This window comes from Panthera onca, chromosome E3 (assembly GCF_046562875.1).
Source record: "Panthera onca isolate mPanOnc1 chromosome E3, mPanOnc1 haplotype 2, whole genome shotgun sequence".
NCBI classification, from domain to species: domain Eukaryota; kingdom Metazoa; phylum Chordata; class Mammalia; order Carnivora; family Felidae; genus Panthera; species Panthera onca.
Window position 1 is genome coordinate 28,813,535 of NC_138354.1, and position 60,948 is coordinate 28,874,482.

General features: G+C 48.1%; 1 protein-coding gene across 2 annotated transcripts; it reads right to left on the bottom strand.

The window, feature by feature from the left end:
- Positions 1 to 4,375: 4,375 nt before the first annotated feature.
- LOC132689747 (BOS complex subunit NOMO1) lies at positions 4,376 to 59,938 on the bottom strand. Of its 2 annotated transcripts, XM_078439963.2 has the most exons (31): positions 59,670 to 59,937; positions 57,539 to 57,628; positions 55,468 to 55,513; positions 52,591 to 52,691; positions 51,517 to 51,623; positions 49,629 to 49,701; positions 47,053 to 47,205; positions 46,358 to 46,495; positions 45,933 to 46,022; positions 43,253 to 43,358; positions 42,913 to 43,063; positions 38,147 to 38,321; positions 36,388 to 36,529; positions 35,035 to 35,166; positions 33,858 to 33,994; positions 32,052 to 32,139; positions 30,052 to 30,115; positions 29,366 to 29,461; positions 26,720 to 26,938; positions 26,547 to 26,629; positions 25,275 to 25,434; positions 25,035 to 25,161; positions 23,239 to 23,352; positions 22,233 to 22,360; positions 21,134 to 21,275; positions 17,172 to 17,255; positions 15,915 to 16,025; positions 14,159 to 14,260; positions 12,343 to 12,462; positions 7,965 to 8,057; positions 4,376 to 5,013 (listed from the first exon to the last, which is right to left on the bottom strand). In XM_078439963.2, the coding sequence occupies exons 1-31, from the start codon at positions 59,832 to 59,834 to the stop codon at positions 4,882 to 4,884; spliced, it is 3,669 nt and encodes a 1,222-aa protein (XP_078296089.1). In that variant the 5' UTR covers positions 59,835 to 59,937; the 3' UTR covers positions 4,376 to 4,881. The 2 variants fall into 2 exon arrangements, with proteins under 2 accessions (XP_078296089.1, XP_078296090.1); XM_078439964.2 differs by lacking the exons at positions 14,159 to 14,260; positions 15,915 to 16,025; positions 17,172 to 17,255 and having other exon boundaries at positions 59,670 to 59,938.
- Between the last annotated feature and the right edge of the window lie 1,010 nt (positions 59,939 to 60,948).

The following is a 60,948-nucleotide window of genomic DNA, read 5'->3' on the forward strand; positions in this document are numbered from 1 at the left end:
AAAGGCGACTCCTGGCCCCAGCAAATAGTAGGCTCACAGACAGATTAGTTTCTTCCTTCTCTAGACACGTCATAAGGTCCATAAGGTCTTGGTCACATTGCTAATGAAAAGATAAAGCCCAAAATGGCAGGTGACTTCAACCAGGCCTTGTCATCAAGTTTTAAAGAAAGTGGAACTGACAGCTCACCACCACCTGCTTCTTTAGGAAATGGAGAATCCCTCATCATGGCAGCTACCAATGGCGTGATGTAGGTGTGGCTCGGGTCTGGTGGGGCCCCAGCCATTCTGCACTTTGCCCCTTTCCCAGGACTGACACGCGTTGCCTCAAGATGAAGTTCTCTTTCCGTCAGGCCTACAAATCGGGATGTTAAGGCCTAACACTGCCAGGTGACTGTCTTCCATAGGAGCACAACAGACTGACAGAAGTCAAAGACTGGTTTCCCACACTCCACTCCGGGAGAGCAGTGACTGAGCAAGCACACCTGGGCCTGCTTTAAACGTCTGTTGGTTTGTATAAAGTGGTCTCTCAGAGCCAATCATGGAGAGCTGCCCATAGCGCCTTGGTGGAGGAAACAACAAGGTCAACACGTAACAGGAAGCAGAGTCAGGAGACTAAGACAGACCCTGGATCCAGCTGTACATAAAGCCTGGCTCTCTAAATTACATGATGAGTGAAATGGACCATTTTGCTTAAGCTAGTTGGAGCTGGGTTTCTATTACGTGACACCAAAAAAGCGTGGACCAGTACACACGCACTGCACAACACATTACCCCAAAACTTAGAGGCCAAATACATGATTATGTATGGTCTTCACAGACTCTGTGGGGCAGGATTTGGGAAGAGCTCGGCTGGGCAGTATTCAATCTGGGGCCTCTGAAGGGGCAGCAGTCAGATGTCGGCTGGGGCTGCATCATCCAAAGGCTTGTCTAGGGCTGGAGGGTCACGTCCAAGGTGCCTCACGCACGTGACTGTGAGACTGGATGGGCTACTGGCCACAAAGCTCAGCTCCTCGCCACAGGGCTGTGGGAGCACCCTCAAGCAGGGCAGGCAAGCTAGCTGCACCCTGAGCCAAAGAAGGAGGCACAATACCTTTCCTGGCCTAGCCTGAGAAGTCACACATCACCCCTCACTCCTCCCCTACTCCATTGGCCACGCCACGCCAGCCCCAATTCAGGGTGACGGGACCACATAGGACAAAGTGGATCACTAGGGCCCCTCTTGAGGCTGGTACCTATCCCAAGCGCCAACCACAGGCCAGAGGCTGGAAATGCAGGTGATTAAGATGTTCTTAACTCCTAATGAACACTCAGGCTGAAAAGAATGTAACCACTTTGTCCCCCCTAATCCTGACCAACTCTCCCCTTCAGGATGTTCCAAATTTTAAGGAAAAGGAAATCCTGCCTATTAAGGAATTGGGAGTTGGGTGCCTGGGTAGTTCAGTTGGTTAAGCATCTAACTCTTGATTTCAGCTCAGGTCACGATCTCAGTTTGTGAGTTCAAGCCCCGCATTGGGCTGTTCATGGACAGCGTGGAGCCTGCTTGGGACCCTCTCTCTCCCTCTCTCTCTCTGCTTCCCCTCCGTTCATTCTCTCTCCTTCTCTCAAAATAAACATTTAAAAAGTTTGTTTAATTAAAAAAAAAAGGAATTGGATTTAAGTGTCTAGGCACAGAGTTCTCTGGTCCCAGAAACAACACTCAGGAAACAATGAAAATGTTCTCTGTCCTCCACGTCCCTTCATGACCCAACCCTCCATTGCACAGTATTGCATGTGGCTGGACCTTTACTAACTTTATCACAGCTACATCTGCATGTCCTGCCCGCAGCATTCATTCTCTAATCCCCTGAACTAGCCCCCTGGTCAACCTGGCGTATAACTGCACGGTCTCCTTTTGTGTAGCGGGGGCAAGAACTCTTGGACTTGGGTTCAAATCCCAGCTCTGCCTGTTAGCAGCTGTGAGATCCTTAAGTCTCGGTGTCATCCTCTGTCAAATGGGACTGAAACGTGTGTTTCACGAGGCCATACGGATCCAGGGCATCGTGAACGCAAGGGCACAGCACAGTGCCTGGCACACGGTGACCACCAAAGGAGGGCTGGTCTTTCCTGATGGTGCTCTCACTGCAGGACGGCAATCATTCTCCTCCGGGGAGACCGTGACGAGTTAAGCTCCGGGCTGTCTCTTCCCTCTGCCCTTCTCTTGTGGCCACCAGTCCCTCCTTCTCTGGGTGCACCTGCAGCCCTTCCCATCCCCCCTCGTCCACCAATCCTTGCTGGTCGGTTGATAAAATTCAAAACAAGACAAGCCAGAAGACTCAAGTGAAAAGTGAAGCCAGTACCTTAGAATCACAGGTCTTTGGGGTATCCTCAGTGAAAATTTCATGGCCACTTAAATAAGCAAAAATGTGCAAACAATGGAGGTAAGAGCCCACTATTTTAGACATTTAAAATTTTTCTCAGCATTAAGGAAAAAAAAAAAAAGAAAACTTCTCATGTAACTTTGGCCCCATTCAAAATCCTCAAACATCATTAACCCGTCCACCTCCCAGGGGGAATCAGAGGCATTCTGTCCTGAGATTGCCAGAAAATGAGAAAATTAGAGACAACGGAATAAGCCCAACTTTCAAATGGACTGAGAAATGCACGCGCTTCTCCCCCCCCCCCCGCCTCGCCCCCCCACCGGCCCACAGGGGCAGAGCCCTTCAGAAGTGCCCTGGGCACCCCAGGTGACCCGTGGCCAGAGGCAGGGGAAGACTGCCACTTAATGGCAGCGGCTAGAACTGGAAGGAATGTATTGACATCTAGGAGGATCTTTCACAAGCTCTTAACCTTTACACCATGTCAATAAAAAGCCCCATTAACATTTAAAAGGGATGTTTCTGGGTGTCCACTTGGAATAAGAGTTAGCATACACTCCAAGAGTTGGGTTATGTATCTCATCTGTCCCAGATCTCCAAGAGTTTACTTCCTTTCATGGTTTTAAAAAAAAAAAAAAAAAAAAAAAAAAGCCAGCCCATGAAACGGCAAACAGCGAAGAGCCGCCTGCTAGCAACACAGCGACTCTTGGGGGGGCCACGAGGACCAGGGGGGGACCCTCGGGCTGACCTCGAAGAGCCGCCTGCTAGCAACACAGCGACTCTTGGGGGGGCCACCAGGACCAGGGGGGGACCCTCGGGCTGACCTCCTGCATCGGCAAATCACACCCAACAAGACCTTCTGCCCTCTTTCTCCTCTCTCCATTCTAGATCTTCAAGCACACTTATCACCTCCGGGAAGCCCCCCTCAAACCTTCAGGGGGGGGATCTGTGCCCCCACGGCCACTTGCGCTTCCTAAACCGGGAGGCCCTGGGCTTGCCACACTGCCCTTGACCACTCACCGGCTGGTCTTGCACTCAGCGACAGGAGCATTCCGTGAAGGCAGGCACCGGGCACTCACCTATCCACGCGTGCGCACGCGCACTGGCTCACTCCTCACAGAATACTCGCAACATGGCAGGCACTGGGGATGCGAGGAACGAAGCAGATGTGGCCCGTCCTCAGTGTTGCCCCCCACCGCCCATCTTCATGTCCCCAGTGCCTGTCAAGTGCGGTTCTCAGTAAATGCTGGCCGGATGGATGTGTCCCTCCCTCAGTGGAACTTCATCACATCGACCACTTCCGAGAAGAATTGGACGAATGCTGTAAAATGCTGGGGATTGCTGCAGACCCCGGACGCAAATGAGCAGCTTCAAGCCTCACCCATCCCACATAGGCATTCTGATTGGTTGGTGTGGCTTCTTTATTTTCTTTAAACACTAATTTTTTTTTTTAAGTTTTATTTATTTGAGAGCGAGCCAGCGCCTGCATGAGCAAGGGCAGGGCAGAGACAGAGACAGAGACAGAGACAGAGACAGAGACAGAGACAGAGAGAGGGAATCCCAAGCAGGCTCCACGCTGTCAGCGCAGAGCCCGACTTGGGGCTCAATCCGAGAACCATGAGATCGTGACCTGAGCAGAAACTAACAGTGGGACCCTCGACCGACTGAGCCGCCCAGGCGCCCCCGTGTGGTTTCTTAATAAATGGGATCTGTCACTCACTTTTAAAACTTCGGTTTCACCCGTAACTTGTCCATCTGGCTTCTCTACATCCATGAAGGTGCACTCCTGCAGAGCACAGGAGAACAGGAGCCGAGAAACTCTGGCTCCTTCAGAGGGGGTGGGCACTCTTGATCTTGCCGCCCCTCCTCCGTCCCCTGTTGTCCTAGCGCTGAGGCCAAACCTCACCCTGGCTGAGGACTCTCTTGCCCCGGCTCCTCACTCAGGGCCAACGTGCCCCTCGAGGCATCTCGGTTTATGACCCCAGCTTTATGCCCAAGTCACCGAAGAGACACATCTGAGATGAGCTACAACACGAACGAATGGGCAATTTTATTGATCTTTACCTCCTACCCAACCTCCTAGTAGTAGATACAGGCTGTGCGGTTTCCAGCAGGGATCTCAGGTGCAGGGGAAGTCAAGGGACAAGGTGAATTCTGGCAGGTTCCTCGCTGGCGGACCAAAAACCCACGTTTACTGCAATTCTCACAAACGAGCGCTGAAGATGAAGAATCACATTCTCACACCACCAGCACAGCTTAAATACTTCTTCGATAAAAACACTAATAATAAATTATCTTCAACTCAGAAAATAAAGTGTGCTCAGCAGAGTGACAGGAGGGTCCATTCATTGCATTGCACCAAGGGCTGGGCGAGGGAGGGCAGGCCTGGGCAGCTGTACCGGCGGGAGCATGGGGCCGACAGCACGTGCTGAACTTGGTCAAATGCATGCTTGATGCCAACGGCGGGTGGTGGCAGCCCCTAGGCCGCGGCCTGTCCCGCGTGGGATTCACCTGCCCCTCCTCCTCCTCACGTCCGCCTTGTCTTCTGTTTCTTGGCTTGTCTCTTTGCATCTTCTGGGCCGCTATTGTCAGAGGCTGTCTGGCCAAGAGCTCGCACACCCTGTAGTCGACTTGTCAACTGCAACAGCAAGGGAATGAGCTAGAACGAGAGAGAGAGAGAGTGAGAGAGAGGGATGCCAGGAGAATACTCTTGCCCAGAGGGACAAGGGAGCCTCACGTGTCAACACACCTCCTTCTTCGGGCAGCTCACCACCCACTGTGGGCTAACAGGTGACTCTTGGTTCAAGACGAGGTAGAGAGAGGCTTTGGCACTGGAGAGGGTTGGCAGACACACGGGGACAAAGGATTAGGGGAGATGTTACAAGAGGTTTATGGCCTTCAAAGGGGGCCTGAGATTTGACAAAGTACAGTATCTATTCTTGATAAAAGCCCTCAACAAAGTAGGAACACAGGGAACATACCCCTATATCATCAAGGCCAGATATGAACGACCCACAACTAATATCCTCTTCAATGGGGAAAACCTGAGAGCTTTTCCCTCAAGGCCAGAAACACGACAGCGATGTTCGCTCTCACCATTGCTATTTCACACAGTACTGGAAGTCCTAGCTTCAGCCATCAGACAAAAAAAGAAATAAAAGGCATCCAAATCGGCAAGAAGTCAAACTTTCACTATTTGCAGACTACACAATCCTTTACGTGGAAAGCCCAAAAGATGCCACCAAAAAACTGCTAGCACTGATAACACGAATTCAGCAAAGTCGCAGGACACAAAATCAACATAGAGAAATCTGTCACGTCTCTCTACACCAATAATGAAGTGGCAGAAAGAGAAATCAAGGAATTGATCCCATTTGAAATTGCACCCAAAACCGTAAGATACCTAGGAATAAACCTAATCAAAGAGGTAAAAGATCTGTACGCTGAACACTATAGAAAGCTTATGAAAGAAATTGAAGAAGACACAAAGAAATGGGAAAACACTCCATGCTCCTGGACTGGAAGAACAAACATTGTTAAAATGTCCATACTACCCAAAGCAATCTACACATTTAATGCAATCCTTATCAAAATACCACCAGGATTTTTCACAGAGCTAGAAGAAACAATCCTAAAATTTGTATGGGACCACAAGAGACCCTGATTAGCCAAAGCAATCTTGAAAAAGAAAAGCAAAGCTGGAGGCATCACAATCCCAGACTTCAAGTTATTATTATAAAGCTGTAGTGATCATGACAGTATGGCACTGGCACAAACACAGCCACAGAGATCGATGGAATAGAATAGAAAACCCAGACACGGACCTACAACCGTGTGGCCAACTAATCTCCGACGAAGCAGGAAAGAATATCCAATGGGAAAAAGACAGTCTCTTCAGCAAGTGGTATTGGGAAAACTGGACAGCAACAGGCAAAAGAATGAAACTGGACCATTTTCTAAAGTGTTTTTTTTAATGTTTGTTTATTTTTGAGAGAGAGAGTGAGACAGAGTGCAAGTACGGAGAGGCAGAGAGAGGGAGACACAGAATCTGAAGCAGGCTCCAGGCTCTGAGCTGTCAGCACAGACTTGAATGCAAGGCCTGAACTCACGAACTGTGAGATCGTGACCTGAGCCGAAGCCAGATGCTCAACCGACTGAGCCGCCCAGGCACCTGAACCTGGACCACTTTCTTACACCATATACAAAAATAAGTTCAAAATGGATGAAAGATGTAAATATGAGACAGGAAATCATCAAAATCCTAGAGATGAACACAGAAGTAACCTCTTTGACATCAGCTGTACGAACTAGACCTGTCTCCTGAGTCAAGGGAAACAAAAAGCAAAAAAGAACTACTAGGGTTTCATCAAGATAAAAATCTTCTGAACAGTAAAGGAAACAATAACACTAAAGAGCAACCTTTGGAATGGAAAATATATTTGCAAATGACATTATCTGATAAACGGTTAATGTCCAAAATCTAGAAAGAACTTATCAAACTCAATACCCAAAAAATAAATGATCCAGTTAAGAAATGGACAGAAGACACGAATAGACATTTTTTCACAAGGAAGACATCCAGATGGCTACAGACACACGAAAAGATGCTCAACATCCCTCATCATCAGGAAAATACAAATCAAAACCATGTTGAGATACCACCTCACACCTGTCAGAATGGCTAACATTAACAACTGAGGAAACAATAGATGTTGGCAAGGATGCGGAGAAAGAGGAATCCTTTTGCATTGTTGGTGGGAACACAAGCGGGTGCAGCCACTCTGGAAAACAGTATGGAAGTTCCTCAAAACATTAAAAATAGAACTACTGTACGACCCAGCAACGGCACTACTAGGTATTTATCCAAAGGACACAAAAATATTGATTCAATACTGATTCAAACATGTACCCCAATATTTATAGCAGCACTATCAACAATAGCCAAATTATGGAAAGAGCCCAAATGTCCATCAACTGATGCATGGATAAAGGAAATGTGCTACACACACACACACACACACACACACACTGTGGAGTATTACCTGGCCATCACGAAGAATGTGATCTTGTCATTTGCAACAACATGGATGGAACTAGAGTATATTGTGCTAAGCGATAGAAGTCAGTCAGACAAAGACAAGTATCGTATGATTTCACACATATGTGGAACTTAAGAAACAAAACATATGAACATATGGGAAAGAAAAAAGGGAGAGAGGGAGGAAAAACCATAAGAGACTGTTAGAGGTGATGGGGTAATGGGTTAAATGGATGACGGGAATTAAGGAGGGCACTTGTGATGAGCACTGGGTGTTGTATGTAAGTGATGAATCGTTAAATTCCACACCTGAAACTAATATTACACTACATGTAAACTAACTAGAGTTTAAGTAAAAACATAAACATTAAAAAATAATAATAAATTAAAAAGTTAAAAAAAAAAGCAAAGGAAAGAAAAGAGGACTGGGGACTGGATTTGAGGCCTTCGCACTCGCTTCCAACCCTGCAGTGTCGTATCTTCTGGAACACTGGACACCCCGCCGTGTGCGGGAAGATGTGTAACACTGGATGGAACCCTGCACTTTCTCGCAGGGCCTCTGCATTTCCTACCTTATCGTGGTTGTAGCCGGCCAACAGGACAAGCAGGGTCAGAGGCAGAGCGATGTAGGACCCCTGTGCGATGTCTTGCTCAGGCAGTTTCCTCTGTGGACACCAAGACCACCATTACTGCTTTACAGGCTCTCCGCTTCCCGGCCGCCCACCATCCCACAGCCTTGGCCTGCCCAGCCGGGACCCCGGGCATCCACGTGACCCAACTCTTGCTCTCCACGGCCAGGAAGTGCAGCGACTTGGGTATACTTTCAGGTGAATCCCCTGCTCCCCAAACTCCCCTGCTTGCTCTTTGACACTCTGGGCCAGACAGACGCCAATCACAAGGTAGGTCTCACCCTCTGAGCCTCCAAGAGACTGAGGAAACCGAGCTGTGGGGAGCAGGCCATCCCCGTGGCTGAGAAGTAAAGGGCCCCCTTGGCACTGAGTCCCGGCTACACACAGGGGCTCTTCCCTACAAGGGGGTACGGAGAACCCGCCGTGCTAGGCTCAGGCGCACAGTGACAGATGCACTGGTCGCAGAGAGTATCTCTAGTGATGGGAGGAGGCAGGCTGCCACTTGTCTCCTAGCGGCCATTTGCCCTTTCTTCCAACTTTCATCCGGGCCGATCAGAGTATACACACTTCCCGGCCTCCCCTGCAGCTAAGATAGCCATGGAATTAAATTCTGGCCAAGACCACATGGATAGAAGTGTTTGGTAACACATCCAGGCTGTTCGCTAAAAAAGCGGTGCTGTGCCCTCCCCTCCTGCCGGCCAGGAGTGCCATCCGTCAAAAAGGTGATGTGCTAGGGGACGGCAGAGCCCCAAGAGAGGGGAGGCTGGGCCCCCGATACCTTGGGGCTGCCGTACCATTCCTGTACTGCTCCATCCTGGATGCTGACATAAGACCGAAACTTCCATCTGACTAAAAGCCCCTGAAATTTTGGGTCTCTATACTAGCCAACGAACCTGTACCTTAGCTCACTCTATCCATGCAAAAGAAACAAATAATGGAAACTTTCAGATAATGACAGAACAAGTTAAGGAGCCAGAGCACTGTTTCTCAAAGTAATGTCTAGGGAACTTCCTTTCAGATTTCCAAGGTCAAAACTATTTTCATAACAACACTAAGATATTATATGCCTTTTTTGCCTTCATTCTTTCACAAGTGAACAGTGGACTGTTCTGGAAGTTACATGTGATGATGTCATCACTCTGAGAGATAACAGAATATGATAAATAAAAATACATTACACCCATGTAAACTAAGTCTCTTTTGGATTCTCAACAACTTTTAACAGGGTAATAGGGTCCTGAGACCGAAACATCTGAGGAGCATCCAGGCTGGAGAACGACTGTGGGGTCATTTTGCCCCAAGATGGTTGAGGCAGAATGGGACGGTCATTCAAAAATGAAAGAATCATTGGGATGAGCACTGGGTGTTCTATGGAAACCAACTTGACAATAAATTTCATATAAAAAAAAAAAATGAAAGAATCAGGGCAGGAACACATTTCTACCTCCAACGGCCCACTCCTGGATTATCCGATATGTCTTAGACCCCAATTTGCTCTCCGTGGAAGTAAATATTTAATGGCGAAACTGCAGAGTGATGAAGGCAATGAGCTTTGAGCTCAAGGCTCAGGTCTGGCCACATGACCTTGGGCAATCACGTGAAGCCTCGGGCCATTCGCTATTAGGTGGCGCTGATACCAAAAGCACCTGCTGCAGGGGAATGTGAAATTCAGCAAAATCAGCTACCTCAAGTGCCAGCAGTGCACGAAACACTGAGTAAAAAAATCAATGATGTGGCTCTCGGTTTGCATGTTGAACAAAAGAATGGAGTGGAGCACATACCAAGGCCCTCGCGAATGTGCAACATTGAGCCGCCCGTCCAGAAGGCTGTAATGCACTAGAAGCCATGTGATGTGAGACCCGCCACCTCCTCTGAGTCCCGGCTCTGCTGATCAACTGCAGGTAAGTTACTTACTCTCTCTGAGCGTCTGTAAAATGCAAGGGATGGCACCTTCCCAGAAAGGTGTGATGTGAGGACTAGCAGTGAGTACCCTTCAGGAGCAGGCACTCCCTTCCCTGGTCACTGGGGCCCTGGTCTCCCAGGTAACCTCTGGCAGGGGTGTGTTCTCAGAAGTGACAGGCACATTCTTGGCCAAAGCCGTGAGGCGTGGTGGCTGCCCGGCTGCCACCCAGCATCATGTTCCTGCCACCAGCTGCCAAAGCGTCTCCCTGGATCCAGATGAGTCTCTGGGGCGGGGGGGGATGCCCCAGACGGCTGCCATCAGTACCCTTCACAGAGGCCCTCTGCCTCTCACTGGGGTGGCAACGTGCCTCTACAGAGACAGAAGGTTCCCTACGTGCTCATGTCAGTGGCCCTTCCAATTGGTCCCAAACGTGGGGAATGAGGTAAGTGCTTCCTCCTGGAGTCATCAGAAAAACTCTCCACTTCACATAAAATTTTTATTTGCCAAGTCACTGAGCACGAGCCCCTCATCAGAGATGCTCAGAAACCAGCAGAAGAGCTGTGTTCAAGTGCCACGTCTGCTGCGCACAAGCTGGGGACTCAGACCACTCAGAATCCTCTTGGGTCTCATCTCTAGATGACGGAAAAGAATCCCTACCTACCTCGCCTCTAGGATGCTGTTTGAAAAGCACAAAATGGTCACTTGCTTGCATGTAGGAAAGATAAATGTGGAACTATTCTTTCTATCCTACACCAGGAAAAACCCTAAATGGCTAGAGATGGCAATGTATAAAATGTAACCATACAGGTACTGAAGGAAAAATAAATTCCTTTAAAACTGGGAGTGGGGGAGCTTTTCCAGACTAGGACTCAAATTCAGAAGCAAGGAGAAAAAGAATGGAACATTTAACATATAAAATAAATGTTTGCATAATCAAAATGAAAAAAGAGATGATAAATTAGGAAAAAATATGGACAACGTATATTACGAAGGTTTAACATCCCTCTTACACAAAGGGCTTCTGAAACATAAAAAACACCAACAATCCAGACAGATAGGTCCAGAAGTCAACAGTTCCCAGAAAGGGACATACCTGGGTTCTAAACCACGTGGAAGGATGAGAAATGCAGAGGACAGAGACATGGAGATACCACTTCTCATCCATTATACTGCAAAAAATCTTTAATTTGACAACATACTCTGCGGGGGAACAGGGGTGCTCGCATACGTAGCTGGTGGGAATGCAAATAGTACAGCCCTACGTACAGGAAGTGGCACCATCCAGCAAAATTCCAGGAGCATCGACCCTGTGATCCAGCAACTCTCCTTCTTGAAGTCTATTTCAAAGACAGACTGACAAACATCCAAAAACATGCACGCACAAGGCCAATCACTAAAGGGTCATTTGTAATGGCAGAAAACTAGGAATAACTCAAACATTCATCAAGCAGGGGCTAACAACACACCACAGTAGAGCCACACAGAGGAGTATTACATAGCCATTAAAAAGGAACAAGAAGTCACTAAATCCATTGCTGTGCACACAGTTATCTTTAGAAAGAAAAACTCTTCACGCTGATGAGGCCTACGACAACGGTCAACGCAGTAGCTACGGAGCCAGATTTTAGTTTTACTGTAGATCCCTGGGCTCCACTCTTACTACCTAAACCAAGTTCACACTCAGTAGGTCTGAGGCTGGGCCCTGGAGCCCATTTTTGTTGCTGCTGTGGGCATTTAATCCCCAGGTGATTCTACCGCATGCCAGCTTTGGGAAGCACTGGTCTAAAGAATTATCTCACGAATGTTAAAAATACATGTGTGTGTTGTTCTGTTTTGTTTTTCAGTCTGTTCAACACAGGATCCATTGGGCTCTACACGTTGCAAATGGCTCACAAAATGAGCAAGTTGCTTTTAACCTACAAGTATCCCACCCACCTGTGGGTTTTTTTTTCTTCCTCACTTGCAATCTGTCAAATCAATCAGTTTCCAGCTTATTGTCCTGCACTTTCCCATAACCTACATTTTGTTGACTACATCCTTGCAGCATCCTTTACATGTTCCTGTGTCCTCTCAACTTCCTGTAAACTGGCAGCCGGTTCTAGAAGTTTGGGTAGGGCAGGTGTCACGTGGCTCCGGCTGGAGGACCACAACACCCCCAATCGCGACACAGTGAAGAGCCTTGTTCCTAAAAATCACACACGAGCCACTGACCTAAACAAATCCCTTGCCCTCATTGACAACTTCCTCCTCAAAGGGAACCGAAGGCATCAGCACTCGAAAAAGCAGAAAAGCATCTAGGGAAATTGGGAGTGCGAAATCCAGAATGCAATCGGGCATCAAGGTGAGGGTCCCTCAAGCGGCCGTCCTCCCTCACCACCCCTAGAGGTTGTTTTCAACCACCCACCGCCCTTTCCTTACCGTGGGATTGAAGACCAAGGTGATGTGCTTATGGTAGCCCACTGCAGTGAAAGACACCTGAGGCAAGACGTAGTCATACTGGGATCTGGGGAGCGTGGAGTCCAGCAGCACAACGTAATTCTGTGCACAAGTAAGAAGTTACTTTTTACAAAGGACTTTATGTTTTGAAAGAAATCCCCAAGTTTACACATCCAAAACAAGGTTGCTAACTTCAGAGGAGGAACCTCAGTGGGCTCTTCCCTCGTTGACAGCCGTGTGTCCCGGCATCTCGGAGACTGTGTCTTCTGATAAAGCTTTCAGAGCCGGCGGCAATATTTTATAAGCATATTCAACCATGACATAATTGTGCTCCTTTGAGAATCTGACTTTATGAAACACAGAAAGTTATTACGAGCCAATCTGGATGAGGGACAGACATGATCGAACTGGGAAAGACTGCTTTCAATCCAAAGTGAGGTAGACTTTTAAGGCATGATAATTAAGCGGCTCACCGGCTGGCAAGTTCTAAGAACACAGCATCTCGGGAACGGTGCGGGCGACGGTCAGAGCCCACTCCACCGTTGGGTGCAGAGCCCAACGTGCTAGGCACCATGAGTACTGCCTTGGGCAAATACGGGCTGTGCTCTCAACCACGGACAAGGTCAGGTTTACTGCTCCCATCTCATAGCAGGCCGTGAGCCCAGGGGGAATCGGACCCCAAAGCCCATTACGCTTCCACACTGACGTGATGCTTACAGTGACTGCTGGGGAGCCTGGTGGCTCAGCCGGCTGAGTGTCCGACTCTTGGCTTCCGCTCAGGTCATGATCTCACGGTTTGTGAATTCAAGCCCTGTGTCGGCTCTGTGCTGACAGTGCGGAGCCTGATTGGGATTGTCTCTCTCCCTCCCTCTCTGCCCCTCCCCCACTCTGTCTCTCAAAATAAATAAATGAAACTGTAAAAAAAGCTCAATCTTTAAAAACAAATAAAAAAACAGCATACAGTGGCTATTTCAAAGGGCATCTCAAGAAACGGGGAGCAACTCCAAGCTTCCATCGCAACTTATTTCATTATCTTACAGCTGTTTCATGACAAAAAAGGCCACAGTTTATCATCCCCGCGGCAGGTGGTAAGAAGCCAGGAGAGGAAACGTCGTATATAGGCTCACTACTGACAGGTGCACGCCGAGCCCACCAGAAAAGAACCGAATTCTGTGCCAAGTTTGCTCCCAGCACCTCAACTACAACAGCCTGCTCTGTCTGAACACAACTGATAATAAACAGTCTAGAATCAGTAAACAACGTCCACCGTTAAGGCCTGAGTTAAATAAACTCATTATCATTATTTCCCACATTATGGACGGCTATGCAACCATGAGAAACCATGTTATAAAAAATGTAATGATGGGGAAAAGATTTCTGATGTATTCTTCACTGAAAAGCACGGATTATAAAACAATGTACCAAACAGTCCTAGCCTTATTAAACTAAATACACGTGTGTATGTATTAAACTAAATACACGTGTGTGTATTTACACACACACACACACACACACACACACACACACACACACACTGAAAAAAGACCAAAGGACACTGTCAGCACACTGACCAGGATTATTTCTAGATGATGGGACTGTATCTGATTTTGTTTTCCCCCCAAAACAACTCCTGCCGTGAATGTGTATTATTTTTGCAAACAGGAAAAGAGCAAATTAAGCAGAAGTAAATGCTACAGAGCCCACCCCCCTCTGATTCAGAGAGCACATCCACTGTCTCCGCGAAGGGAGATTTGGAGGGAGACGCAAGGACTGTTTGGGAGCCATGGGCATCAGTTACCTGGCCGTCCCGGAGCAGGGGAGGGAAGTGGAAGAAGAGAGACTGGCCCAGGGAGACCGTGTGCATTGGGCTGTCGAGATTTTCACTTTTGTAAAGCTTTACCTGGAGAGGAGAAACAAAGCAGGATGTACTTTCGAAATTAAAACATAATCAACATTTCATTTCCAACACTGCGTTTCATCCTCAGGATAGCTCATCTGTTGCAGGGGAAAAGGATCTTTGGAAACACAGATATTTGAAAGAGAAACCAGACACCCCCATCAGGAATACATAATGTGTTCCGCAATCACCTGAGCCTCCAGTTCCCTGACCTACATAGAAATGGAAGATTTTAAAATTGATTCCAGTGACTTTACGTTAATGTACAAAATGATAACAGTTAGTATGAGGGCCATGTTAAAAGGAATAGCCTCTGATATAGCTATAATATGCTGGGCAAGTGACAGGCACTTTACACACATTGTCACCAATCCTGGCTCTGAACAGGCATCATTATTACCTCTAGGGAGGCCCAGAGCCTGCATCACCTAAAGGCGCACAACTTATTCATAGTGGTGCCTGGGATTCAGCCCATGTCACTGAGGGTCTGGCCCATGTGGCACTGCCTCTCCATCGGCTATACCCTCAACCCCACAAGTATTCCTTAAGTGCACGACACATTCCCATTTTGCATTTGGTTTTCCAGGCTGCTTCCAGAAGCAGTTCAGTCATTTGTTTCTAGCCTTCCTTTCTCTCTGGCCTGTTCTCATTCTCTCTACCACAAGCAACGGGACGTGAGGAGGTACGGTCCCGCCTGATGCAGAAGGCTGTGGGGCTCGAGCCTGCACCCGCCACAGAAGAACGCCATGGCCGCCCCTCTCCAGGGTCCACGGCGACACTTTTCTATAGAACACACAAGTCACGAGGAATTTGCCTAAAGTAAGCCACAGACTGGAGGCCTAAGGGTCACTTCCAAGACCACACATGTGTCCTTTTGCCCTACACAGTGTTCTAAGCAAAACTCAATTCATTGCCTGTTTTTACAAATCAAGTGATTTCAAATAACTCTAAGTTCCATCTTCTCTGGAACACTGGGAAGTGATGCCAACCCTGGGCCAGAGCTCCGACACGACAACCATCCCACAGAGCCGAGGAGCGGTGGGTGCACCCTGCCCAGCCCTCTTCACCCTGGTGTTGCCCTGCCTGGCCCCCACGAGCAACATGCTTGCCACCCTGGAAGGAAGGGTGAGTTGAGAGGGGAGTTAAAACCTAAGCGTACATTCTCTCCCAAGTCAAACACATCACTGTACATAAAATTACAAGCGCCTCTGAAAAATACACCCTTGTGGCAATTCACTGACATTTTTCAAGGGATCGTAGGGCCTTATATAAACATTTCATTAACTGTAGACATGGAGATTTTGTTAGAACCTGAAGACGCCTTAAGAGGGTTGCACAGAGGAGAAACCAGTGGTCCAGGGGCATGAAGTGACTGCCCGTGGTGGCAGGGCAAGCAGGACACAGCTCAGACTGTCCGACTCCTAGTCCCCTACCCACACCTTCACGCTGGACAGAATTCTACAAGTTACAAGGCACTGTGCCCTAAAATCATGTCTCTGCTTTCAACTCTAGGTCGTACTAAGCATTCATTAGGTGTGTACCACAAAGCTTCCAAAGCTATATTTCTATGAATAGCTAAACAAAGTTATCTGAGAGTACGACCCCTCCTACGCTTCTCAGAGCCAAAAAGGCCATAACAGTAAGAAGCTGGCCTTACCCATAATGTAGGGAGATACTCAGAGGAAGTGATCACGTTTCCACTTAGGTCGAATTGATTAATCTGCCGGAAAACTATGATGTTTACATCATCGATGTCGTTATTGCCGACCTGGAAAGAGACCGGGAGCGTTGGCAGTGAGGAAGCTGGGAGGCGAACTTGCTGGGTGACGTCCCAGGAGCTATTTCAGAGCAAATTTCACTTCTTCAGTAAGGGGGCCAAGTTCACCAAGTCCAAGGGCACAAACTGACAGTGAGGAGGTAGGCTACGGCTGGCCCACAGACACAACTTGTTTGATGAGCACAGCATTTTTTCCCCCTAAGTTTCAATTATCTTCTCCAACGTTTTAAGAGAGAAATTTCATACACAAAAAGAGCCAGGTTTTCTGGCCTCTCTTGGAAATAGAGAAAGATGTTCTTGCCTGGCAGCAATCATCAGGGGCTGAGCAATGGCTGTCCCGTGGGTGGGTGGGTGGGTGCCCTCCTGTTTGTGACTTTTTCGTATCTGCCGGGCCATGGTCCCCATGACCACCCGTGATCCTGGCCTTAGTTAGTCACCATGGCAGAGAAACACGCAATTTAAAGATGCAGCCATCACAGCCTGACGCCATAAAGACATCCATAAAGAAAATCCACTTCCCAGCCAAATGGTCCTACATGGCCCACCACTCTCCTGACCCCTCATAATCTTCGTGCCTAATGCCCCCTGATCAAGCCACCAAGGGGCAGCCCCCCATCACACCCAAGCCCTCCAGTCTAGCAAGCAAGAGTTATTCCACGGGGAAAAAGCTTCACTTCAAATGATTCTCAGGCTGCTTCCCACGAGCTGCGGGGAGGGCTGCCTCTTTAGGGATCAATTAGCGAAGTCGTGATCAGGAATATCAAGAGACTCCACCCACCAAATGGAAAAAGCAAGGTCATCTGGATATAAGGAGGTCCAACGGCCCCACCACCAATTAAGCCCATGTTGTCTTTATTATCCTCCCTTGATCTGAAATGCCACTTAGACACTGAGCTCCTCAACTTGGAGGATAATGATCAGAGCTTGCAGTGAGACTGAAGAGACAACAGCTCAAATTTCTCTGGATTCACGACAGCCATGCTGCTCATTAAAAGCCCGCAGGAGATGCTGCTTGTGAAGATGACACTATTCAAAGAGGACCCTTAATTAGGGCCCAGAGCTCCCCCCGGCAAGAGATGAAAGGCAGGCAGCCAGAGAAGCACTGCAGGGTTTCTGCCGCGGAGCGTGGTGCCTTACCGCGATCTCCCGGTGGTGGGGGAGGGCCCGCTCGATGTGCTCGTTGCCTTCTGCCTTGAGCTGCACGTGGTACACACATCCCGGCTGCAAGCAAACGCAGGGGTCACGCCTCTCGAAAGGGGCTCGTCGCCTGGAACCTGACCTGCGCCTGCTCTGACCACAGGCCCTCAACGCGACCGCGACGCCATTTCCACCCGTCGCCGGTCCCAGTCTGCGGCCTGTTAACCTGCTTAAGAGTCCCTTTTAAAAGCACCCTGATGAAGGAACATTTATCTCAAGGTCTGCAATTCCTTCAGTCCCCAAGGAAAATTAGATTTGGCTTCCTATTCCAAAATCGTAAGCAAAATATGCTTATTTTGACAAAACTGTGCTTATAGTGCTGTCCACCCCCCACATACACGCAGGGTGTGGTATCTGCAATGACAACTCCCAAATGCTTACAATGCACACGATTTCTGGGAAGTGAGATTTGAAATTTTTCTTTAAAAAAAAAACTTGCTCTGGGGCACCTGAGTGCCTCAGTCAGTTAAGCATCTGACTCTTGATTTCAGCTGAGGTCGTGATCTCATGATTCATGGCTTCGAGCCCCGTGACAGGCTCTGTGCAGAGCCTGCTTGGGATTCTCTCTCCCTCTCTCTGTGCCCCTCCCCTGCTCACATGAGCTCGCTCTCTCTCTCTCTGTCTCTCAAAATAAGTAATAAACTTAAAAAAAATTTGTTCTTCCTAAAACTTTGTATCCTAATGCTCAAATTTATAGGAGTACATATTTACCAAATAAATCATTACTCTAAGAAAACTTTTACAGCAACCAATTTCTGATCAATAGCACAAGTGACCTAATGACACGGTAGGATCTAAAGCAAGAGGCCGAGGTCAGAGGTGTCTATGTGCAGCTAATGGGGGACAACCCTAAGATACAACTGTTTATTTTTAAACTAGCGTGGATAATATGGTTCTGGTCTCCTAAAATAATGTGTGCTTTGATAGCTGTAGGGTGTGTTTTTTTGCCCTTTCAAGATTGCCTGTTTGGATATGCTGCCTGAACTACTTTATAATGACCACATGGCACCTTTACAAAGACAAAAAGCTATTGTTTTTTAAAAAGTGAGAACACCTCTGTGATGGCCATAATCGTTGACACATTCACTGACTTTACAGCTCGGTGAGGACTGGCAGCACGGGGTTCAGTTCCAAATGGTCACGTGTGGCCCAGAGGGCAAGGGACATGAGTAATCACTTGGGAAGACAAAGGCACAGTCCTGCCCACTTGCTCACGCACCTGGGCCACGGGGAGGTCATCGGGGCAGCGGCTCCGTCCCACCCAGCTCCCTCCTCCCTCAGGACCCGGGCCGACCAACTCGGGGATTCACCTTCAGCCTCTGGCAGGGGTGTCTCGCCCCAGATGTCCTGACAACGTGCCGGGAAAGGTGAAATGAAAGACCGGACCCTGACTAGGGTCAAAATCCCTAGGAAATCTTCAGCAAGGGCTCTCCAGCCCGGTGTCCTCTGGGGGACGGGCACACTCAATCCCAAACCCTCGCAGAGCAACGTCTAAGGCTGTCCCTCCAGCACCTGTGGCCTGGCAGGTGGAAGGCGAGGGCTGCCACCAGGGTGACTCTAAAACCCACTGAGAGCGCTAATAAATTCACACCTATTAGGAGGGGGAGGGTGTCTCAGAGCATCAATTACAACAGAAATCTATTGTGCTGGAGAAAGAAACTATATTCGATTTAATTAAATAAAACGCGTGAAGATGGCGAGTTGAGAGCACGTCTGGGCCAGCAGGACACTGGGGGAACCCAGAAGTGGGGGGAGAATTTGTGTTCCTGCAACCGTGAGAGGGAGGTAAGCCGAGAACACAGAGTCCACCCAGGGGAAGGGAGGCTCCCCTAGGCCCAACCTGCACAGGCCCCCACGCAGACCCCGTCTCACACTGCTGCCTCACAAAGCTGCACACCGAAACCCCAGCTGGCAGTGACCGTCAGGACCGCCTCGAGGAAAGTCTTGTTTGTTGTTGCTTATTAACTACTTGCTGAGTCTCCGTGCCAGGACCACTGCATGTGCTACACGTATCAACTTACTTATACTTACACCTGTTTTATGTCACGCTCATCCTCACAAAGATGACAAAACAGATACAGAAAGGAAAAAACCTTGCCTGAATGTAAACAGCTAAGAAATGACAGAGGCAGGCCTCAAACCCAGGCAGATGGGAGCAGAAGGGCGTCTGCACAGCCTTTAAAAAAGGACAAAACTACAAAGGCTGGGCTTGCACTGAACGCATGAGACCAAGGACCTGGCTCCCACGACATGTCTCCTCTCCCTGGGCTCTGGCTGCGGCAGCATGAAGCTATGGAACACCCCTGCTGGCCTGTGTATTCTCTGTGGGAAGCAGGCCTGGAGGACAGCAGAGAGCAGGTCCCTGTGGCAGCATGTTCCTTGGGGGCAGGGCCTTCCCACACAGCGGAGGACAGCTAGGAAGGAGCATCTCAGGAAGGCCTGTGTGGACTCCTAAGGATGGCAAGGTAACTGTCACCTTGATGCTGCTGGTGAGAACATGCGGGAGAGAAGGAGCAGTGGGCAGAGTGGGCGTGGGGAGCCCCCCCAGTCAGTGTGCATCCAGCTGGACCATCAGAACATACGTATTCCAGTCCTCAGCACAACCAGGGAAGACACCCCCGAGTCCGTCCTCCTCCTTCGGCTTGAACACCTCCAGCTCACCAGGAAACCTTGCAACCTGCCTCCCAGGTACCCCAACATCTGACACTGGGGAGTCCTGGACAATGGATGGGAGTATTTTTGTTTTGGGGAAAGAATAGCTTTGCCCCAACCTATCAAATGATTTATTTTCAACATTTATTTATTTTTGAGACAGAGCATGAGTGGGGGAGGAGAGAGAGAGGGAGACACAGAATCCGAAGCAGGCTCTAGGCTCTGAGCCATCAGCACAGAGCTCGACATGGGGCTCAAACTCACGAACCGGGAGATCACGACCTGAGCCGAAATCAGACGCTTAACCGACTGAGCCACCTAGGTGTCCTGCCCCAACGTCTCTAAATCAACTGGCAAGCTGCTTTACATGCGAGCTCATGTGATTTGGACAAACATTACCCGTCTGTGGAGCTATGTGTGCCTGTCTCTACGTGAACTATGAATACCCAGTCCGTGCATCTGAGGGCCCAGGGGCCCCACCCCGGATCCAAGTGGCCCAGTCCGGCAGGTGCTGTCCAACCCTGCCAGTGACCACATGGAACACAGGTAAGGTCTGCCAAATGAGCAAATGAATGAATGCACACATAAAAACTGAGGACAAAGCACCATAAACCCTAAACTGAATGCTGCAATTGAGGAGTGAGAAGGACAAATGAGTTGTATGGACACACAAAGAAGTTCGGGGTTTGTGTTTTTTGTTTTTTTTTTAATTAGTTGTTAACACCTAGAAATCAGGAGCTTTCACACGGAAATCTAAACTTGTGACTTCCCTTTTAACAATGCAAAGGATCTGGCAGCCCCGAGTCTGTCTTCCCACATGGCTACAGGGAGCTGGGGTTCAGTGGCAGCTGCCCCCTCTCGAGTTCACCAGCCCCGCGTGTGCACCCAGCACCCTTCAGCAATTCACAGGTCTCTTCCGGTCCCACAGGCATTTGGCGTAAGAGCCCCTGCTTAAGCCGTGACCACCCGATGCAGGCAAAAGCTGCACCAACCCACCGTTTCCCAACTTTAATTTGCCACAAAACCCCAACCCAATGTGTCAGCTCCGTGAAAGGTAAGCTGTGCCAGTTAAGATACGGAAAGATGCTTCCAGAGCCCTAACCCTGCAGCCCCAACCCCCCTGCCCAGCCTGTTCCTAGCAATGAGCAAATGCCCAGCCTGTTCCTAGCCGTCCTGGGGGCAGGCACCACAAGGCAGCTGTCAACAACACAGTGTGCAGACACCCACTAATAAAAGATGTCCAGTCTCACCAGCAATCCACGAAGTCTGAACTTGCCCTCCTCATCCGTCACGGTGTCTTCTCCGTAAATACTGCAGTCGTTCTGTCCCACGGCTTCCACGGCCACACCCTGTTCTGGTTCTCCGTTTAAAGAAGAAACTGTACCATAGCAACTAGAATGGCGAGACAGAGCATGATATGCCCGGGGTTTTCTGAAGCACACAAAGGATTTAAGGTAAAGCGTTCTGCCTTTACTGACAATTCATAGTGCAAAGCAGTCCGGTGGGGAAGTGTACCTCGATGAGCCAAGGGGATTTGGTTCTGGCCTTGTCACTTCCAATCCGGCCTTCCTGGCTGAAGGCCCGAGCCTGCCTGAACGCTGCCATCAGTTTCTCTCCTCGTACGTTTTAACGGACGCTCCAGGAAATTACAATTAATGGAGGCCAAGCCTTATTTTATTCCACTTTACCTTGCTTTCATTAAGCTTTGTTTCAAATAATGAAGCATTCCATGAAATGCAATGAAAACAGTTTCTCATTCTCTACACTCGTTTGAAAATGGCCCATTTTCCTAAACTTCTGACCAGCCAATCTTCATCTCAAGCGCTCTTGCGACTGTTTACAAATACGTACAGTGTGTGTATGAATACCTTTCCGGCTACGTAGAGCTAACAGAGCTAACGTATGGCGTGTCGTACGCGTGTACGAGTATCTGTGTAAACCATCTCTGGAAGTGCTCTGACACACCGCAAAACCTGATGAGCTGAAACAAGGAAGGGGAACCGAACGTTTTACACTCTCGCCAACATTCTGCAGCCTTACTCCAGTGAGTTCATTTCCTTGTTTTAAAAATTTAATTTGAATTTCAAGCTCTTGTACAAATAAAATTTTTAAGCAACTAAATGGGTACTCTCAGGCCAATTTCAGAATAGGAACTTCGTGACAGAATCGCTGATTTGGAGGGATCTGAAGAAAACAGGCAGCCGTCAAAACTCTCTGGGCCTGGTCTCTTACCGCCTCTGCCTCCCACGTGAAACCCGAATGCAGGCTGGGTGAAGGCTCCGGGTCACGGAGGTCTGAGTGGGGCTCCAGAACCTGGGCCTGGGGGACAGGGACAGGCAGGCTGCGTACCTGTAGGCCGTTCGGTACCCGGTGACGGAGATCTTTAAGTTCTGCCCCTCCTGCACCTCGATCATTTGTGAGGACGGCTCAAACCGGAACTCCTTCATCATGGGTTTGAAGTAATACTGGCCAGGGCTCTGTGGAGAGACACCCACGGACTGAACCTAGGCTGCCCCATCTACATATGGCTTCACACGGGGCGACTAAAGCCAGCAGGGACCGGAATTCGGCCACCAGAGCCCCAGGGCTTCCTATGCAGACAAAAATGGTGACTCTGCCTCTCGAGGAAATGGTTACATGAAGCAATTACAACTCTAATAGCAGCCGGCATCACATGCCTTTAATTCAGCGAGGCAGAAATCAATTTGAATTTTATGAATGAAGAAACTGAGGCTCAGAGAGGTCAAGTAACTCCCCTGAGATGACACAGTACATAAGCAGCGGAGGGAAGATTCGTGGCTGGGTGTGCATCAGTGCACAGCACATGACCTTTCAGATACGCCTCGCTGCCTGCATGTGACGTCCCTGGAGCAGTCCCTTTACACCCAGGCCTCACAGAATGGCCAGCTAACGTGTACTTGCTGAGTCCCCACCACTCAGGGCCTCAGGTTACATCCGGAATGAAACGCTGCCATCCTCCCATCATGGGGAACACGGTTTGCAGAACAAACACAAGCGAGCCACCAAATAAGACTCGGCATTGTAAACAACGCGATGTTGTGGTCAAACAAAGGGATGCCTAGGAGAGGAGCCGCTGAGGCCACGGTAATTAATTACGCTGTCTTAGTGACAAGCCGGTGGCCAGAAAACAAGTGTGTGCGGAAGGGAACAAGAATCGGCAGCATTAAGTTCTAGTAAGAGCAATACCCTAATTATATTTGGTCCCCTAAGAAACGTGCAGCACTCAACACTACTCTTCTGTTCTCAGGTTGTCAAGCGATACCTAAGTCACGCAAGCCATGTCCCTGCTCCCTTGTGGGAACACGGGCAGGTGGCACATTACGGGACACTTTACCAGGTTTGAGAACGTCAGAATGCCATTGTCCTGAGTCAAGAGGTTGGATCGAAAAACACCACCACTGAGGGACAAGAGGACCCCGGGGAGGGGCTGGTCATCTTCCGCCTTTATCTGGGGGCAAGAAAGAACAGCAGAGCAAGGGCAACTCCGTTAGCCACTGGAGGTAACATTTCAAAAGCCAAGAGGCAATTCTTCTGAGTTGTTTTTCTCTTATTGTTATCCATCGGTAGACAGAAGGTCTACTCTTCGTCCCCAGGGGTAACTAATGTTAATAGTTTGGTACGTCGCTTTCCAGAACGGCTTCTACGCCCACATAAACGTGCAAACATTACAGCTAGCGCTGACCGACTGGCAAGTTTACAGCAGGGAGGGTGGGCAGGTGGCCCAAGCTCTGCACCTGCTGCTTCTCTCAAGTACGGATCCCGGCCTCCCTCCCCTGCCGGGCCACATATCTACCGCACTGTGTCTTAATGCACATCATCCTAAAGCAGGGGGCGGCCGAGCTCTGCATGAAGACCAGCCACCTACTTCTGTGATAGGAAAGGAGACGATTGAAACTTCCTGGAACATGTGTTCCTTGTGCACTTGTTTGCCTCTGTTCCTGGGAGTAGAACTGTTGGATGTTGTGCACTTTGAATTCAGAAAGACACCCCCACATTGCACACCAAAGCGGCCATAACCAGTTACAGTTCCATGAATTATCTATGCGTGGGAAAATACACACAAAAAAATGGATACTGTCTGAATCACTGCAAATCTAAGCTACATCCCAGTGTTTCGATGATAACTTCCTTCAGTCACTTCTGAAGTTGGGCATTTCTTCTAGTTTATCAGCCACTGGTATTGCTTCTGTAAACTGCCTTTTCATATACTTTGTGGTTCTTATTTCTATCAAATTGTCTTTTTCTTATCAATTTTAGGAGTTCCTTATCATCTTGGGTATTTCTCATGATATAAAGATTTCTTCCTGGTTTGAATGTCTTTTAATTTGCTTTAAAAATGAATGCTGCGTCGGGGCGCCTGGGTGGCTCAGTTGGTTAAACATCTGACTTCAACTCTGGTCATGATCTCACCATTCCTGAGTTCGAGCCCCGCCTTAGGCTCAGAGCCTGGAGCCTGCTTCAGATTCTGTGTCTCCCTCTCTTTCCTCCCCTCCTCCACTAACGCTCTGTCTCTCTCTCAAAAATAAACAAACATTAAAAAAAATTATCAAAAAAAATGCATCCTGTGCTACAGAATTTGAAATCTGTATGTGATGTAATCTGTCCTTCTTTTCCTTGAGCCTCCCTCTATGTTGAAAATATTCACACTCAAGGACCTCCAGACTCACTCCGGGCACCACACACTTCTTCCCAGGAAGGATGGTTAAGAAGAGAGAGACATCAAATACTGCTACAGGAACATTCTGTCCTTTTCCACAGAACACAGTTAAGCATGAGAGTTTAAAGCACTTCCCAAAAGGTAGGCAAACAAGCTAAAGTCAACAGGTCTCCAAATTATGCTGAGTGAAAGAAGGCCTCCCCAAAGGAGTACATCCTATATGGTTCCATTTGTGTCAAACGCTAGAAAATGCAAACTAATCCGCAGTGACAGAAAGCAGACCAGATGAGCAGGGAGATCGGGAGGGAGGGGGTATCAAGGGGTACAAGCACACTGAGCAGGGTGCCTGACTGTCACTATACTCCCGGGTGCACCCGTGTATGTTGAAACTAGCAAATTATATGCTTTAAGTGCAGTTTATCATGCGCCAATTATAACTCAATAAAACCACTTTTCGAAAACGTAAGGGTTACCTCAAAGCTTACGCCGGCCAAAGCATAAGCCTTAAAGTCTCCTATGGTTCCCTCGACCGCAGTCAAAACGTAGCCTTCCTTCTGCGAGGACACCGTGTACTCCAGGTCACTGTGCAGGGGCCCGACGCTAAACAAAAGAAAGCAAGAGCACGTTGGAGATGGCTGCGCTTCACGCCTGCAGGAGGCCTCGCCGGCCCCACGGACACCTGCTCCCAAACATGTGCTTTGTCACGGGCTTACCTGTAGGCACCTTTGTCATCAGTGAAGACTGTGATCAGGGGTGAGCTCGCCCCCTTTTCACTGATGACGATCTCGACTCCCTCCAACTCCGGGTGGATCTGGCCTTCCAGAAATAAGCCTGCTTTCCCATGGATCTCAATCAGCTTCCCTGGGCAACTTTCTAAAGACGGAACAAATAGAAGAACGGGACTTAGCTGCAGTGGGATGGGGGCATTTTGGAAGGGGGTTTCCCGTTAAAGAAGGGCTTGAAACTGAGGTATATGAACCTAGTTCCAAAGGAGGCTGTTCACTATATATATCAGAAACCTCAGTAATTGGGTGGCCCACACCTCCCTCCATTCCTGAAAGAGTTTGCTCAATGGTCAGGAACGTGAGCACACAAATCTAACAAGGCTGGGTTCTCACTACCCCTCTCTCCACTGTCACAAGGCCTTTCTGGTGGAGGAGAGGCCGTGCAGCTGGACCCGGCGGGGAAGACGACCCCAAACAAGATGCCCACTGGGAAGCCACACTATTCAATACACTCTCCTGCCAAGCACAAACTGCATAAATGCCCAGGATCCACTGAACCCATGACGCTAGAGAAAACTGTTGGAAGCCAAAAGACAAATACCCCACCAGCAGTCACTTTAAATTGTCCAGTCCCAAAAAGACCCTCTCTCGCTCCTACCAACAGATACACACACCATCAACAGTTCACACATATGATGCCTAAAGCTCTCATTTCAGCACCGGATGGTTTTGCTTTTCACCTACCTTTCAGTAACAAACTAAAAACATCAGGGAAAAAAGTAATCCTTCCTCAGAAAGATCACCCAACTTCTAATAACCACAGTAACTTTCGGGACACCTGGGTGCTCAGTCGGTTGAGTGTCCGACTTTGGCTCAGGTCATGATCTCACGGTTCGTTAGTTCGAGCCCCGCATCGGGCTCTGTGCTGTCAGCACAGAGCCTGGATTCGGCTTCAGATTCTGTGTCTCCCTCTCTCTCTGCCCCTCCCCTGTTTGCACTCTGTCTCTCTCTCTCTCTATCAAAAATAAACGCTAAGTAAATAAATAAATAAATAACCAGTTACTTTCACGGACTGAGACGATCCATTCACTCAGCCACTCACCAAACGGTAACAGCTATGTGCCAGTGCCAAAGGGGATTATAAGGAGCCCTACAAAGATGGTTTCACTGTAACATCCACACAAAATAAATTTTTAAATGCAGGTAAAAGGAACGGTGAACTGCAAAGATGTGTCACTGGCTCACCGAGTTGACACTTACCTCCGCTGACAGTGGCTTCCATGGACGGGGGATAGAAGAGTAGCTCTTTAGAGGAGGGTGTGACGGTGATTTTCTCTCCAGACCTAAAACAATGAAAATACTTCCATTTGGTTGGTTTTGCCCTCGGTTAGGAAGGGTACGAGAAGAGAGGACGCCGTAGAGAGAGAGCTCACCGTGCCCAGTAAGAGAAGTCATAGGAGAAGGGGCCTTGCAACTCGTCGACCATCTCCTGCGCAGGGGGTTTGGTCCTTCCTTCCCCAGCGTCGTCCTTGCCGTTCTTCTCCCTCTCCTGCCGGCGGCTCTCGATCTCGGCCAGCTGCTGCTCCCTCCGCAGCTCCTGCACGGACTTCAGGGGGCCCAGGACCAAGGCGGGTTCACTGTCTATGGAAGATCTGGAAGAAAGGAAGGCGCAGCCTAGAGCACGTGGTCACTTACCCCCCGCGGTCGGTGGGAACCGGACATTTCTAGAAGGAGTCACCCGTCAGTAAAAGCCTGACCGCCTTCTGATGCCACCCCAGCGGCACACTCTGCTCCTGTTCTGCATCAACGAATCGCTTTCCAAAAAATAAAAACTGAACTTCTTTGTGACAGTAGCAGTATCTAGTAGGTCCAGGGAACCAGTAACCAGGACAAATGACATTCCCTAACCATGTGGAATCCACATTCCAGGGGGGAGAGACAGACAATAAACAGAAAATGATGTCAGACTGAATACAAGGGAGTAAAATAAAGCACCGTGGAAGGAGACCGTGCTGGCAGCGTGGGGGCGCTGTTCTTTACCGGGCTCCCGGGGTGGGGAGTGTGTTGGGCAAGGAAACAGCGAGTAAAAAGCCCTTGGAGCCTCGGGGGCAGCTCCCCTGCCATGCCCAGGGGACAGCAAGGAGACTGAGGTGGCCTGGGCAGCGGACCCAGGGAAGAGTCAGATGCGTCAGAGGGTCCAGGGGGAGCAGGTGTCAGACCCTGGATTTCATTCTGGGTGGGATGGAGAGCCACTGGAGTTGTAAGCGGAGGAATGACAACGTCCCTACTTTAAAAGGCCTCTGGCTTCTGCACAGAGAACACAGGCAGGAAGCAAGAGCCCATACAGGAAAGCCAGGCAGGACGGCCGTGGCAAGGATCCAGGCAAGAGACAGTGGATGGGACCAGAGTACCGAGGCAGCGTGCTGAGAAGGGACAAGATGATGGGCATATTTCAACTGCAAAGCCAAGGATCTGCACGTGGACTGGCTGGGTACGGATGCAGGGGAAAGAAGAGTCGAGAACCATCGAGAAAGAGGACAAAGGGTAGGTCTGTGGAGGGCGACAACCAGGAGTCCGGTTTGGGAGCCGGGGAGCACAAGATCCCCATGAGGGATCCAGGTGGTCCTGTCCAGCTGAAACACGCATCTTCTACAATCCCCAGCACAAGCAACCAAAACAAAACCCCCCTCCGAGGTTTCAAAGATATATTCAACAAAGGCTGAAAATAAGGTAATACACGGTCGCTACTGGTCCAACCAATAATTGCTACTTTCCAAGCAGGAGGAGGGTAAAAGGCACTCTTCCAGCACCAGGCAGCGCCCTGGGCCCACCAGGAACATGCCCAAGTCCTTTGCCTAGACCCCTGGCCGCCCTGGGGAACGGGGCACCCCTTCAATCCACTCCCCTCAGCCAGGGGCCGAGGGCCGTCCCCGACACTCGTCCCGCCTGACCCCACTGGTCGGCGATGCCACATGCTGTCAACTCCATCTCCTCGACAGCCCCCCCAGGCGTCCACTGCTCTCCAGCCCCACTACCGTGCATCTGGCCGAACCTCCACTGACTCCCACCTACACCCCTGCGAGGGCCTCCGCCCCCTGCCTCATGCGGCTTCTTCTGTGTGTCCACTCAGCAGCCAGGGGGATCTCTGTGAAGCACAAACACCATCCCTCTACTTAAACACATCACAATGTCTGTGCGACAATGCTGAGACCCTTAACTCGGGCTGGCCCTACAGGGCCTACCTCCCCCCCCCACACACACCCCCAGCATCCACGGGGTCCAATTCAAAGCCCTCATCATAGGTGCAACCTCACAGTCCTGCGCGTGATGCCTGGACTACTGTCTGTGTCCCCCGTGAGACCGTGGCTGTGCCTGAGCACTGAAGAACTCTCAACATTTGTGCAGGGGTGGATGAGCTGAAAAGGCGGCGGACAGAAAGACGGACAAACAGTTGAGGTCGCTTAAGGTAAGGAGGGGGAAAATTACTCAGATTTCCACTTTCTGGCACAATGATGATCATGTTGCCAAAAACTCTTTCATTTCTCGAGGAAATTACAGTGTCGGGCATCTAACACCTCACCGCACAGCAAAAATTCCTCTCAAAGAGGACATTCGCATGAACCTGACTCTCAGGGAGGGTCTGCCTTCCACGTACTTTCTCCCTCATGACCCTTCACTTATCAGGTGCTCTCTACTTTCCAAGCCTTCAAGGAAAGGTCTCTAGGAAAATAGGCAATTTTTCCAAATTTGCTAAAACACATAAAATACGATGAACAAGCCAGAGATTTTTTTTTTCCTTTAGCAAAGACAGGAAGTGTAGAGACATCACACAGAAATTTAAGGCACTGAAACGAGCTGTCAGAAGACTCTCCCTCATCCACAGTTAATTCTTGAGTCATAAAAGGAAAGGATGAAGGCTGCCATGAATTTATGGGGTATGTCGTGTGAGCAGAAAGGCCATTCGTATACATACCTAGAGATAAGAAATCAAAAATAATTTTCAGAGTGTCTGTTAGAGAAGTCCCCAGCCCTCATCCACCCCCTCCTGCGCTCAGACCACCGCAGAACACAAGTCTTACTTGATTGTCACGGTGACATCCATCATTTTGTCAGTGGTGATAGTTCCAAGGACATGGTGGCGGATGGCTGTCAACGTCAAGATACTGGGTGAAGACCTATAAACCAAAGTGGAAAGAAAACACTAGCAACATCACCTAGTTCTTCTCAAAGGGTCACAAGCAACGCCCTCCAGGGGCACAACCGTTATGACCCTGAAATATACTACCGAAATTGCTCCTAGTTTGCGATGAGGGACCTCCCGAACTACCTATCAGTGTTTAAAGAATAAACTAATTTTCCAATCCAAAACTTTACGCTTCCGATTCTTGGTGAAACTCTCAAGCATTTGTGCAAAGGGAAAAATGGTAGACTGGAGTCCAAGCAACTCCCATCGGTGAGAGCTGGAAGACTGAACCAAGATGATAATTAAGGCACTTGAAAACCATATCCTTCCATCCTGGGCTTACAGAATTCTTGGGAAAGACAGCTCATCTCCATCTCCTCAATAATTCATCCAAATGTCTTGAAATCCTTACGTAGAAATTCTTTTTAATACCTAACTTCACCTCTTCCATTAAAAATACCAAAAAAAAAAAAAAAAAAAAAAATCCTTTTGTCTTCCAGAAAGAACTCAAGAAAAGACACACACTCACTTGACCCCAGAGAAGGCTCACAAACACCATGGGGCAGGGAAGACCCAGCTTACGTGTCATAGGTGTAGAACGCTTGCTCAAACCGGTGGCAGGAGCGGGGGGTCACCTTGTATACACCTGCAGCCGGGAAAGCAAAAGTCATTTTCAGAGGAGAGTGTCTGTGACACTGAGCGCTTCCAACATCTGAAATCCAAAGGCAGTGCCTCTCACTTGAATACACAGCACACAGCAGATGGGCAATGATGGGATCAGAAAGGCCTTTTCTGCTGCCTGTGACAGCTTCTTTCCAATGACCCGGTCCATTTAATGGCCCCTCACAAGCTCAGGATTTCATTTTCCATAATTGAACAACTCACAGTAGTTTAATCTGCACAAACCGAGCCAACAGGGCCGTGCAGAAGGAACAGGAAGTACATTTCCACTGCAGATGAGAACGAGAATTTTCCACTTAACAGATTCTATTAAAGATCCAAAAGATAACCACAGCCTGACCGCCCTCCTAGAAATATTCCTAAAACAGGGCACAGAGCAAAGCCCAAAAATTTACGAAACAATCGCAGAGAACACTTTAATGCCACGAGCCTGTATAGGGAAACACTCAGGTTAGGGGTGTAAGTAGTTTGCCAGAGGAATACTGTCAGTTTCAGGAAGGAGCAAAGTTAACAATTTATTTCCCCAAATGATCATTAACCAACCTTTTGGACATTCTTCCTACAAAAACCTGAAATTAGTTCAAACTGCCTCTGCTGTTTTCATCACACTGAGGAACCCCCTGCGCAATAACCAGCAGGAAAAAATGCTTAGGTTTCTCCATTCGCTTTATTCTTTCATCCTACAAATATTGACAGAGCACCAGCACCTACTATAAGCCAGGTGTTGTGCTAAGTACGAGTAGACAGCGGAGAAGACTTTGTACTTCACCTTGGGAACCGAGAGAAGTCACTGAATTACCCACTAGGAAGAGGCAAAGTAAAGCCACAATGAGATGCCACTTTATACCCACCAGGATGGCTAAAATCAAAGAGGAAAGTAACGAATGGTGTGAACATGTGGGCAAACAGGAACCGCCGTGCACTGCTGGCTAGAGTACCAACTGGCACATGGGGCCCCTTCAGGAAACAGTCCGGCAGCTTCTTAGACAAGGAAACATCAACTGACCATAGAGTCCAGCAGTTCCACCCCTGGGCCTCTAACCCAGAAGAGAGGAAAACAGATGTGCACATAAAGACTTGCACACAAATGTTCACAGCAACATGGTTCATGACAGCCACACACTGGTGAACGCACACACAAAGTGTGAACTATCCACACAATGGGATCCAGTAAGGGAAAGCTACAATCCACTAACACCTGCTCCGACATGAACTTCAAGACACGAGGACTCGAAACCAGGCTAAGTGAAAGGAGCCAGCCCAAATACCGGTATGGCAGGACCTCGCTTGTAAGTAATGTCCAAAAAAAGGCCAATCCACAGAGACAACACAGAGGAGTGGCTGCCTGTTGCTGGGGGCAGAGATTAACTGTAAACATGCACGAAGGATGCTTCTTCCAAGATGAAAATGTTCTATGCTAGATTATGTGTATGGTCGCATAATTCAGTACGTTTACTAAAAATCCTCGTATGTTGCAAATGGGTGAGGTTTATGGTCTGCAAATTCTATCTCAGTACAGTTGGTAAAAACGGAGAGAAGCCACCGAAGGATTTTAAGCAAGGTGTGAGATGGTCCAAATTTTATCTTAAAAAGATCACTTTTAAGGAGGGATCACTGCCCAATGGTGTAGTATTTTTCAAGGGGCAATGACCTAGTGGTCTCTACCTAACTCAAACCCAAGGAGACCAGGAACACTCTCTAGCTCCCAGCTCTAATTCTCTCTGTAAAAACAGCACTCCCTCCAGAGGAAAGAGACGGAAACACAGGGGTACACTAACCACAACCGAAATCAATAGCCTGATACACAAAGAACCATGGTAGGAAAAAAAAGCCCTTCACAATGATCCTCAGGTGCCTTTCCATTTCTCTGACTCAGAGCCCATCAATCCTTCCAGACTCACCAGGCTTGGACAGGCAGAATCGGTTGACTCCTTTGGAGAGGTTATAAATCCCCACGTTCTCAGGTCCATTTCCATCCTGATAAAATTCCTAAGGGACCAAAGCCAATACAATGACTTACTAGGGGAGACGGAGACACCAAGATGATTAATAATATTTCTGTTTCTGAACCAGTCATCTGTTTTACCCATTAATCATTTGAGCAGTTGGGCACTACAGGAAAATTAAAAACCTTCAAAAACTTCCCACAAAAACATGCTCTTTTTCACTCAATCAACTAATATTTATTGAGCACCTGCTATGTGACAGACCCAGGGCCGGGTCCTGGTGGCGGACACGGCTCCTGCTCTCAAGGGGCTTACGTTCTAATACGGGAGGACAGAAAATCCATTGTGGTCAATAAAGAAATTAGATTGCGGCTAATAGTAATGGAGAGGTGGGGAAAATGACCAGGAAAGCAGGCTAAAGCATGATCACAGCAGGAGCTTTTCAGCTTGCTGGGCTCAGGGCAGGCCCTCTCCTCAGCAGGTAACATTATAGCTACAGCCTGAATGATGAGAGGAAACCAACCACGTGCATTTCCAGGGAAGACGCAGTTGCAGGCGGAGGAAAACATGTGTGCAAAGACCCAGAGGAGGAAACCAGCCTGGTGCAGAAGCGGCGAAGGCTGGTATGCCAATGCCCAGGGAGCAAGGTGGAGAGATAAGGAGGAGGTCTGGGCTAGGGAAGGGCCATCGTTAAGGAATGTGGATCTCATCCTAAGGGAAAGGGAAACCTGCTGGAGAGTTTAAGGGAAGGAACAATTTCCTAAATGTGTACCACCTGCTCTCAACTGGGCATCAGGTGACCCATCTCCTGGACAGCACTGCTTCTTGAGCATTTGTAGCAGTTAGACTAGTCCACAGGACCTGGAGACACCAGCGGCAATCCCTCCACATGTCTAAAGTAAGCAATCGCTTCACTGTCGTTTGCCTCAGTTTCTCCACTGGAACCTGACAATGACATCTGCCACTGTCTGAAGCCAGAAAGATCTATAAAATTCATGAATGGACCTAGACAGTCCTACACACGTTCTCCTTCCTGAAACCCAGGTGGTACACTGCCTATCAGGGAGCTACCTCAACAAGACAGTAAGATGTTAGCAGCTCTGTCCTTTGCACTGGAACATACTAGAGAAACTGACTCAGCTGTACTTATTATTAACACTGGCAGTACTGGGGCGCCTGGGTGGCTCAGTCGGTTAAGCGTCCGACTTCGGCTCAGGTCATGACCTCGCGGTCCGTGAGTTCGAGCCCCACCTCGGGCTCTGTGCTGACAGCTCAGAGCCTGGAGCCTGCTTTGAATTCTGGGTTTCCCTCTCTCTCTATCCCTCCCCGCTCACGCTCTGCCTTTCTCTCTCTCAAAAATAAATATTAAAATAATCATAATAACAATAGTAGTGTTCACCAAGGAAACCAAATACATAAGAGGTTTACTTAAACTTCATTACAACACTCAGAAGTGGACATTATGATCCGAGGGCTACAAAATCAATACACTTTACACGACATCAATGGCTTTCCCAAATCACTAATCAAAGTTAGAATTTAATGTGGGTCTAGGACAAGAAAATCTCCCAAATCAAGGCATCCTTCTGCTAAGGGACTTTAAACAAAGCTTCCTGACTAGGCTTTCCCAAATAAGGGGGAGAATCAAGGGGCAGAAAAGTAAATCTGACTTAACTATGGTTATAATATTCTTGGCATGCTGGTCCTTCCTGCTTTCCAAAGGACCCTCCAAAGAAGAGAATCCCCACAAGCCATTCATACCAGAGTGATTGCGTGAGAAAGGGAACATCTCAGCATATAGCCCGTCTGCCTAAACTCAATCGTGGACACATCGTCTTCCAGAACCTCCACCTCCAGACTCTTGTTCTTCCAGCACCAATCTTCATGCATGATGCTCACTGGAAAAGCCACAACACAGACACATGTGGGCATAGAGCATATCACCTCTCTCAACAAAAACTGTAATGACTTAATTTTTTTAAATGTGTACGTGCAGACACACACACACACACACACACACACACACACACACACACACAGAGCTAGTCGTGCTCAGAACTGAGTACTAAAGAGAAAATGAAACCAACGGTCATTAACGTCAACAAGAAAGAAACTGACAATAATTCAAGATCACACTTACAACTAAAAATATTTAGGGATCAACAAACTTTTTCTATAAAGGGCCAGAAAGTATTTTCCACTTTGCAGGTCAGGCAGTCAAATATTCAACTTTGCCTTCATAACATATGAACAGCTATAGATGATACGTAAGCAAATGGGTGCGGCTGTGTTTGAATAAAACTTTACAAAAATAGGCAAGTGGCCCCCATTGCCATAGTCTGCCAAAACTTGATATAATAGAAAACAATTTCCCAGAAAAAAAGATTACTTTATAAGTTATTCATTGCCACCAGCTCCAAGTTGAGCTTTGAAGAAGCAGAAATATAGGCAATGGAGTTTTCAAACTGCAGGGAAAAGGGAACCAATGTTGGCCAGGCACTGAACAAACTATATTTCATTTTGTTTCGCACTCTACAGAAAGGCTGTATTACTCCTATTTTAGCAGAGGAAACAGAGTCTCAGGGAGATCAAGTAACCTGCCATGGTCACACAGCTGCTGAGTAGTAGAATACATCACTGGAAATATTTCATGCGCTCTGTTCTGGCATTTAGAGTGAAAACGGCATGAATGAGGGCCCCCTTCCAAAATGGAAGAAGTGTGTGGGTTGTTCTGACAAGGTGGTAGTTATGCATGGAAGGAACATCAATTCTTACACAATCATCCACTACTAAACAACGCACGTGCAAGGTCAAGGGGCAAAGAAAAGTTAAACAAGTAAAGGTATATAGCTGGGATGCAATTTGAGAGCTGGGTTTTAGAAATTTTAGAAAGACAGGAAGTACGTGAAGGCCACAAGCTGGTGTCTAAGGTTCTTACTTTTGTATTTTCCCGGAAGCACGTTGTCAAAGGTAAAAGTCATTGAGTTGACCTTGCCGGACAGCTGGAGGCTCCGCTTCTCGCCCTGGCGGCTCAGGGACTGCAGTGTCACTAGCAGGTCACCACAGGTGTCTGCAGAGAAAAGATAGGAAGGCTTCACTTGGCTGCCCTCACCAACGCCAGCACAGGTTTGAACCCTCCACCTCTGTGTGCCGCTGGCCACCATTTACCTCTGAAGGGCAAGGCCAGCTCCTTCAAAGCCAGGACGGGTCTACTTGATTCCAGGACATCTCCCCCTCCCCCTTGCAGGTCATTAGTACCACATAAAGAAGCCACTGAGGTTGAAAGCGACCCATCACTTGCTGAGTACCCCCATGCAAGGCACAGAAGACCAGGAGAGGGAAGAGTGTCACAGGGCACCTACTAAAGCAGACGCGAGGTGAAAGAGGGGAAGTGATATTTATGGAGCACCAGAAGAAGACAGAAAACCAGCAAGAAAGATCTGGGGTGCCTGGGTGGCTCAGGCGGTTAAGCGTCCAACTTCGGCTCAGGTCGTGATCTTGTGGTTCGTGGGTTCGAGCCCCACGTCGGGCTCTGTACTGACAGCTCAGAGCCTGGAGCCTGCTTCAGATTCTGTGTGTGTGTGTGTGTGTGTGTGTGTCTCTCTCTCTGCCCCTCCCCTGCTCACATTCTGTCTCTCTCTCTCTGTCTTCCTCTCTCAAAAGGAACAAAGATCAAGGAACTTTACTGAATGGCACAGAACTGGGCCCTTTATCATCATAACATCACCTGTGACAGCAAAGATTGGCATGACTCTTACTGTGTTCCAGAAACTCGCACAGGCTCTCCATGCGCTAGCTCATTTGAGCCTCACAACAACCCTCCGAGGCAGGTACTGTTATTATCTCCATATAACGGAGGAGAGACTCAAAGCACAGAGAGGTTAAGTAACTTGCTGCAGGTCACACAGTGAGGGTTCAAGCCCACAAGCCTGGTTTCAGAGTCCACGTTCTTAACATCTGTGCCACACAGCCTGACACGACCATATTTAAAACCCTCTGAGAGCCGTTAATGTTTCCATGCTACAGAAGAAAAACAGGCTGGTCGAGTAAGTGCTTACTGTCTCACAGCTGGTAAGTGAAAGAGCTGGGCAAGAAACCCCGTGTTCTTTTAGGAGCCAAAGCAGAAATGCTCCAAGAGAAATGTTTCTGGTGACGCCGTGTGGCACTTAGAATCGAACACAATATGGATCCACCTTTTACACTATCCAACAAGGAACAGTTCACCAAAATCCCACTTCTAACTGCCTACTCCTTTGAAGCTCTCTGTTCTTGCTTTCAAATGACATCTTACCCAAACAAGAGACTTTCCCAGAAACCGATGCCAAGAACTGTACAAAGGCCACGTCCATCACGGGCCTATTGGTCACAGTAAGAGGAAACGTCTGGGGTTTCAAGGTCAGCCCCGCTCTGGTCTCCACCTCAGGGACCATCACCTGTGGGAACACACAGGACAACGTCAGTGTCTGCATCAAGGCTGCGGCTCCCCCGGCCTGCAGGGCACCAGAACATTCACCTGGGCCCAAGGCTAAGTACTTTGAAGGACAAAGGTCCACTTCTAGGCTGAGTTTTATAATCACAACAAATCCTCAAACAGGCCACGGAAAGAACACACATTTCTTTTTTTTTTTTAATGTTTGTTTTTTTTACATTTATTTATTTTTTGAGAGACATAGAGAGACAGAGCACAAGTTGGGGAGGGGCAGAGAGAGAGGAAGACGCAGAATCGAAAGCAGGCTCCAGGCTACGAGCTGTCAGCACAGAGCCCGACACGGGGCTCGAACTCACAAACTGTAAGATCATGACCTGAGCTGAAGTCGGATGCTTAACTGACTGAGCCACCCAGGCGCCCCAAGAACACACATTTCTAATCAGACACAAAAGAACTAGCCTTCAGCCGTACACAAAGGTGTATCTGGCGGGACTCCAAAGAGGCACACAGCTGTCACCAGTACCCGGGGGGGTGGGGGGAACTACATTAAAGCCCAGAACCTTCTGGCTTGAGGTCACTCATGACATAAGCTATGAACTTGTCAACGCTATGTGGATGAGCTCCTGGCAGAGTGAGGCCTTTTCTTCTGGACGCCTGAGCTAAGAAGAAGGACTGGGGAAGAGTCCAGTGGGCAGCTATTTCATCCCTAGTGAAGTCTACCTCCCCAAGGTGCCCTTCCTTGGCAAGTCCCTTATGCTTCGAAAGGGCTTCCAAAGGCCTGTCAATGTGGCCAACTTCACAAGAGCTGGCTGACTGGCAAAGGGGCTAAGTACTCACACCACACTGTTCAGCAGAAGCAGGGAAACCACTCTCCTCCCACCCCATCTCCTCAGGGAGGGGAGTCTGCCTGCTCTGGGGGAGAGCACAGTCTCAGAGGGACCCTTCCCAGCCCTCTCCCTCACCTCACCTGCCCTTCTTCAGGGCAGAAGAGCAGCAGCTGACTGGACAGACAAGAGCCCGAGCTGCCCGGGGACTCAGCCTTCCCCATGAGCACGGCCGTGGCACTGAAAGGCACGGTGTGCTGACCTCTGGCTCTGTCCACTTCTTGCCTACCGTCCTGTGCTGAGGCCTTCACCCCCCTCGGTGAGGCCACAGGCCAGGGTGTCCCCAGCTTCTGTGCCTGCCTCGATGGAGAAATCAGATGGTATTCAGGGTGAGGTGGAAAAACACAAGCTCCATGTTGGCCTCGGGGGCCAGAAGCCATGCACTGTGGACCTGCCATCAGTAAAGGGTTAATGTTGATCTCCTTTGGGACTTACGGCTAGTCTATAGCAGCCAGAAGCCTAGGAAGGTGCAGGTGTGATCGGCAGCCTGAAAGTAACTCCTGACAAACATCGGGACTGGAAAAAAGAGACGCCCGAGTATCATTTTCATACTGGGTGCCCATCGGGCTCTACTGTGACATGCAGGAACGTAAAGACTTCAAATAAGAAACTGGGGACAGAAACGCTCCTTCTGTAACTCCATTCCGGCTAATGATAATCCTTCTAAAAATCACTGAATACCTTAAACACCTTAAGTAAAATATCAAATATCTCAAACAAAACAAAACTCATCATACCTGGACTTTGTAGGTCCCTGGCTTTGCTTTGAAACAAAATGATCCACGAGCATCCGTCTCCACGGTGACCAAAGACTTGTCCTTGTCTTGAGACGACAGGACAGCTTTGTATTTGCTCATCTGCTTGACAGTGTCAGGGAGGCGAGTGATTGATATCTGGCCACAGACACTGAACCTGTAACAAGGGGACCACCCATTCCGGCATGAGAATTCAGTTGTGACAGGAGAGGCACTTACCAACCCCAGCTGCGCATCCCTCTTCCTGCCCCGGTCCCCAGGACTACTTTAACCTTAAGAAAGAGACAGAAAAGCAGCCTAAATGACTGCAGTCTCAAAAAACAACCTTTGACGGGAAGACTGAACCCCTTTCTGTGTACGGGAAAAGGCACAGTGGGAGCCCAGGATGGGGCAATCCCCCACCGAGGAAGCCATTTTCAGAAAATCTGCGGATGATAAAAATGTTTCGGGTAAAGCAGATCATCGATGGCGGAACAGCCTCGGACTGAGGACGTGGGCTGGGCTTACACGCAAGAGCTGTGAGGAGCCTGATGCTGTGGCATTGCCCGGGCCACAAAACGGGGCGGCGTCATCAAAGACGCCTTCCTCGCCTGTCATTCCATACAGTTCGTGGATAAAAGCAACTGGGGAGATGTGAACAGAAAAGGTAATTAAATTTAAAAAAATTACAAAGCCAAAATAGAACTCCAGGAGCCACCAAAGCGACTTCTAACTGAAAGGCCCTATTCAGGTAATGACTCACACTGGAGGCTCTAAGTGAGCAGCGTGTTAAGTGCTGCGAAGTGTCCCCGGAGAAGCGCGTGAAAGGCGCGGCCCTTCGCTGCTGAAGACCAACCAAGACCATCATCCTGCACAGTGACGGTCTTCGTTTCTCAGTCAGTTGATGTGTTGAACTGTAATAATGCACAGGGCTGGAGGCTCCAGTTGGATCTTCGGCTGACTAAAGGTTGTATTTTCTAATCCTAATGGATCACTTTAAGTAAAAGTCAGTTGCTACTTTTGACAGAAAGAGAGTAAGTTGGATTCGATGCTGGGTAATTACGGAGTACACACGACGTTGGAATGCCCACCCGCTGCAAATAAAAAATGGCAGAAAACAGCACAGTGGGAAGCTGTGTGTGCGGTCTAAGAACGGTGACAAGCCAGTCGTGCCTGCAGAGTGAAGTGACCAGCCTGCCACATGAGCTCACAATCTAGAGCAGGGGCCCACGTGCCAAATCCAGTCAGCTGCCTGTTTCTGGATGGACGGTGGGCTAAGAAGGGTGTTCAGACTTTTACTTCCATACTTCTGAAGGGTTAAAAGAGAGGCGGAAAAATCAAAAGAATAGTTTGACCCACAAAAATCATACGAACCTCCAATTTCAGCGTGCTAAATAAAGATTAACTGGAACACAGCCACGCCAGTCATTCATGAATTGGCCATGGTGGGTTTCGTCATAGAGGCCGTATGGCCCGTGAAGCCCACCATATTCATTCTCTGGCCCTTTACACTGGAAGTGTGCAGGCCTCTGATCTAGAGTTAAAGGCACACATTTTGGTTCTCACTCTCCCCAACTGGGCACTTTGAGAGTAAAAGGACAGGAAGGGGATATGGGTGAGCTATTTTCTTCCTTTTTTTAGTGTTTATTTATCATGACAGAGAGAGCGTGCATGCAAGCAAGAGCACGAGCAGGGGGAGGGGCAGAGAGAGGACAGACAGAAGCCCAAGCAGGCTCCGCACTGCCAGCAAGGAGCCCAACAAGGGGGCTCGATCCCATGAACTGTGAGATCGTGACCCGAGCTGAAACCAAAGAGGTGGACGCCCACCTACTGGGCCACCCAGGCGCCCGAATTGGTGAGTTGTTCTTAAGGACCTTTCACGATGTCTTAATTTATATACGTGTCATGGGTAACGTCACTTTTTTGTTCTAAATTGAACCTCTTTGTCTCTCAAAGTTTTAAATATTTTACCCATCCCACCTGTTTTAGCTCGTAGTCTCAAAGATAACTATCCAGTTACCCCAAACCTCAAATGCACATTGGCTTTAGTTTAAAAAAAATAAACTAAAAAAAAAAAAAAAAAAACTAAACAGGACAGTGTTGTGTTACACTGAAGCCCTCAAAAATTGATTTGTGTCAACAAATTCATCAGAGGTGAATACGTTTATTCAGAAACTGATGATTTTGATGCATTACAAGATAATTATATTCTCATAGTCACTTGGACAGAAGCCAAGGCATTTCCTTCTCAAATAAATTGGGAATTGTTTTTTAAATAAGATACATGAATGAATTAAAGGGCAAATGTGTTATTTTGGCCCAAAAGGAAAATGAGTTTTTCGAAAGATGCTCGACAAATGTCGTTTTTCTCTCTTTCGACCCAAATACTCCACTTTAAAGAAAAAAATAAATACGAATATCATCCCCCATCTCCGTGAACAGCACCTCCTCCATCTACACAGTTGCTCAAAAAAGAAATCTGGGACCCCGACAGCACCAGTCTGCTGACCCCCTCCCCACATTATCTGTCAAAGGCATCTACTTCCTGTCCTCCCCTGCCGGTACCCTGGACCTGCCACCACCCTATCCCCTCCAGACAACTGTCACCGTTTCCTGTCGAGTCCCTCCACGGATACTCTGGGTTCCCTGCCATCCCTCTTCCACAGAGCGGCCAGAGCAGGAGAAAAAACATCTACTCTAAATGCCCTGATCCATACTGCTTCCTTGCCAAAAACGCTTCAACAGCTTCCCATCACGGGCGGGGAGAAGAGCCCACCTCCACAGCCTACTTCAGGCTCTCTAACCTCACCAGCTGCCTCCAGCCACGCTGGCCACCTTCCAGAAGGCTCCTCTCCCACCCCTCTGGGCCTTGGAACACACCGTTCCTGCTGTCTGGGAAGCCTCACTTAGCTAACTGTTAGTCCCCCCGGGTCTCAGTGACCCAGTGAGGGTCCTCTCTGGGCCCCAGCCCCCTTCCCTGCACACCTACTGGAACTTACTACCACAAGTTACTCAGGCTCGAGCCTGTCTCCCCAGGAAGACGAAAGCCCCATCTCCGTCTTGCTAGTTTGGTTCACTGTTACACACCCAGTCTTTATCACAGGGTCTCACCCCGAGTAGTTGCCCAAAAATGTTTATGAAAGAAAAGGAGGAAGGGCGTGAATCCAAAATGATTTTCTGAGCTCTAGCGCAATAGGGACAGAAGTACCGGGTTCCACTGGCGATGTACTTGTCTCCCAGATGCCACAGAACCTCTGACTTTGACCCCCACCTGTCTACAGAAAACGTCACCGTGGCCTCCTCAGTGACCAAGCCAATGCACTGTGCTTTCAGGGCTCAGCTCTGGGGCCTCCCTGACCGTCAGGTACCACCGCATACTTAAACCCCGTTGCCTGGATCTTCCCGAGGCCGCCCCTCAAACACCAGCATTCCATTTTTGGTCTACTGTTACCTGCTCTTACACATCTAAGTTGCTGGCGGCCGCCTGGCCCCGTCTCCCCGAATTACCATCTATCCGGGCACCTAGTGAAGAGCTCCACCTAGTGGTACTACAGATCCAGAGGCCACGACTGGACCCTTGTCACCTGAGGGGTTCCTCTGCCCTGCCCACAGCCATCCTGCTTCTCAAACCGTGAACCCCTAAATACTTTTCCAACCTGTCCCTGATTTCCCTGTAAGGTGAGCCTTCAGCAAGTCTGTTTTCACGCCACCTGTGCCCCAGTCTTGTCCCCTTCACAGCCACCCTCCAACACGGCCGCCGGAGTGCCTCAGTGAACATGAAAACCTAACCCATGTCACCCTCCATGCTCAAAATCGATCACTGGCCGCCAGACCCCTGGTAGAGAAAACCCCGTTCTTCCAGTGGGAGTGTGAAGACGTCCTCTGAGATCTGCCCCTCCGGCCTCGTCACTCTCCTCATCCTGCCCAGACACACCAAGCCTTTGCTCAAGTTGCCTCTCCCCTGGGAGACCCTGCCCCGCTTCGTTCAAGCCACGGTTCAGTGAGCATTGCTGCTGTCTCAGACACAGATGGTGGCAGCCCAGGCTAGACATTCCACGCAGGGGAGACAAGGACCCGATGTCTGACTCCAGGGTTCTCTGTACTACGTTGCATCACTACAGGACAGAACTGCACAAATTCAACCACCGGATGTCCCCTCACGTGCTCAAGGTAGGTACAACAAAGAGGGAAGAACTCTGACAGTGACCGGAAGCATCTTATGACAAACTTTTCCCAAGCAACTGTACTATCTTCCAAAGTCCTCAAGAGTTAAGCCATGGAAGGTCTTGGAGATGTGGAGTCAGACATGAGAGATCTTCTTCTAACTTAGACACATTTTAACTTCGAAGCAAAACAATTTTCCTTAAGTATCTACATAGAAGTACCTTTAGTTTATAAAACTTAGCACTAACCTTTTTGGATTTTTTTTTTCTTCATTTTATTTTAGAGACAGCAGAGAGTGGGGGAGCGGGGCAGAGACAGAGAATCCCAAGCAGGCTCCAGGCTCAGCACGAAACCCCATGCGGGGCTCGATCCCATGACCCCAGGATCATGACCTGAGCCAACATCAAGAGTCAGACGCTCAACTGGCTGAGCCCCCCAGGCGGCCCAGCACTAATCTAAGAATGCCAGCCTGGATTTCTCGCAGGTGTCTAAAACCCGATGTGGATCCTTGGCAGAAACACACAGTCAGATTAAAGGTAATTCTGTTCTCCCGTGGCTGCGAACGTCCATGCTGGTACTTCCAAAAACAAACACAATGACCTTACCCTGTTGCAATGATGTCAGCCAGCTGAGGTGTGTTAGGTGCAATTTTGATGGTGACAGTTTCAAAGTAGAGGTGCTCTTTCTGAGCGTGGATGGTGTATGTCCCAGTCGTGATGTTCTCCAGGCGGAATGAGCCATCGGCTTTTGTTTTGACTATAAAACAAGAACATGCAAAAGAAGATGAGCCAAAAACAACCGTATATCCGCTCCGTCTCCACGAGAATGCTTGAGACAAAAAGCTGGCATGTTTTCACAGTCTTTAAGATGGTTTCCTTTCCATTTCTCTCTGTGACCAAAAACCAGCCCTGGCAAACAGTCCCGGGGGCCAACGCATCTGCTGACCTTTGATCTGGTTATTCAGAGTGACCACTGCCTCCGGAACACCTTCTCCTTCAGGTCCATTCAAGACCCTCCCGGTGACTGAGAATCCCATGACGTGGAACACGGGCTGGAAGATGAAGAACAAGGTCTGCAGATGCCTGAGCGCAAGAGCCTCCCTGGTTCACTCACGCCACCAGTCAGCGATGCCACCGCTCAGCCCAGCCGCCCATGTGGGAGCCCCGTGTGCCAGCCAGGCCCCTCCCGGCCCCCCAACTCACGCTGCTCCCACACTGCTGTGCTTTCCCCGGGGTCCACCTGCTTTCTTACATTCCCAACACGTTGATGTCTGTCAAATAACTGAACGACAAAGATCTAGAAGTTTACTCCTCCAGTTAAAGCTCACGGAGTCAAACTTGAGAGAGCCCCCCACCCTTGCTCCCAGCTGCCTCCTCCCCTCCAAATGCCCCCTGTTCTGCTGAACCGCACCACCCTCCAGTCTCCCAACCTCAAGCCCCAGCGTACCTGGGACCCCTCCCCACACTCCGACACCTATCTGTTCTCTGCATCCCACCCCCGCCAGTCTCTTCCCACCACAACCCGGATTCATGGCCTTGTTGCCTCCACCTGGGCCACCTTCCTCATTTGCCATACCCCATGCTTGGTTTACACGTGTCTGTGCCCCCGCTCATGAGTGCCATGGCTTTGCTCTCCCTGGAGTCGCTCTGTTCCAGCCCCCCTGATCTCTGGGGCCTCAAGCTGACCACATTTGGGCACGGCAGGCACGCCTCACGTGGGCCTGTTACACCAGCTGCTCTCTCGGCCTGGATCACTCTTTCCCACACGTGGAGATCGGGGCGGAGGCCTCTCCTTCTCACCACTCAGGTTTGGGCTCAAACCGTTAGCACCTCTGTCTGAGAGGCCTTCCCTGACTGTCTGTCCATCCCATCTCAGGGGCCCTGCCTCCTGCCAGGGCCGGTCACCATCTATCACGCTAAACTGTTTCATTAGCTTCGTCAGATTTTTACCACTATCTGAAGTGACCTTGTTTGATTTCTTATTGTTTGTCCACCTCCTATTGAATGCAAGCTCCATGAACATAGGGACCTTTTCTTAGTCAGCTGGTATACAGTAGGCACTCAATAAATCGCTCCTGAATGAATGAAGGCACACATGCATGCATACATACAAGAGCGTTTGAGAGAATTTCAAATAAAATGGCTTTTTTAAAATTCAGGAAGCCCCTCTTGATCCTTCCAACAAGATGTGGTTTATCCACATACTGATCCCTATATTCACCCAACAGCTACTTGTACGAGACACCTACTATGTGCCAGGCACTAAATCACAGTAGGAATAAAGAATGACGCTCTGATGGCTCCTGACCTCATGCAGCTCACAGGCCGCACCCTGAAATTTTATTCATGTGTTCAAAAACTTGCATTTGGTTGAGATCTGGGAATGTCCTTCCCCGCTCACCTGCCCCATCCTTCTCTGCCAGCCCCCTGAAGCAAAAGCAAGGACATCTCCTCACCCCCTGCCTACTCCGGCGTGCACAAAACAATCAAGTGCTTTACGGAATCTTAAAAAGCAGTCAGAACCCCACTGAGCATGTGACCTAAAAGCTAGCTCCTACCAATTTAAGCTACTTTAACATAGTACTTTCAAATGTAACATTAAAAGAAAGTGATTAAAATCTAATTTTTTCAATAACTGTAACACTGGGAGGTCCGTTTTTGGAGACCACTATTTTCTTTGGGGATCTGCTCTATCTAGCAAATTTTCTACAGTAACCATTATCTACTTCTGTAATTAAACATAAAATGTGATGGAAAACATATTTACCACCTATTTTAGGATCTAGGGAGTTTGTCACCTCTCACTCACCCCCTCCCTGCAGTCCAAACTCTCAGCTCCCACCTGGTTCATGGCCACAGCCTCCTAACTAACCCCTCCCTCACTTCCACCTTGCCCCTTGCAACCTCTCCTCAACATGACAGCCTGAGGAATCACACCTCCCCTCTGCTCAGAACCTCAGTGGCCCGCCAGGTCCTGTGCTATCTGCCCTGTCATCTCTCCCTTCCCCACGCCCTCCATCCCAGCCACCCCGGCCTCCTTGGAGTTCCTCAAACCCTCTAGGCACACTTCGGCCTCAGGACCTTTGCACCTGCCACTCCCCCCGTCTCAAACACTTCCCACCCTGCCTCTTTCCCCTCAGGTTGTTGCTCAAACACCACCCTCACGGTGAGGACTTCCAAGGGCACCCTGGAAGACCCCAACCCGTCTCAGTGTGTCACCTCCTTCTTGCTTCATTCTTCTACACAACACTTATCACCTTCTGATACACTAGAGAATTTACCTATCAGAGCCACTGAGGTCTGAAAGAACAGAATTTTGTGTCTCGTTAGGTCCCCACCGTACCCCCACCCCTGTGACAGTACCTGAATCGTCTGGCACTGGCACGCACTAAATACGTCTCATGGCACAAAGTAGCTATAACTCAGGCTCCAATTTTCTCAGATGAGGAAATTACTGAGAGTGGATCCCAGGCTAAACTGGAACAGAGCACCAGATTCTGTTTTTCCCAGCAGCCTAGCCCTTACAGATACAATACTGGTTGTTTATTCTTAAACACGTTTGCAACGCCTGTGCCCAGGGTGGGCAACTTGGACACCTGTCCCTCCAGAAGGCAGGCAGGTCTTACCTCAATTTTCAGGCTGTCGTGTTCCACTGTAAAGTCACGTCTAGAAGGAGCAACATCAAAGGTGATCCTCTCTCCTCTATAGAAGGGGATCTAGAAGGAATGGTCTGTTCATTACCAAGGGCCAACAACAAGATTCAACCATCAATATTAATAACTGACCCAACAGGCCACAAATGACAAGGGGTTTGAGGCGAGCTGACAGACAAAATATTAATCCTGTTGCCGATCTTAAAAGAGGAAGGCCCAAACTTTTTCCAGCTATTTATTACCAAAGGGTCAGAATCTCGTCTTAAATAATTACACTACATAAAATGGTCATGAAACTGCAGGTCAATCATTTATTCCTTTTAACACCCAAATGGCATTGATTCTTGCTGCGTTGTAAGAGTCCCATAGATTCCCAGACGCAAATCTCCTCCACTCACCACAGTGTAGTCCCCACTTGGCAAGGAATAGAAGGAGAAGGAGCCATCTTCTTTGGAGACCACAAAGCACAAATACACCAGACTCTCGTCTTGGGGCTGGAAGCCGGGCACTGGTGAGATGTTGCAGCCCAGGACATCCTGTGCCAAGGGTGGGGGGAGGGAGGGTGAAAATGACTTCCTTTTCCACTTATGTGCTCTGGTCATCAGCAAATGGCCATGCTATTGGAAAATTTTTCTAAGTTTCATGTCACGAGATACGTATTTCTGAAATCCAGGGCATAGTACTGGAGATAAAAGGAACACGGACTTTTTTACACTCAAGGTGAGAAGTTAAAAACTGGCACAGTCTCCTTGGAAAAAAATGACATGAGTGTCTTCATAAATGACGGGTCACCACTCTCAACAAGAAAATGGAGCGCAGGGAGTCGAAGTGGCCGGCCCACACAGCCAGCAAGACGCAGGGTGGGGACTGGTCTGCACCTGGGTCGGACTGATTTCAGGGCCTGTGCACTTTCTGACATAGTCCACTCCTATCAAAGCCACTCAGCTTCTCGGGAGTCAACCGAGAAACACAGTGTTCTTAAACGTTGAGACAATACATCCTCCTTGAGCTACATTTTCAGCAGTGTGTTCTTGGTCTGTAAGCCCGCAGCCCCGCCCACAGGTTTGTCTGTTCTCCACTTTTCTTTACTTACCTCTTTGGATACTACAGATGAAAAGAGAAGGAACTTCACCCCTTTCATGGGCTCCCCGTCGCTGCGGACTGACCCAGACACATTGTAGCCGGCTACGATGAGGGGGCTGGCGGCGTGGGCGTTGGAATTGGTCACCCGCACGGTGGTGCTCGCCTATGGAAGAGGGGAGTTTAACTTCCCAAGCAACAACCCCTCAGGATGTTCAACAACAGGAAGACGTGCTTCAGCTAAAACAGTCACAGGGGGCACCTGGGTGGCCCAGCCAGTTAAGCCTCTGGACTCCTGGTTTCGGCTCAGGTTGTGATCTCACAGTTCGTGAGTCTGAGCCCCGAATCAGGCTCTGTGCTGACAACACGGAGCCTGGTTGGGATTCTCTGTCTCCCTCTCTCTCCGCCCCTTCCCTACTTGCTCTCTATCTCTCTACTGCGCTCAAAAGAATGATTTCCTTGGCATGGTAACATTTTACTTTTTCACATTTTTCCACCTTCCAAATTGTCCACCTCTGTTATCACTCCTGCTACCATGCTGTTCTATCTGCTCCAATTTTTTTAAATGAGCACACTTTACTTTTTTTTCCGTATTTATTGGTGCAGATACATGCATTTTTAAAGCTGTCTGCCAAAGCACAATTTACACGGAGAAAACACACGCGTTCGAGGTGTACAGCACAGTGATTTTTCACAAACTGAACACACCCTGTGACTAGCACCCACCAACAGAATGGAACCAGCACCCAGAAGCCTCTTCACGCTCATTTCCAAGGCACTACCCCCCAAGGGCACTCCTTATCCTGATGTTTAGCAGCATACCCTACTTCGAAACACAATTTTATATTAATAAACTCAAATTCCTTTATGCATACAATTAACAATGTAAGCCTTAAAACTTATCCTAATCAGAATGTATAAGCCATGAGTTGGTTTTTTTTGTTTTTTTTTTTTTAAGCCATGAGTTTTAAACAAAACCTTTTTAAAACCCTGAAAACTGGCAGGCATGAACAGTATACAGAGAAGTCTAGGTGTGAAACCCTACTATCTGTTATACATGCATAAAACCTTTTCAATAAAAACAGAAATAATGATTCTGATGGTTCTTTTGCAAGAATGAGACACAGTCTCGGGGCACATGGGTGGCTCAGTTGGCTAAGCGTCCAACTTCGGCTCAGGTCATGATCTGACGGTTCATGGGTTCGAGCCGCGGTCCATGAATTCAAGCCCCGCATCAGGCTCTGGGCTGACAGCTCAGAGCCTGGATCTTGCTTCAGATTCTGTGTCTCCCTCTCTCTCTCTGCCCCTCCCCGACTCAGGCTCTGTCTGTCTCTCAAAAATAAATAAATGTTAAAGAAAAAAGAATTTAAAAAAAAATGAGACACAGTCTCAAAACTAGTATAAAAGTTAACATGATGAAATGTCCTTTAGATCCTTCTTCAATTTGTTTTTCCACAGATTACAAAAGCTCACCTTGTCTGTTTCTTCCTTTTTTTGATCTTTTACTACGAACGATTTCCATCAAACAAAAAGATATGAAGACTACCCTAAAGAACACCTATATATACACTCTAACCAGCTGAAGAAATAAAAGCAGAAACAAAATTCAGGACCCTTGCGTACCTCCAAACCCCCACCTGCCTCCCTCTATGGATGTCAATGTCACCATGGACTCGGTGTCTGCCATTCCCAAACACAGCTTCAGGCTTTGTCTACATGGGAAGTACCCTGAATGTTTGTCACGACTATCTAAACAATACTGTGTTTCCTTACCTTCAGCTACTTGCCGTTTTCCCTCAACTTTATGTTTTTTTTTACTTTATGGTTTTTTTTTTAACATTTATTTTTGAGAGAGAGAGAAAGAGAGAGCGAGCAGGGGAGGGGCAGAGAGAGAGGGAGACACAGAATCCAAAGCAGGCTCCAGGCTCTCAGCTGTTAGCACAGAGCCCAACGCGGGGCTCGAACTCACAGACCGCGAGATCATGACCTGAGCCGAAGTCGGATGCTTAACAAACTGAGCCACCCAGGAGCCCCAAACTTTATGTTTCTAAATGTACTCCTATCGATCTACGTAGCTCTGGTTCATTCATTTTTGCCGTCCAACAGAATTCTACTGTGTGATGAAACCACTCTCCACCTAAAGGACATCAAGGTTGCTTACGATATTTTGCTATTACAAGCAAAATTGCAATAAACATTCTTTTATATTCTCCTTGGGCACACGTACAACAGGTTTCTAAAATGTTAAGTGTATTTATAGATTGCTGTTTCAGGCTGGAAAAAGAACAACAAATAAATCTAATCGGGTCCTTCTGGTGTTGATTCAGCTTAAAATAGCTACAGTTAATAGCAGACCTATTTCACAGAAGGAAGGCAATATTGTCACCTAAAACCAAAAGCAACATAAGCAACATCTGCTACACTGAGTTTTATCTTATAAATACCACCAAACCAATCAGTAGCACTGTCATTTTTCATCTACTTCCAGAAAAACCATAAACCCATTTCATACCTTGAACTGAAATCCGTACGTTTGTCCCCAAACCAGAACACTGCTGGCACAGCTATCAACATAAATGAAATACTCACCTCCTTCAATGCCCAGGTTGGATGAGTTGCAAGAATTTCATAATCTCCAGGAAGAACTTTAAAAAATGCAAACCTAAGACATACAAAGAGCCAATAAACTTTCTTTCAAAACAACCCAAGTATACTAATTTATGACTAGTATTGGAAGCACTAGAAAATAATGTTCGAATTATCACAAACTGGCCATTAGCTGGTTAAATGAGCATAAACAAAATTCAATCCTTCACTGTACAAATCACATCAGGGAGCACTTATTGAGTACTTCGTGTATATAAGAACAGGTGTTCTGTGGGCTGACAGGAAGGAGGTTTTAGGTTTCTCCTAAACCCCAAGGATTTCTGATCTGAGAACCAGTCACTGTGGCTTAGCCAGGGATCAGTCACAGAACTTGCAAGTGCATTTTGACAGAGGCGTTAGGCAGGAATAGGCATAGAGAAGGGAAGGGGTGCCAAAGGAACAGAAGTGGGAAGGGAGGAGTCCCGTGTAAAGAAGAGAGAACAGATCCGACAGGCTGAAGCCATCGCTAACACAAGATGATGCTGACGACACTGGTAGGGCAAATGACAGCAAGCTTTGAATCCTGTGCCGGAGAGTTTAGATGTGTTAGCAGAAACAGGGTAAAAGGCGTTCCGGGCTCTGGCACAAACTACTGTGATGAAATCAGGTGCTGACAAAGACCAGTTAGGTAGCTGTAGGCAAACCAGCCCCAGAGTGACAGGAGATGAGGCTGGGAAGGCCACCAGCAGGATTCTGATATATTTAACCTTTCAAAGCGCAAAGCCCAGACGACGAGAGGGCTAACTCTAGTGAAATGGACGATCAAAAATCCACCTAATTTCTTCTCCTGTGGTGGTATTTTGCTACTTTGCTACAGTAAAATGGAAATGACTACTGGATTTTGCAATTAGTGAGATTTAACCTCTACTTCTGCAGGGTAAGATCACTGTTTTAGGTAAGTGCAGAGGAATGAGATTCAACAAGTTCAGGTCACTTTCCCCAGCGAGGTCAAAAGCAAACTACTACTAGTCTAGAGAAAATGGAAGCCCCGCCTCCCCCAGCAGGCTTCAATCAAGTAGAAGTAAACGTTATCCCCAGACTGAAAAATAATTTCGACAACCCTCACTTAGAAACTGGATAGCTTACCGACAGATTCATTATCAACTTCTAATTTGCAGTTAAGTTGGTTTTGTATACTGAAGGAGTAATGATTTGAATGCTTTCAAAATTATCAGTTGGAACTATTCTGAATTAATCTTGGCACATCTGTTAACACTTACAACTTGACGACATAGATCCATTAAATAAATGGCTTTAAATCTGACTCAACAAGGTTAATTTAAATAGTTGTCGCTTCAAACTACAAAATAATTTTCATGTAATAGTGATGAAATGATTTTTTAAAAATCATAATAGAGCAAATCTATATGGAGCTAACACGATTAAGCATATATTCCACACCAGGCAGTTTGAAATAAAAATATTAATTTAATCTTCCTAATAACCTTGGGAGGTGGGCTCCACCACCACCATCACTTATAAATGAGAAAACTAAGGCCCAAAGGTATTAAGTAACTTGTCTGGGACCAAACCCAGTAAGTGGGAGAACAAGGACCCAAACCCAGGTTTTCAGGCTCCAGAGCCAGCCACAGCTGTTAAATGAAGGCCTACTACGTGCCAGGCACTGCCGGAGGGACTGTAGAGACCTTAACTCATCTCCTCAGTGCTTGAGGAGAGAAGTCAGATGACTTCTTTCACAGACAAAGGGTTTGAACTTGCCTGAAGAGTCCAAACCAGGATTTAAACCCAGGACCCCCTATACCTGAAGCTCCTCCAGCCCCAGTAACAGCACCCCCTCTCCGTGAGGCAGGATGACACGGGCACAACTCACTTTCCACCAGGCTGGGTCACGGTGGACTGGATCTTCGCTTCGGTCCCCGTGTTTCTCAGAGACACCTGAACTCCTGCGGGGCCCAGGGGCTGCCCTTTGCTGAGAACCTGGTGAGGAGAAGGAGGTCAGGACTGAAGCCAGGTGCAAAGCTCTCTCCACTCAGCAGAACTGCCGGCCCGTTCATGTCCCCCCCTCACGGAGCTTATATCCTTCCTGGGGTCAAGACTCCTTTACAAAGATTAGACAGTCACGGAGACCCTTCCCAAGGAGAGCTGAGGGGCTGAGAGAGGGAGTAGTAACAGGGAAATAATACTTTGCTTCACTGTATCTAAGACACCATCAGCCAAAGAGACACCATTATTCTACAGTCTCTATAGAGAAAGAAAACAATATCCATGATCCTCCTCCCTAGCAAGAAATTCACACATGAAACCAGGACCACCTTGCCTCATCCAAGGGTGAGCGCCTCACTCTCGGTGTAAAGGTAAAGGAGAAATGAACCCGCCAGGAAGAAAAGGACAGCAAAGAAATCTGCACGTGTCAACCTTGGTGCTGGATGGAGGGAGAAAAAAAAACTCCCCTGAGAATCTGAGCTCGAAGCTGCCATTCGCACGGGTTAGCACTCCAAACTCACACAATCAGGGGGGCCCAGAAAAGTCTCAGAGAATCCAGTTTACTGAGACAGCCCCTGGGGGAGGGGCCAAAGCAAACGCAAATCCTGTCTGGAAGAGGCCAGCTTGGGTTTCCCTCAGTGAGGACAAGATGCCACCCGGCCTGGGGCCTCCATTCTTCCTGTCCTCACCCCTACGAAAGGCCAGCCCTAGCAGTTATTCGCCAGCAGCCTTTACAGGGGAATGGCCTGGCATTCCCTCGCAAGCGACCTTGTGGAAGAATGATAGGGAACCTAGATCTGACCCTGAAAAACACCCACTACCTTGTACATGAAATTCCACCCTCCTGAAGCTTACCTACGGGTCCCGTGTGGGTTACTCGCCCCATTTAAAGAAGGTTAAGAGAGGACGCAGTATATAATACAGAGCAACCATTAAAAAGAACAATCTTCCAGAGCCAAACCTTTCCATTCACAGAGAACCCCGTGAACACAAAGTTGATGTCCCCGCCCTTTGTGCAGATGTCGCTGATGCCGTCCACGTAGAGCTCCACGTTTGTTGGCTCTGAGAAGTGAAGGTGGGAGGGGAGGGAACAAACAGGATATGAGACACAACAGCAAGTTTAGTGCTGGCGTAAGGTGAATGTGCCCGGGCAAAACACCTCCTACCAGTTAACTTTCATTTATTTTTGAGCACTTACCACGCGCGCAGGGTTAAAACTCCAAAGGTACCAGGAGGTATGCAGGAAGGTCTCCCCCCGACCTCTTCCCCGGACACCCAGGTTCCCACCCCAGGGTGAAACAGCGTATGCAGGATGATATGCTTTGATGACAGTCTTTCGGCTGAGCCGTATGTCAGAGCCTCAGTGACAATTCAGGACGCACCAAATCGTTTCAGTTCCTGGATGCTTACCACGGACCAGACACGGAACTAAGTGCATGTGTTCCTCACAACTACGTGAGCAGGGGGTAAAAACGCCTCCAACTGATTATTAAACTGACACAAGGAAAGGTTAAAGGACCCCCCTCCCCAAACTCACAGAGCTTGTGAGTGACAGAGCCCCAATTCAACCTGCAAAAGCCTGCCTCCAAACTGTCCCCTGACCAAGCGCGTGAGTGCAGCCACGGCAAAACGGGACGGGAAGCTCCAATGCCCACAGGAACCAAGCAGGGAGACAGGCCGCACGGGCCTATGGTGAATGGAAAAGGGGAAGCCACTACTCACTTTGCACCAAATGCCAACTTTCTCACAAAAAAACGGAAACCTGGATTTTTATGTGCTATCTCCAGAATTTCCAGTATTAGCAACGAATTGATTTTGTCTAAAAAAACTGAAGAGGTCATCATAACAAGGGTTCAAGCTTTTAAAAGGTTAGGAAGAGGGGCGCCCGGGGGGCTCAGTCGGTAAGTGTCCAACTTCAGCTCAGGTCATGATCTTGCGGTCTGTGAGTTCAAGCCCTGCGTCAGGCTCTGTGCTGACGGCGTGGGGCCTGCTTGGGATTCTGTCTCCCTCTCTCTCTGCCCCTCCCCCGCACACATGTTCTCTCTTTCAAAATAAATAAATAAACTTAAAAAAAAAAGGTTAGGAAGAATGTAGAATGGTAAGTAGAGAAAAAAATGGGCAAATCAGGAGAATTTTGGGTAAAGAATTACACACACACACACACACACACACACAGAGAAGATGCCAGTAAAAAATGCACAAAAGACTTAAACAGACACCTCACAAAAGAAATCAAATGAGCGAACAAAAGCTACAGGTAATACAGATGAACGTCTTTACCAATGTCAAGAGGAAGAAACCAGTGGGCAGGAGGGGAGGGGGCTCAAACAAAACACTCCCACAGCATGCTGAATCTGTAACCTCTGCTTTAGTCCTATGCTGGGTTTCCTCCACCTCCGGCTTTCTGGAAGGCACAGGTCAGGTCCTCCCCCAGCTATGGACTGGAAGAGAACTTTCCTCACAGAGCCACACTAGCTCTCGGCCATGTGAGCTGCACTTTACCCTTTGTGATGGCAGGGACTAAATTCTTCCTCCTCTAACTCAGGAGCAAGATGGCCTGAACCAACCAGCACCCCAGCCCCCCCCTCCCCAAGCTACAGAACAGGGATAAACACACATCCACTCTTGGAAGCCACGACAAAGCAGAGCCCTCTCTTCTTATCTCAACCCCATTCCGTTCCACATCTCCAGCTCTGATACAAGGCAGACACATCAGGAAAGTTTTGAGCTTTTGTCTGTATGTGTGCAGAATGCTTTTAAGTATTTATTCTCTACTAATTATGTGCCAGCCTTTCTCAGCACGTACACACACTAGCCCATTAAATCTCCAAGACAGGCCATGAGGCAGCTACAACCCCTCCCCTGACCCCCTAGTGAGCCCTTTCCTGACCCCCTAGCGAGAAGACACCAACCCAGAGGGAAGTAACTTATCCAAGGTTGTCACAGAGCCAGTAAAGCCCAAGGATGCCAGATCTTGTGATCTTTTTTTTTTTTTTTTTGATGTTTTTATTTATTTTTGAGAGACCACAAGCGGGGAAGGGGCAGAGCAAAAGGGACAGAGGATCTGAAGCGGGCTCTGCGCTGACAGCCTGACAGCAGAGAGCCTGATACGGGGCCTGAACTCACAAACTGAGATCATGACCTGAGATGAAGTCAGATGTCCAACCGACTGAGCCACCAAGGCGCCCCTCTTGTGATCTCTTAAGAGAAGTAGATCTGGATTTTCACGTGAAATCTCACGACGTTGAATATTTCAATCAAGTCACTAAAAATGCCCCAGGGGGCTAAGAAAGAAGCCATCCTAGGACAGGAAAAGAAGTCCCCACTCCTGACCTCTAGAAGTCATTCTGCTGCCACTTAATGAAACTACAAAAGCAGAGCTTCCTGAGGCAGATTCAAGAAAGGACGCCTATTTTAAGAGAAATGACAGAAAACCTTAAGGTAGGTCCAAGATAAATCCAATTTACTCTAAAGTAACAAGCAGGTGGGGGGCGCCTGGATGGCTCAGTCAGTTAAACTTCTGACTTTGGTTTAGGTCAGGATCTCGTGGTTCACGGATTCGAGCCTTGCTTCGGGCTCTGTGCTGACAGCTCGTAGCCTGGAGTCTGCTTCAGATTCTGCGTCTCCCTCTTTCTCTGCCCCTCCCCTGCTCGTACTCTGTCTCTCAAAAGTATATAAAAAAGTGTATATATATAGTAGCAAACAGGAAAAAGCCCTGTTCCACACTAGAAACGTATCCTTAATATTTTAACAGTGTACGCACTCCAACAATTTAAATTAATATTCAGCACACAATCTAATCCTTTACAGAGTATGTCTGGCTATTCAGTTAACTTACCAAAACTCCACCCTAGGGGAGGCTCGATCTTCAGAATGAAATCTCCCTAAAAGGGGGGGGGGGGGGGGGGGGAGAAAAGGTAGAGAAATGAAAACCAATGACCTTTCAATTAGTTTAATTTACTTCAGGGCTACCATTTAATCTAGCATTTTCACACCTGCAATGAAATTCCAAGTATAGGGGTGCCTGGGTGGCTCAGGCGGTTAAGCGTCCAACTCTTGATCTCAGCTCAGGTCATGATCTCACAGTCCATGGGTTTGAGCCCCACATCAGGCTCTGTGCTTACAGCATGGAGCCTGCTCGGAATTCTCTCTCCCTCCCTCTGCCCCTACCCACTCGTGCTCTCTCTCTCTCTCAAAATAAATAAATAAACTTAAAAAAAAAAAAGAAAAAGAAATTCCAAATATATATTGTGTCCTTCTAAGTCGCTGTGGGCTGTCTGGTTCCCTTCGGATGTGGTGGGCTGAAGCTGGCTGCCCAGAAGTCCCCATCCAACCAATCACGAGACACCACGTTAACGTCTATGGGAGAGTTCTAAAGGCATTATGTTCAGCCACTCGCTGTCTTCTGATGCCAAACATGCGACTAATGGAGTCTCCTATTAACCCCGCCTACGTCCAAGGTTGCCAGGGTCATTGTGTATCTTTAGGAACAAAAGTCATTTCTTAAAACTAGATGTTACTCACACACCTTGCTTTCTTGAGAATGATACGAATAGTTAAAAACAAAACAAACAAACAAACAAAAAATGATTTTAAGACCAACCTATAGAAGTCAGCCTTACATACTGTGGTGAAAGATGTAATTTCAAGAATAGTGTTGTGTTATAGTATTTTAAATTGGGAAAAGCCTCTACACCTATCAATAGAGACACGGTTACATAAATTTACAGTTTTGATTTGATTCTGATGTGCTATGAGGCCATTAAAAATAAATCAGTAGACCTGTACACGCTGATGTTGAAAGTGTACCAAGATGTTACCATAGGGGAAAAAAATCAAAAACTGAAGAATAATTCGTGTTGTTTAGTTCCATCCGATATAAAAAAACAAAGCCAAAGCTATGTGTACACACTGACTATTTTTTGCAACTTCCTGTGAATCTACGTTTCTAAATAAAACGTTGAAATGGGAAGGGTAACGAGGGTGGGGTGTAAGTAGGTGTGGATACACGTCTATGCACACACGCACATATGTGGGCATCTTTAGAATTATAAAAAATTTTTTTTCTTAATGTTTATTTACTTTTGAGAGAGAGAGAGAGAGAGAGAGAGAGACAGAGAGAGAGCACGGTGGGGAGAGGCGGAGAGAGAGGGAGACACAGAACTGGAAACAGGCTCCAACAGGCTCCAGGCTCTGAGCTGTCAGCACAGAGCCTGATGCGGGGCTCGAACCCACGAGGTCTAAGTCTAAGGCTCATGACCTGAGCTGAAGTCAGACACGTAACTGACTGAGCCACCCAGGCGCCCCTTTATGATTATAATACAGAGAAAGCCGTCTCTTGGGATACACACCAAAACTTTTACCAGTGGTCATCACTACAGAGGGATGAGAAATTGGGGGGCAAATGGATAAATTTACTTCAAATACTTCTAAAGACCTTATTTTGTTGTTTCCCACAAAGCTCACAAATTCGAGTATCACTTGCACAGTTTTTTTTAAACAATATTTTAAGCTGCTTGCAAATAAAGAGTTCTATTAAATCAGGGTTTCTGGATGTCGGCACTGCTGACGTTTGATCTGTCCTGTGCAGCAGGTTCAGCTTCATTTCTGGCCTCTGCTCACTAGATAAAGACGCCCTCCCCCAACACCAGACAGGTGTCACAACCAAAAATGTCTCTAGACATCGGCAGATGTCCCTGCAGACACTGAGAACCACTGTTCAGTTTGTACTCAATCAACCCACTTTATAAATTGTCTCCCTCAAAATTTGGCCAGGACTGTAGATTGCACTTATAATTTACAAAAGAGACAAGCATTTGCTCATGTGCCAAATAAAGCCTGCTCTGGTTAGGGCGGTCCTGTAGGCCACACCACTTCCGATCATAAACGACTACAGTAGTCTCTCTTACCTTATCGTACAAGGGGATCATAAAGTAACCATTATTAGGGGCACAGTCTGTCTGGTATTTCAAAGTCCCGTGCTTGGTATACAACTTTATCTAGAAGGCAAGGAAAGAAGAAAAGTCATAATATCGCCTTTGAGAATTAGCTACATACATTACACCACAATGCATTTGGCCAATATGCATTTGCTGAGGACCTACTATGTGCTGTGATGAACACCAGGCACTAAGGTCAGAGACAAATAAGACAAAGTATCCACGAAATAGTGTAATTAGATATTTTTTAGGTTAGAAACCCTCTAAAGACTACCCTGCAAAGTCATATTTTTCAATATTTTTCAGTGTATTTTTAGCGGCTGTCTCTATGGATGTAAAACAAATTTTCCAATGTGCTATTAATAAGGTGCTTATTAAAATGCAATCCCCAAGCCCCACTTCTGTTTCTAAACTAGAAGGTCTTGGGTGGGGGGACAGGGATCTACATTCATCTCAAATGATTCCCAATATTTGCGAGTTAACACTCATCTAGGAATTTTTAATTTCCTCTTTTATTTTCATTCTTAGGCAAAAATAAATCAAAAGGCACTTAATGTGTGTCTTTTCAAGGGATCTCTAAAGTTCTTGTATCCTGGGCATTTCCAAATACAATCTCTTAACCTTTTAAGACACTCAAGCAGCATCTGGGTTTTCCACATGCTGTGTGATAGTCATTTAACCTCCTGAGGTCCAGTTTCTTCATAAATACGAAAAGAGCCACTCCCCTTCGTGGTGATTATACAGACTCACATCAATGCATATTAAGCACCTGGCAGACAGCATGGCTCAAAAAAAAAAAAAAAAAAAATAGTGTTCTTATTATTTTACTATATTACTATGTGGTAGTACTAACTTCTCTCTGCGTTTACTTTTCTCTTGGAGCCCCAGGAAACTAAGTAGCACAAAGCCTTGCAAGGCAGCTTCTGAACTGGTCTGTGCCCACACACTGGTAGGCAACCCAAGAGGTGGCACGGGCACCCAGCAGAGCCCTAGGAACCCTGCCATTGCCAGTGGGTTGACTCATTAAACACCTGACTTAGGATCAAAACTGGCAGAGAAGCAAGAGACAGAGGGGTCTTGAAGGTGATAATTATTTTCTTTAGTTAATACATGGTGCTGGATTCTGCTTCTGTCTCAACACCATCCTACAAGAACAAAAGCTGGGATTTGGAACAAGGCCAGGGCGACCGAGTGGAGTGTGGAATCTATTTTCTACCCCTCCCCAAACCCATCTCAGCAACCAGATTTGTAGAATATACTGGTTCATTCCTTCACCACAGCCCTTCAGCTGCCAGCAATGGACTGGCTCAAATGTGCTTTCAGTCAGCCTTTGGGGTCTTAATCCCCCCAAAGTCCCTTCTCTTTGCCAGCTAATAGCCTCTTCCTTTTTTCTCTCTCTCTCCAATCCCCTTCTGCCCCATCACAGTACCCTTCTAAGACAGAGGCCAGCCCTCCCTCAGGTCCTCTCCCATCTATCCTGACAAGTGACCTTACTTTTCACAAAAGCTTTCTGGGCCATAATGCCACTGTATTGATAATCATGTAACTGCCTGGGGCTTTACAACTTAATAAAAAAGACTTCAGCTCAAATCTCCAGCATTAATTTCACTAACTACCCAGAAAGACATTCAGGGCAGCTGCCAACTCTCCATTTTTAAAGGAAAAGGAGTCCCGGGGTGGGGGGATATCGGGAAAGATTAAAAACACATATTCCCAGCCCCAGAGATGCCAACAGAGATCTACCCGGACAGGATCTTTGGGATGGGAATCAGTGCTCTCTAAAAGCATCCCTGGGGGGTTTCGAGGAGTGGATTAGAACTTTTGGGGGCTCTGAGATGTGGGGCACATACCTCTAGGTCCCCAACCCCACTCCGTAGCTGACCCCACGATAGGAACCCCCACCCCAGCGCTACGGGGAGGGCATGGGATGGTGGAGAGCTCGCGGGGGGCGGAGTCTTCAAGGAGGCAAGGACTCCTAGAACATGGGGCAGGTGGCAACCGCCTGGCGTTTGAGGCGAGGCCACCGCAGCCCAGACAGGTTGAGTAACTGGCTCAGGGTCACACAGCGAGCTCCGGCCCCGGCCGCGGGGCGGGCGCTCACCTCGATGAGCGAGTAGTTGATCTCCACGTCCGACTTGACGAAGCCCCCGCAGCCCACCACGATGTCCTCGGAGGCGCGTGCCGGACCCACGCCACTCAGCAGCAGCACCACAGCGGCGACCACCACCACTGGCCCCGGCGGCCCCAAGCCCCTGCACGCCCGCATGGCCGGGCCTCTGCCGCCCGACCCTTCGCAGGCCTCCAGGTCCCGCCCCTAGCTCCGCGCGCTGCCCGCTGCTTCCTCCTCTGCCCGCCGCTGACAGCCCAGGCCCCGCCCCGGCGCTGCTGCGCGTGCGTGCTCCGGCGCCACGCCCCCTCGCCAGACAGGCTAACTACAGCGCATGCTCAGCAACAAAACCAGACCATTAGTGCCCTACGGTGGCCTGGAGGACTCCGCGCACCGTCTGTCAGGTGCAGTTGCCAAGGTGCCTGATTACAGTCACAAACTCCAAAGTTGAATTATGCTTTGGAATTCAATATCGCTGAAACTGGAAACGACAAGAGACTGTTGATTTAAGTATCCAACTACTCCCCCGATTGTTTTTGGCACATGTATTTCACAGGTGATATATAATCTCAAAAACCCGTTTAGGAATTTGAGTCAGTGCATTTTTCCATTATAAATAATCAGTACTTTTTTAAAAAAGCAATACATAGGCCATTTAAGGTCAGCATTATGTTTTAAAAAAAAAGGGTATTTGAAATTAATCCCAGTTCTAAGAACATTTGTGTAGAAACAAACTTGAGGGTTTTTCTCCCATAAGAAAGAGATGCAAACAGTTAATTTACTTTGAATTGTCTGTGATTTGAAGCATGGTTTGTCAGAAAACAAGTTCAAATCTCAGCACGTTGTGCTTTGCCCCAAGATTATACAAATACTATGACAAAAACTGAATTTAGCTGCAAGTTACCACATCAAAAGAGACAAAACTTGCTTTTCTGACCTGATATTGGAATTCTTCCATTTTGCCCTAAAAGAGAATCAAGCCCTTTATTTTGATAGTTTTTATATTTTATTTCTAAACAACCAGGTAAAAGAGAAAATTTCCCACTAGAATTTATCATTGTGGCCAAGACTTAAGCAATATACAATTATGAATCATAGGGAGTTTAGACCATGCAATGGTTAAAACCTTCATGGGTCCTATAATGGAATGATACATCCCCCAAGGATCTCAGTCATGAGCACATCTGATTTCAGTTTCTCACTCTGCACTCTCACTGGAAATACAGTGGAATTCTCAACTATTTGGTTATAGAGAGAATCCAGCTTAATATTT

Bases quoted from the DNA above. Each gene is read 5' to 3' on its own strand.
- LOC132689747 (XM_078439963.2), bottom strand. From the start codon at position 59,834: ATGCGGGCGTGCAGGGGCTTGGGGCCGCCGGGGCCAGTGGTGGTGGTC. The intron at 57,629-59,669 runs GTGAGCGCCCGC...CTTGCCTTCTAG, and splicing joins TCAACTACTCGCTCATCGAG to ATAAAGTTGTATACCAAGCA. The intron at 36,530-38,146 runs GTATGATGAGTT...GTGTTCCCACAG, and splicing joins CAGGGACCTACAAAGTCCAG to GTGATGGTCCCTGAGGTGGA.